This window comes from Henckelia pumila, chromosome 2 (genome assembly GCF_033568475.1).
Source record: "Henckelia pumila isolate YLH828 chromosome 2, ASM3356847v2, whole genome shotgun sequence".
NCBI classification, from domain to species: domain Eukaryota; kingdom Viridiplantae; phylum Streptophyta; class Magnoliopsida; order Lamiales; family Gesneriaceae; genus Henckelia; species Henckelia pumila.
In genome coordinates, this window is record NC_133121.1 from 15,109,067 (window position 1) to 15,181,155 (window position 72,089).

The 72,089-nt window shown below is 35.2% G+C and overlaps 5 protein-coding genes across 5 annotated transcripts; 2 read left to right on the top strand and 3 right to left on the bottom strand.

Annotated features, from left to right (window-relative positions):
• The first annotated feature begins 20,068 nt into the window (after positions 1 to 20,068).
• Positions 20,069 to 23,012, top strand: LOC140879790 (zinc finger protein CONSTANS-LIKE 13). Its single transcript, XM_073283693.1, has 4 exons — positions 20,069 to 20,737; positions 21,797 to 22,009; positions 22,104 to 22,390; positions 22,694 to 23,012. The coding sequence occupies exons 1-4, from the start codon at positions 20,201 to 20,203 to the stop codon at positions 22,782 to 22,784; spliced, it is 1,128 nt and encodes a 375-aa protein (XP_073139794.1). The 5' UTR covers positions 20,069 to 20,200; the 3' UTR covers positions 22,785 to 23,012.
• Positions 23,013 to 23,117: 105 nt separating this feature from the next.
• LOC140879789 (protein TRANSPORT INHIBITOR RESPONSE 1-like) lies at positions 23,118 to 26,642 on the bottom strand. The gene is made up of 3 exons (XM_073283692.1): positions 26,107 to 26,642; positions 24,545 to 25,037; positions 23,118 to 24,330 (listed from the first exon to the last, which is right to left on the bottom strand). Exons 1-3 carry the CDS (start codon positions 26,559 to 26,561, stop codon positions 23,533 to 23,535), a joined length of 1,746 nt encoding a protein of 581 aa, XP_073139793.1. The 5' UTR covers positions 26,562 to 26,642; the 3' UTR covers positions 23,118 to 23,532.
• Positions 26,643 to 45,608: 18,966 nt separating this feature from the next.
• On the top strand, positions 45,609 to 46,576 carry LOC140885112 (uncharacterized). The gene is made up of 2 exons (XM_073292045.1): positions 45,609 to 45,992; positions 46,071 to 46,576. The coding sequence occupies exons 1-2, from the start codon at positions 45,726 to 45,728 to the stop codon at positions 46,329 to 46,331; spliced, it is 528 nt and encodes a 175-aa protein (XP_073148146.1). The 5' UTR covers positions 45,609 to 45,725; the 3' UTR covers positions 46,332 to 46,576.
• A 127-nt stretch (positions 46,577 to 46,703) lies between these two features.
• On the bottom strand, positions 46,704 to 47,425 carry LOC140882173 (histone H2AX-like). The gene is made up of 2 exons (XM_073287986.1): positions 47,178 to 47,425; positions 46,704 to 47,092 (listed from the first exon to the last, which is right to left on the bottom strand). Exons 1-2 carry the CDS (start codon positions 47,379 to 47,381, stop codon positions 46,865 to 46,867), a joined length of 432 nt encoding a protein of 143 aa, XP_073144087.1. The 5' UTR covers positions 47,382 to 47,425; the 3' UTR covers positions 46,704 to 46,864.
• A 21,671-nt stretch (positions 47,426 to 69,096) lies between these two features.
• LOC140877262 (secreted RxLR effector protein 161-like) lies at positions 69,097 to 69,870 on the bottom strand. Its single transcript, XM_073280803.1, has one exon. It carries the CDS (start codon positions 69,868 to 69,870, stop codon positions 69,097 to 69,099), a length of 774 nt encoding a protein of 257 aa, XP_073136904.1.
• Between the last annotated feature and the right edge of the window lie 2,219 nt (positions 69,871 to 72,089).

Below are 72,089 nucleotides of genomic sequence, written 5' to 3' on the forward strand. Positions count from 1 at the left end.
TTATTCACATATAACACATCATCAGCACTGACCTGATATTCAGATTGATGTCCAGATCTGACAATAGAAATCGAATTCTGAATAGTCTGATCCTCTTTCTGTGCTTCTTTGATTCTCATTAATAGTTCTGGCTCAGCTCTTATAGCACAAACACGAATAGGTCGCATATCTGTTTCAAATATTAATCTAGAAATACAACAATCTTCCACCAATTGAGATACACCTATCGTAGACAAGGATAAAGAACATACCTTTCTACTTAAGGCGTCCGCAGCTGTATTAGATTTTCCTGGATAATATTTAATCTCGCAATCGAAGTCTTTCAATAAATCAAGCCATCTACGCTGTCTCATATTCAATTCTGATTGCGAAAATAGATATTTCAAACTTTTATGATCAGAAAAGATGTCAAACTTCTCACCATATAAATAATGTCGCCATATCTTCAATGCAAAGACAATAGCGGCAAGCTCCAAATCATGGATAGGATATCGAGTCTCGTGTGGCTTCAATTGTCTCGATGCATAAGCAATAACATGCCCTCGCTGCATAAGCACACAACTCAGACCCTTTTGAGAAGCATCACAATATACTACAAAATCACCCGTACCTGATGGAATCGTCAAGACAGGTGCACTTGTAAGCCTTTTTTTCAACTCCAAGAAACTAGTTTCACACGCTTCAGTCCAGACATACGGCTTATTTTTCTGAGTCAATTGCGTAATAGGCTTCGCAATGCTGGAAAAATCTCTGATAAAGCGTCGATAATAACCTGTCAAGCCCATAAAACTCCGTATTTCTGGCACTGATGTAGGTCTAGGCCAATTCAGTACAGCCTCGACCTTGCTTGGATCCACTGAAATCCCATCACCTGAAATAATATGCCCAAGAAACACAACTTTCTGCAACCAAAATTCACATTTCGATAACTTGGCATATAATTTCTCATTTCTCAAAGTCTGTAAAATGATTCGGAGATGTTCAGCATGCTCATGTACATTCTTGGAATAGATCAAGATATCATTGATAAAAATAATGACAAAGTCATCCAAGTATTTCTGAAATACCCTATTCATCAATCCCATAAATACTGCAGGAGCATTGGTTAAACCAAAAGGCATGACGATAAATTCATAATGTCCATACCTTGTTCTGAAAGCAGTTTTAGGAATATCTTCATCTCGTACTCTCAGCTGATGATATCTGGATCGTAAATCAATCTTAGAATAGATAGTTGAACCCTGTATCTGATCAAACAAATCATCTATTCTAGGAAGTGGATATTTATTCTTGATTGTTACCTTGTTCAATTGACGATAATCGATGCATAATCGCATTGAACCATCTTTCTTTCGTACAAATAGTACCGGAGCGCTCCAATGTGAAACGCTTGGCCTAATGTACCCCTTAGCCAACAAATCTTCTAGTTGATCCTTCAACTCCTTCAATTCAATAAGTGTCATTCTGTAAGGAGCTTTGGATATTGGTTGCGTACCTGGCATTAAATCGATACTGAAATCTATCTCTCGTGCTGGAGGTAAACCAGGAATTTCATCAGGAAATACATCAGCAAATTCATGTACAACTGGAATATCTGTTACTGCTGGACTGGATTTCAATACATCGACTGCATAAATAAGAAATCCTTCTGTACCTCTCTGCAATAAACGGGTCATAGATAACACAGATATCAAAGAGATCTTGGCTCGAGAACCCTTACCGTAGAATTTCCATTCAGATGCCGTTTCTGGTCTAAATCTGACCACTTTCTGGAAACAATCTACAGTCGCCATGTACTTGGTTAACATGTCTATACCGACAATACAATCAAAATCTGATAATCCAAGTACTATACAATCTATATCAATCACATTCCCGTCATATTGCAAAGAACAATTTCGAATCATTCGAACAGAGATAATACCTTCACCCAAAGGTGAAGAAATAGAAACAACAGTAGGCAATGGCTCAGACGATAAAGAATGCATCATAACAAATTTTTCAGAGATGAATGTATGTGATGCACCTGTATCTATCAAAACATAGGCAGGATAACCATAAAGAGAGCAGTTACCTGCTATGACATCGTCGGGTGCTGCCTGAGCCTGCTCCTCAGTAAGTGCAAATACTCGAGCCTGTTGTCTAGGAGGTTGAGTCACAGTCTGGCTTCCTCCTACTCTGGTCTGTTGCTGAGGTTGCTGAGGCTGGAATGAATGCACTGATTGCCTTTCTGCCTGAGGTGCTAGTTGAGAAGAACTTTCACTAATAGCTTGTTGGGGACATACTTTGGCATAGTGACCTGGTTGGCGAAAAATATTGCAATTACCTGATACACCTTTGCACTGATCGATAGCATGTCGTCCACCACACTTACCACAAAACACTCCTGATTCACCAGTTCTCTGACCTGTACCAAACTGTCTCTATCCACTAGAACTGGAAGAACTACTGCCTGCCCTCTTGAATTGCTTCCCTTTCGGCCTGAATCTAGAATCCTTTCTGCCACTGCTTCCTCCCTCAACTCTGAGAGATGGTTGCTGAAACTGTGGCGGATTCTGTGGAACTGATGCTGATACAAGCTGTGGAAATGGCTGGGGAATGAACGGTGTTCCTCGTTGTCGTAATATACCTGCTTCTGCTCCCTTAGCTTTGTTCAAAGCATCAGCAAAGGTATTAGGTCTTCCACTGTTCACCAAGGTAAACACATCTGGATTAAGGCCATTGATAAACTGATCTGCCACTGCTTCATCAGTAGCTGCTATATGTGGTGCAAACTTCAAAAGACTTGAAAATTGGCCACATACTCTTCAATATTCAAATTACCTTGCCTTAGATTGGCAAATTCAGCACCCTTACCCTTCCTGTAGGAGACTGGAAAGAAACATTGATAGAACTCAGTTTTAAAGACAGTCCAGGTGATAATTGTACCTCGTTGTTCCAATGCCCGTTTTGTAGTAATCCACCAACTTTTGGCAACTTCATGAAGTTGATGTATTACCAGTCAGATACGACGATCATCGGTATAGTCGAGTGATTCAAATAACTGTTCTATATCTTCAAGCCAATTTTCACAATCAACTGAGTTTTCTGTTCCTTTCAATTTTGGCGGTTTGAATGACTGAAATCGCTTCAACAAAGTCTCCATTGGAGTAGCAGTAGGATCCAAAGGATCAGCAGATGTACTACCCTGTGCATTCTGGGGTTCAATAGCTGACGGTGGTACTGGTGTTGGTTCAGCTGGAGGAACCACTAATGGTTGTCTAATGGCCGGTGCTTTACGGGGGGCATATCTGATTGTCAAACAGATTAGTGCATAAACAATATCATATGCAACAATTTATTACATCCTTCTCTGATAAGCATTCTCATGCATTCTCATGAGAATTCAGGTTCTGACTGAGGATAATCTGGAATACAATTGCATATATAGCATGCAGTAGCAATAAAAGCACATAATCATGCAATCACATAATTATTGCAATATAAAGCATGCTAGCATATAATGCACATAATCAGATACAACATGTAATCTCATGTGATATCAAACAATCAGGCAGACTCAATCTACCCCGCTCATCAACTTCTATCCAAATCCAGAAACTTAAGCTCTGATACCACCTGTTGTGGGGACCCAGGTTGCTAATCTTATCTTAGGGTAATTTATTATAATTAACAATTAATCAAGTACTTAAAAGAATTAAAGAACCAAGAGCTAATTTTTTTTTTTTTTTAAAACTACAGTGTCTCGCTCGCTCGGCGAAAGTTGCCCGATCGAGCGAGCTCAAACTAAAACTCTCGGGTCCAGGGATTCTTGGCCTCGCTCGATCGGTGAATTTCTACCGATAGAGCGGGCACAAAACTTGATTTCTCTGCCTTGCACAAAAAGGGCCTCGCTCGATCGGTGAATTTCTACCGATCGAGCGGGCTACATTTTCCAGAAAAAGCAGTACAGATTTTTGCTGTCCAAACTTGAAACATACAAACACATACTCTGATACAAGCTTCAAAATAATAAACATGCAATCTAATAACATCTGATAAGCTTTCCTACACAAGTTACACATGTAGTTAACAACTTATACAACATTCTTGTATTCTTTTCTAACATGTTTATCCACTCAAAGTACATGTCTTGCTGCTACAACCCGTATCCTCACATGCTAAGACTCTATCTCGAGTCATCACTGTCTCTTCTGACTAGCTCCTGCCCCACCTATTGCCATGCACACATACAAAACAAAGCAATAGCCGGATACCTCCGGTGAGAATAAATCCCAGTATAAACAACATAAAGAACGAGATAATAAACGTGAATGCAATGCATATGGCAAAAGAGGCTATCAAGATGATATCAATCGAATATAAGTTCTTTGGGATCCCGAGGAAATAAAATCTTTAACGAACACCAACTCACCAATCGAGGTGAAGTTAAATACTTTATTTCCTCTTACTTTGGTGCAACTATAGTAAGTCTTATGGCTCTGGAAGTAAGTCTACAATCCATGCCACTCAACTACAGCCCTCCAAACGTCATATGCACTCTAGGCTTTTCAACCCTCTGTGCTTTTCAGGCTGAAGTTCAAGATGAATGCAACATGTTCTGTATGAATTAAATGCTATAAAACATCTTGAACAACTAATCACATAAGCATGTAAAGCAATCAAAGCATCTAATCACATAAAATACATAATCAACCAAGTATGTGATTAACAAAGGAATACTCAAAACGATAGCTATTTCGAGTGTTCTATCCCATCTGGATTCGCTGTCATTTATACCTTTCAATGTCGAGTCTGAAAGTACTTTAAATCTGCAATGACATCAATGATAAATTATATCAAAAGGTTGCTTAATTTCTCAACTCAATCTCAAGTGAAATGCTAGCAAACCTTGCTTCAACTTTGTCACGGTTCGAAGACTACGTCTCGAGTCGTCAATCTTGTGCTAAGATCTGAAATGATATGTATACAATCTCACAAGATCAGATTTCAACTCCTATCATACTTTGTTTAGTCAATATAGCAAAGTCATGACAATATGCGACTCATCAGCGTAACGGCTAAACACCGGCAATCCAAACCGTAATCAACTCAATCCAACAAGCATATAGATCATAATTCCCCAACATATCAGCATGTCTATACACAACCAAGAATAATCAGAACTTGGGAATTTTCGAAAGAACTTCAATAAATCATATAAAATCTGAACAACAGTCTTTTTCAGAACCGTCTGCGAATATGTAATCGATACAGCTCATAAATGCTTATATCTTAAAAATCATAAATTTCCATCTTCAACATAAACATAAAGTCTGATAAAGATGAATGAAACTTGTACCAAATCGAAGGTCTCGGAGCGGTGATCGCATATATATATTTATCTGGAATTTCTGACAACCGGAGCGCGAGTTATCGAAGCTTTTTCGGATCCAAAAATGGAGTTTTGAGGGTTTCAGCCGTTATTCCTTTTCTTTCTGCTGAGTACACGTTAAAATGGTAAGGAAAGCAAGTGGTTTGATGTTATATATCGCATATTTGCACTTTAGTCCCTGAACTTTTGGCTATTAGCAATTCAGTCCCCGGAAAAGCGATTTAATTCAATTTCAATCCTTTTCAATTTAAGAATATTAGAATTTAATTCTAAACTCTAAATATTCCCAAATTAAATATTCTCGGATTAAAATTAAATAATCCCGGGCCTTACAGCAAGGATTTGGCCTTTGCTCAAAACCAAGATTCATTCAAACAAGGTAACCTTCCTAAACCTCCTGCAGCCCTTAATTCAAAGAAATAGTCAAAATACATTAATCATGTCATCATCCTTTATAAGAAATGGAAGATTAATAATAAAAAACTGGTTCCAAATAGAAGATGATCATGAATATGATACATTTCATGAATATCATTTAAATACTTCTGATTTAACCATATTTGAATCAATTTATCAACTAAAATTTGTATTAATAACCCATGAATGGAACCAAACTAATATGAAAACATTTATCTGTTATAAATGAATCAGATCTGTAAATCCATGAATCAGATCTGTAAATCCATGAATAAGAAAATTCATAAGAATTTTAAGAATTCCGCAACCTGGTATCAGAGCTTAAATAAAGCAGATTATTCATGTCTGGATTAACTTTAGATATTGAGATTAAAAATTTATTTGATAAAATAATCTTACTAAAATATTTACGTCAAATAGATCAATTATGAAATAAAATAAAAGATCTCCAAACCTTTTATTTCAAAAATCATAAAAAAGAACATTTATCAAGCAACTGGAAAATGATAATTCAAATTTCTGAAAACGATGAAATTGAAGACATAACAATATGTTATGAATAAGAACAAACTTTTTTATCGAAATCCGATCAACAAAAACAAAATAATAAAAGTAACAATTTTTACTAAATGGAAAATGTATGAAAATACAAAAATGAATATCTTTAATTTATATTCTCAAAATATAAATTTTGATATAGAAAATTGTGAAAAAAAATTGAAAAATCTTAAAAATTGTCAATCTTCAATTGATAGTTTCGAAGATTTTCAAAATTTATTAGAACAGATAGATTCAACAAAAAGGCTTTTAATAGCCTTAAGAAAATTAAAAAGTTCTATCATCTGTTAAAATGACAGAAGTAACAATTCCAAATCAAAACAGTCAGATCGATGAATCTGAAGAAAACCAAGAGTATAATTTGAATATTATATTCAATCAAAGTAAGTTTGCTGAAATACAGAAAACAGGATTTTCTAATTCAAAAAAAAATCTAATAGACCAACCAGGAATACTAAGTAAGATTTCAAATTTTATTAATCCCAGAAAAAATTTAATTTATTATTCGATTCGTACAAAAGAACGATCTTGTAAAATAAATAACGAATCAAGGTCTAATACTCTGAAGTTATTAACAACTCAAGATATTAATACCATCATGGCAAAAGCCAGTGAAAAAGAACGATCTGAACTGAAATATGTTCATATTGGAGGAATTGAAATAATAATATCAGCTCACTACCGAGAAGGAATAGATAGACCAATTGAAATAACAGTTTGTGACAAAAGAATACGTAATTTCGAGGATTCTATCCTTGGAAAAATTGAAGGAAATTTATGTTACAAAAAGATGAAATTTTGTATTTATCCACAATACAATATATCTCTTTTTGATAAAAACATAAATGACGTTTTAACATTAGATTATTACTTTTATAGAAATAATCTTATGTTAACAGAAAACCATCCGATCAATATAAACTATGTTGTTGGTTTAGCAATAAGTAATAATTCTCAAACATGAATAATTTCAACAAAACCAACTATTTCTGTTGAAAGAATGTTTGAAAATATTACAAGAATTGAACACCCTCGAAAAGCATTTATTGAAGAAATAAATCCCTATAAAAGATGGAGTTCAGATGACCTCCAAATCACAAAACAGTCTGTACCAAGAAGATCATTATCATTTGCTAGAAATGATGAAGATATTCTTGATAAGATTGGAACCATGAATCAAAATATTCTTAAAATTAAACAAGCTATTGTTAATGAGTCAACCTCATCGCAATGACGTCCTTAATAAAATTAAAAAAAGATCTAGGAGATTTAGAAAATAATATTAATAAGATCAATCTATCAATACAAGAATTAGAGAAGAATTTCAAAGAATATATTGATTTAGCAACGACTAGATTAATAATTGAACAAGAAAGACATAGTAATGAAATATTAAACTATCTTAAGGAAGTTCTTCCAATAGATAAAGGAAAAAGAAAAATGAAAGAAGAACCACCATTCAAAATTGAATCATGGTATAGAAATCTTCTTAGTTATGGCAAACATAAGTATGGAGATGTTTAGTGAAATCGACTCATCTAATTTTGAACAAATAGGAGTAAATACAGAAAAATTATATCATTCACATCAGGACTCAGAACAATACAGAGATATGGATATTTCAGAATCAGAATCTGAAGATGATTCTAGACCACGATTAAATCTACGAACGAATGTAGAAGGTAGTGGTGGAAGAGATGATGAAGAATTTAAATATAACAGAGACCAATACTCTGGATCTTATAAAGATGTTAGAGATATTCTTAGATAATCAAAAAAATCAGGATTTGTGAAACAAAATATCTTAGATTTAGGTTGTTCAACAGCCAAAGAAAGAAAATCAAAGATAGATCATTGGGCAAATGAACTATCAGTACAAATTCAATTAACACCGTTATTAGACAAAAGTGAGAATATTCAAGTTTTAACTCATGGGATGATAAAAATGACACTGGTAGGAGCAGTAAGAACTTGGGCTGAAAACCTAGTAATTACTAATCTACCACAAGGAATGACAGGGCATCGATATTTCGAACTATTTGTTGTTGCCTTGTACCAAGAATTTTTAGGAGTTTCTAATAATGATGCTAATTTGGTAGCTAATAATATATAACAAAATAGAGCAATCTTTATATTAGATAATATTAAATTATGCAATTTATGTTACTTAGAAAAATTTATTTGTGATTATGAAACAAACTATTATCAATTAATAGATGCTGATAAAAAGGAACATTATAAACTAATTATTTTTAATAAGATACCTAATATACCTATACACAGTAAAGATGAATTCTTAACTAGTCCTTATGCTAAAATTTTAGGAGGAGCTATTAAATTCATCAAAGACATAATAACAAAGAAATGTCATGAAGTAACACTAAATAAAAGAATCTCTAAATCCTACAAACAAAACAATAAACTTTGTTGTGACAAAATGGAATTCACAGTAAAAGAATACGGTTGCAAAACAAACATGTCACACAAATATTTAAAACGACAGAAACAGAATAAATTTAATAAATCTTATAAATCTTTTAATAAGAAATTTATTCCCTATAAGAAAAAGAAATTTAAAAAGAATTTTTTCAGAAAACCTTATAAAAGAAAATTTTATAAAAAGTTTGATAACAAAAAACCACCTTGCCCAAAGGGTAAAGGAAAGAATTGCATATGTTGGTTGTGCAACGAAGAAGGACATTATGCGAATGAATGTCCAAAACGAAACGAAAAGAAAAATAAAATTAAACTTCTTGAAGAAATATATACTATTGGATTATATCCCGTAGAAACAATTGAATTTTTATCCGACGATGAAAATATTTATTATCTTGATGAATCAAGTGAATCGGATTTTGAATCCGATTCCACATTTGATAATTCAAGAAATAATAATGATTAAAATAACGACAAGGGCATTTTCGGAAAGATAAATATAGGGAGTAAATTGAAAGTTATGTTTGATTTAGGGAGTTATCTACAAGTTGCCCTCAAAATAATGCTCCCACTTTTGAATAAGAAGTTGATGTAACCAAAATTTTACCTCGTGTTCCATTTGGTAGAACGGATCTTTCAATGTAAGGACCCGATGATAATTACCTTATTATTTGGCTAAGTTTGATATTAATTATTTTTAAAGTGATGAATTAAAATAATTATGCCAAATAATTAAATTGTGTTAAAAATATGTATTAGAAAATATCGGTGTATAAACGGTATTAAAAATACATATTTAATTTTATGGCACACATGAGTTGGAATTAAATTGATCGGGTCAAGTTTTGGACTCAATTAAATAAAGAAACACACACATACAAATAAATATTGAGCATATCATCCTTAATCAGGCTCTCAATATCAAAGGTTTGCGCGGACATTGTGTTGATAAAGTTTGTGAAGTCATGAGTGGAAAGAGCTGGGGGTTCAGGAGTTGTGAAATTCATAGCCCAATTGGATCGACATTCCCAGGGTGGTTGGGTTTAACAAAAAAATATCTGTTTGTCCAGCCCTTGTGTGAGCTAGGATTACCCCTCAAAAATGGGTATTCGGGTCGCATGGAAATGTAAAAATGGCCCGAGACAGTTTTCTTAATTTGTAGGAATTGGATGAAATTTCCTATGTCTAACGGAATTCTGAAAAAACAGAATAGGACAGCTAGGGATAAGATCGAACTAAAGGAATTCGGGGACAACTTACTTGGACAAACGCAAAAATATTGACATAGGTATGACACGCAGCTCGGAATGGGAAATCTTAAACCCATCTTCACTTGATCTAGGATGAAGCTCAAAAAGTCAGGGATGGTTTGTGAGCTCGGTCTTTACGGCTCGGGATTATAAGGTCATAAGTATCGGGCATGCCCGATCTCTCCCTAATGAGGGGACCTAGGTTAGGACTTAGATGGGAGGCCAATACCTCAAACCATTGTTTACCCTTAGCAGATAATTGGGCTTCGTCCGACCTAAGTCTGTGCAGTCGCTTCAATTTTTCCTCTTGAGTCTCAGATAAATCCAGATCTGAGCTTGGATTATCAGAGTCAGAGGGCTCGGGGTTGTTATGGGGAGAGTTGGGTGCTTCAACAAAATCTACTATTTCTTTAACCGAAGTCTCATCCGAGGAGGACATATTAACTAACCTAATGAAAGGAAGGTAAGACTTACAAGTGGAAGGGTTGTAGCTCGGGAATGATACAAACAAGACGGGAGTAGGCAGTCCGGGTCGGGCGAGCTCTCGAAATTTTGACATCGTAATAGTGCAAGTGAAAGGTGAAAATCAAAATTTTTACTGACCTATTTATAGAGGTGGTGAATGGATCTAGAACGTTGATTGTCACCTCTATCTACGGCTCAGGACGGGACAAGTGAAGGCTATCTAGCTTCGGGAGGTGAACCGTTAGAAGGCATATGGGCCGTTCGTTGAAAGAACATCGCATGGATCCTGATCTGGGCCGTTCAAAGGAAACACATCGCGCGGATTCAAATCTGGATTGTCCAAAAGAATCATGAGGAGTTCGGGGTCCGGTCTGCATTATTGGTCTAAATTCATTCTTCTTTTAGATCAGTTAGGGAGGTACTATTGATACCCTGTGAAAATATTTTAACCCGAACTCGTTCCTTATGGGTTTATGAGGGTTGGTCCAATTATGGGATTATTATTATTAGGCAAAATCCAACCCAGTTTTCTACCTGTTAGGTCTTGACATGGACTGGGCAGTTATTAATGGGCCGGCCCGAGCTGGGGGCCCAATGGGCTGGGCATGCTTTTCTAGTTTAAGTGGGACTCGGATGCATTGAAGATAAGTTTGAACATCTCTAGATATTCATGAGATAGGGATAAACTTAAGGGTGGCCCAATGAATGAAGAGTCCTACTACAGGACATGTTATAGTTCGACTAGGTAAATTACTCTATTTTTTCCTATAAATACAGGTACTGTGATGATTATACTCATTCCTCAACACTCATTCTCACTTTTACATTCATGCAATCATATTCTCTTGTTCATCATACTCTCTGCCTTCAAAACACTGACTAAGAAATCGAAGGGATCACATCGAAAACACCTTCGACGTCCCCTTGACCTAGCTGTTGCTTGTGCATAGTTCATTGGTACCCGACCCGACTTGCTTCATAAAGGAGTTGGAGGATCCATTCTACCAGACCAAACCCGAGGTAAAAAATCGACTTCATCAAAAGTCATGAAATCTTTTGAAGTATTTTATACATGAACGAGTTTTCATCAGCTTTAGTACGCATGACTGTTGGTACGAAAGTTTTGAAGAGAATGAAATGATGATAATGAGGTTATGTTATGACTTATGATGATGTTTCATGATGAGGATACAGTATGCATGAAAAGAATTTTGATGTTGCATGTATTCTTGTGGTAGCAATACGAGATTGGTACTCCGGTTTGAGCTCCAGAGGGGCCCTTCCAAAAGAATGAAATTTTAAGCGGCCAAGGCCGAGATGTCAGATGAGGCGCATATTTGCCAAGGCCAGTATGTTTCATATGCTTGTTGTACAATGACCGTGAACACGGGAACCTAATTTGCTCATAAAAACTGGTTACCATAATTTCATGTACCTCATCACCCAAAACGAAGAATTTTACTCCTTATGTTTTAGCATGATGTGTATTTTATATTTTGAAGTCCATAGCATGTCAAACCTTTTATGAGTATATTTTGAGATTTAAAAAATGCTTGTTGAGTCGTTAGACTCACTATACTTGATCGGTGCAGTTAGATTTGAGATGTTATATGCTTGGGTGGAAAGGCTGAAGAGTCCTAGAGGCGAAGGCATTGCATGACACGACAGTTTCGAAGCTCTGACGTTTTAAAGCAAGAATTTTTTCATTTGTTTATTGTTCTTTAGTTATTAAATTATTTGATGCACGACCCTTAGAGTCAGTGTTAAAAAAAAGTTTAGATTTTAGTATTTTCAATGACAGTCTCGTGACGAAGAGTTTTATTGATTTTAAGTTTTTATCCTTTATGTTGTTTATTTTTTTATGACAGTTTATGCATGGTTTCACGAATGTTTTAAAAATATTTTTCTTCACTTAGTTAATTTATTGAAACTCATGTTGCTTTGCTTTCTTAAGATTTAAATGTTGGTTCCAGTTTTCCATGTAAGTAATAGATTTTGGCGTGCTCGTATAAGTATCGATCGTTAACTAAAGGCTTGCATCCTTTATTTCAAATCTTTTACGCACGTTAGAGTCATGAGAATTTTTGTTATATTAATTAGATTTTAATTTAAATATCGAGTCGTTGCACTTGCAAACGTGATGCATGTCCTGCGCTTTTATATTTGAAAATTTTTCCCTCTCTTTTCCGCATCTTAATTCTTGAAAATGTTAAAAAAAAAAATACGGGACATCTCAATACTTGTCAGATTTCTGCCTTCGTGGTCCATGCTTACTCCATGGGGGTCGTTTTACGAGGTATTTGTTGTCATGGATCTGAAGTGTTTGGGCCTTGCTTATCCTCAGGGGCATGTAAGTAGCGAATTTCCCAGCAGCTTTGGTCGGAACTGTGGCCCATTCCTCTGATGCAGGACTGGGAGCATGGATTTTTTTGGACTTTTTGGTTGGTACTTCTTCTTGTCCGATCGAGAGGCTCATATTTCTTCCAAATTAACATATTTCTCAACCCGGGCCAGCAACTCAACGTAAGTGACGAGTGATTTTTTGATAAGCGATTTGAGTAAATCCTCAGTAGGAAGCCCTTGGATGAAAGCAGTGATGAGTAGATCGGTTGTGGCGGCTGGTACCTCGAGGGCTAAGGCGCTAATTCTTCGAATGTACGCTCGCAAGCCCTCTTGTTTTCGTTGTTTAACGGCAAATAGGCTAAAAGTAGTGGCGGGGTGCTTGTTTCTACTAGCGAAGTGTTGGAGGAAAGCTTTACTGAAATCTTTGAATTCACGAATGTCCCTTGGATGGAGTAGGTTGAACCACTGTTAGGCTGGCTTTGTCAGAGTAGTGAATAATACCCGACACTTAATTGGGCAACGTTTTCGAAACGAGATAGGTGTTCCACCGGGTTTCCCTTTCCATCGTATTCCCCAATGTGCGGGAACTTGAAGTTTTTGGGGAGTTCCGCCGCTAGTAACTCGGAGAAGAAAGGGATGTTCCAGACCAGCGCTGTTGGATCCCCGTTCTGCTTTTTCTTCAGAAGTTCCATCTCTTCTTTTAGTTTTTTTTTTTAATTTTAATTGTGCATCTTGATTGGGAGGTGGTGGGTTTGCCCCATCCCTCCCTTCCAACGGTCGTTCCACGGTGGCAGTGATTAGTTGAATGAGTTCCACCGGGTCGAGGGTCGGGTTTCCTCCATTCTCATTACTAGGGTCTTCGAATCTTGTCATTTCGACTCCATTTCTTCAAATTCTCACAGACTACGTGTGAGACCTCGATTCTAATTGTCTAATCAAGAGTTAATCCTATCGATAATCAAACAAGATCCAAAAGTTAAGACATTAAATTTTTTTTTTAAAGAGGTTGCGCTCGATCGCATGAACTCGCGCGATCGAGCGCACCATCCAAGCCTCAAGTACTGCCGGAGACATTTCAAGTGTTGCGCTCGATCCGATGAACTCGTGGGATCGAGCGCACCAATTCTTGCAATGACACTGCCTCAACAATTTGAAGGGCCATGCTCGATCCTACGAACTCGTGCAATCGAGCGCGCCCTCTGCCCAGAAAAACATCAAAAACAGGGCAGTTTTTCTACAATTCAAACCACCATTCAAATCTAGAAATTACAACATGCAAACATCAAAACAGGGTAGTTCTAGAGTTATACAATCTCAAACTATTAGAACATGCTTCAGTCTAGCTTATTCAATGCAATAAAATACATACAAGTTCGAATACAATCTAAGTTCGATTACATATTCGACTTCTACAACGACAAGGCCTCACTCTATCAACTCGACCACCTAGCCATGCGATCTCTGACTCGGTCCTGTCCCACCTGTTGCCAAGCACACATACAAAGACAAGACAACAGTCGGATAATCCGGTGAGAATAATATTTCCAGTAAAAGAGACTAACATGCAATATCATTCAAAACATCAACTAATGATATATAAACTCAAGCATGATGCACAAGTCTTAGTCATGTACTTCAATAAAAAATCTAAAATGAAATGCATGACTTTAAATCTGGGATTATCAAGTCTGGATAATCAAAAGGTAATCAGTTCTTCTCTTCCTCTATTGGGATCCCGAGGATGAACTATCACACAAATCGCACCAACCCTCTCCTCGGGATGGATAGTGTATAATTCAATCCTCTAGACTTTGGAGCAACTATAGAGGGTTACGTCGGTCATTGCAGTAAATCGCCTGCCAATGCCCCCTACTATAATTCTCAGATCGTCTAACTCAAAATGAATGAATTCAAAAGGCTCAATATGAATGTAAATGCAAGCATAACTCATTCAATAATCCAAGTAAATCAATTAACATGCAAGTATGTGATTTCTTCGGAACACTCGAATCAAGTCGGCTTCGAGTTAATCGTTTCATTCAAGTCTAAGTCGTATTATACCTCTTCCAAACGTCGATGCTCTAACCTGGAAACAACAACAATATACTCATGCAAAATTCAATCAAACTTCCTAGTCGATAATAGGAGAATCGATACTATACCGGCTACAATCTCTAAAACTATACAACTCCTGCAACCTTGCAACTCAACGGCCTTCAAACGAATTTGCAAAAAAAAGTAATAAAGGCTCGAGATCAATATCGACAATCCAACTCGACTGAAAACGGCTCAATTCAAATCAAACCAAACCAAACTATAGCCCAAAAACTCAAACCGGCGGCATAACGGCTATATTCTGATCAAACTAAAACCGCAGACGGCAAAATATCAATCCAATAAACTCAAATCAACCAACATTCAACCATAACAATCTGATTCCAACAAATCACAAAACTAAAACTTTTGAATAATTTTTCAAAAATTATAACAAATCCGAACGACGCTCTATTTCGAAACCGAAAGAGAATAAACGATCAGAACTCTGTCAAGAACAACATAACCGAAACTCGATCGATTCTAACGACATTCGAAAATAGAAGTCTAGCTGATCGAAGAAAAACTTACTATAGAACGAAGCTCTCGCAGCCGTGATCGCTAATCTGTCTTTAGAAATAAATTCTAATTGATGGATCGAGTTCGGGAAGAAATCTGGAAGCTTGAAGAGACGTTGGAGGCATCTTCAATGGAGGGAGGAGGCGTGAGGGAGGTGATGAAGTGAAGAGAAGAGTCAACACTTGCTTAAAAATCTAACAAAGTCCAAAATTGCGTTTTAGTCCCTGAAAAATCCAAAATTTGCAAAAAGGACCCTGCTCAAAATCAAGTCGGCTCTCGAACTCTGTAATCTCTGATTATCTCAAATAAAGTCAATTAAGATAAATTCGGGGCGTTACACTACACTAATTGATGTAACCAAATTTTACCTAGGGTTGGGTCTGGTAGAGCGGGTCTTCCAATCATCCAATACGTGGGTCGAGTCGGGTAGATAGTGCTCTGCATAGAAAAAAAAAGGTTAGGGGGCGCCAAATGTGTGTTCAGCGTGACCCCTCCTATGCCTAAGTCAGTGTAGAAGACGAATAACGTAATAAAATTGAGAGAACAAGAGAATATGATAGAGTGAATGCGTAAAATCATAAAAGATACCTAATATTTATAGAAGTAGGAGGTGTGGTTACCTCGTAGGAGTAGAATTCTTATGGGAGTATAACTCTACGAGGTAGAAGACTGATACCGGTAGGACTATGTTGCCGTGGCGACTAGGATTCTGAACCATCCTGATAGTCTAATCGTAAATTCAAGTTTATCGGGATCTCTCTTTATCTTTTAGAGATCTTTCAAGTGTATCAGATATTGTTGCGTCATTAGCGGGACTTTCCACACTGGGCCCGAGTCGGCCTTTTATCCTACTCAGACAGGGTTCGGCCGAGTGGGCTCAGCAGCCTGAGCTTTAACTACAAACTTATATTTTTATATTGCTTTGGGCCTTCATAAATTTAGGTTTTTCCACATAATATGGCTTAGTGAATTCGAGGCAATTTTCCCTACCCAGATCTTTTTTTTGGTACTAGGGGTGTTTTTCACATGCAATGCGTATTTTCATTAAAATGGGGTCGACATAGACGATATAATGGTGCATCTTTGAGAAACATGCAGAATTACTTCGGATGAAACATAAATTAATCATAAATCAGTTCGTGAAACCCAAAATTGACAATAAACAACTAACAAACATTGAGTTTTAATTACTTATTAATATTAATTATCGAATGATTATTTACAAAATAAAACTTAAAGCTTACACGAAAATATAATCTATAATATTTCAAGTTGTGAAATAATTTTATAAAAGAGAGCTAATTATTTGTACATTTGCCAATCGCCGTTGTATACATTCTAAAAAATTGATCATGAGATCGAAGGCCCAATGGAAACTCCTAATTAACCCGACCCGTTTATATCAGCCCGATTTATAGGGTTCGGGCAAAAAGTACCCGACCCGAAGTCCCCGTGTTTTTGTATTTGTATTATGGGCGGAAAGAAAAGTATAACTACTGAAAGTGACTGGAGCTGATAGCCACAACTTACTTCTACTCAAACCCCGCCGGAATTCAGATTCTCCCCATACTCGCCGTTGATCGGACCGGAGATTATTCAGATCATCGGCCTTCGGTGGTCTCCCATCGGAGAGTTGATTACGAATCATTTCTCGATCTCTCGATTGGCGTCTTTGATCAGGTAAATGGTTACGCTCTCTCCCCGCCTTTTTTTTTTCTTTCAAATTTTCTTTTTCGAACTTCTGATTCTTTTGATGATTCTCTCTGATTTGTGGAAATCTGTCGTTCTTTGAAGTAGAAAGTAAATATGGTTTGTGTAATTCAGATTCAAGTTTGATCAGTTACTGGCATGGGGGTTAATTCCTTGTTTTCATTTCATTTTGAATATCTTCTGAAGAACGAAGGGTTTTTGTGTTGTTCGGTGTAGAATAGAGATTATTTGTTCGTCCTTTTTCTTGTTTTCCGGTAGAATCTATGGTGTCCGCTGCGCAGTGTTCTTCGTTGGCAGAAACTTTTGAATCATATATATGAAGTGCTTTATTTGCCCTCTAATTGGTGTTGCAAATTAATGTACAGTTTCTGTTGTATTTTCTTGTTGTTTCTTGTGAATTGATTGAGGCTTTGTAAATCTTGATCGAATTTGAACCTCCGAATTTGAAATCATCTGTGATAATTGAATATTGTCGACAGATTCCATGTTGAATTGCTTGTTCGAAATGGCGCGCGATTCTAAGTATTTCAAAATGCATTGAATGATGCATCTTCTAAATAAACATATTCTTGTAAATCTTGATTGAATTTGAACCTTCGGAGTTTGAAATCATCTGTGATAATTGAATATTGTCGACAGATTCCATGTTGCTTGTTTCGAATTAAATGGCGCGATTCTAATAGTATTTCAAAATGCAGTGAATGAATCGTCTTCTAAACAAATTCTAATCTTCCTTCTATAGCTAGTGCGTTTCATTTGCATAAAACATTGCCATTAATCTGAAATTCTTGTTGGAAGTACGTTTAGTAAGTTCGATTAATTCTTCATTGGAAGATCAGTCGGATTTGGAAAATAAACTAAGGGAGTGCTACTATGGCTGAAATTACACCGCAAGCTACTACGGCTGAAATTACACCGCAAGCTACTACGGCTGAAATTACACCGCAAGCTACTATGGCTGAAACACCGCAAGCTACTACGGCTGAAATTACACCGCAAGCTACTACGGCTGAAACACAACAAGCTACTAGGGCTGAAACACCGCAACCTACTATGGCTGAAACACCGCAACCACAACCACAACCGCAGCCGCAGCTTGAAATTAGGTTCAGAATTATGTATGGAAGAGAATTATTTCAGGAATTCTTCCCATTGTCAACTACTATTGATTCTATCAAAGAAAGGATTCTGTCTGAGTGGCCTCAAGGTTAATGTGATTCTTCGATCTGCTCTAAGTTTCTGTGAATTCTTGCCACAAAAAACCACTGTGCGCGCTAAACCATATCTAGAACTTTTCAAATAAGGCTTTCAGTTTGTTTCCGAGCTTGTATTTGACTGCTTCAGTTAAGTTGTGTTCGCTTAACGTTCGAAATTTATATATGTTTCTTTTAGATCTAACAACCCAACCAACTTCCGTGGACGATATAAGATTGATGCATGCTGGGAATCCTCTAGCGAGCGGAAGGACAATTGGTGAACATAGATTCTTAATCATTCCCGGTGATGTTGTCACAGTGCTTGTAATTGTGCTTCCTCCTGAATTCAGACGAAGGGCTGTTGGTATGTGCTTCGTTCCCAGCTCCATTTAATAACAAAATCAATTGTCCCTATTGTATATATCTATGTATATGTTAATATACACACACACATATCTTCATATCTTCCATGTTCATCTCTTAACTTCATCGTTTGGTGGTCAATGAAATGTAATTCTAGTAGCTGAATTGGTGTTTATGATGGGTTTCTTTCTTTCTTTCTGGATGCAAGATACAAGTCAGGATTCGAGGATTGGTTGCACAGCTTGTTGTAACTTGCTTTAGAACGGAACTCAAATACTTGATGCATGCGGGGAGTTGAAGGCTCTGGCTGGCGAATGTGAATCCAACACAACACTACTGGTTTTGAAATCTTGACATACATTGTGTTTTTTTTAGATTGAATGATCAAAGACAAATTAACTGGGAACTTAACACTTTCTTTGAATTTTGTGGTTACGGACAAATATATGAAACATGCATATACATCCAGTGGTTGTGTCCTTAAATTTCTTTCCGAAGATAGTCGAGTATATAGATGACCCACATGAATGAACCAAGTTGGATATATGTTGAGAATCTGCTAGAAATTTATATTAGTACAATATGGTTATGAAGGAGGAGTGTGGGTCCGTATGACATAAATATCAATCAAACTTGCTTGGGAAGGTATTGGGACGTAAGAAAATGATATATGTGTACTCTTAATTATTTTCTGGTTCCAAAATGCCTTTTGCCTTCTTGTTTGATTGGGTGCTCCCGTGTGAAAAGAATCTTCTTTTGAAATTTTTTATTTGATTTGATTAAATGTTGTGCAAGTCCCAGACACACTCTAGGTCTCTGCCCGATGACTTCTGGCCATGGAAAACCAAAATAGATTTTTATTGTTGTAAATTATTAATTATTAAATTAATTAAATTAAACAATTCAAAAGTGTGAGTTTTCAAACAAGGAATTATTTGTAGAAGCGAAAGTAAGTCAAGTAACCGTTGACTAAAAAAATATATGCTTGAGCCTAACTATTCACACAAACTTAAATAGTACCCATGTGTTGATCTGCGTTTAATCTATTTATTTTATTACAAAAAAATTTTGTGATTTTGCGTCATGGATTAATTAATTTTGTTAAGCGAATATTTTTTCAATCTCATTTATGTAAAAATATTAATTTTTATCTTATATATTGATTATATCAATTTATATATCAAATATAGATTTATGAGACGAGGATTTTATTTTATTACGGTGAATATATAATAATAAGAAGTTGTGAGTGAACACTTAAAATAATCACGAGTTTTGACAGATCTTTGTCTAGAAAAGGACACGTGAAAAAGAAAAGAAAAAGAAAAAGCCATAAGGTTCTTTTCACTTCTTCTCAAAACAAAGTAGACTCCACTGCAGAAGACTTGTTTATGGTCTACTGCAACCAATAAAATCTTGTTTTTTTTCTGAGGAACTTGCGATCCAAGAATTGGCGAACCTCGAAATTTCACATTATGAGCAGTGGGGTGGACCAAGAAAATCACGCCTTTTCTGATTATGAAATCCGTCTCTGCGATTTCTGCAACGAATCGAAGGCCCTTTTGTACTGCCGGGCCGACTCAGCAAAGCTCTGTCTGAATTGCGACCGTGAGGTGCACTCCACGAACCAGCTATTCGCCAAACACAGCAGATGTCTCCTCTGCGATTCGTGCGACTCTTCGCCGGCATCGATATTTTGCTACTCAGAATCTGTTGTTCTTTGCCAGAACTGTGATTGGGAGACCCACAAAGATGTGAGGTGTATTCACGATCGTCGCCCGCTTGAAGGGTTTAACGGATGCCCTTCTGTGAGTGAGCTGCTGAATTTTCTTGGGTTTGAAGAATTGGGGAAGAAAAGTTTGGTTCTTGGTGATGAAAATGATGAGGGGTGGACGGATCTGTTGGTTTGGGAGACACCTTCGATAGTGAGTATCGATGATTTGATCGTGTCCAATGATTCCTCCGATTCTGGACATAGTTTTCAGGCCATGGGGGTACCACCTTTGCCTAAGGTCCTCTCCTTGCCCAACTATTTTACTTCCTTTGGTTAACGTTTCTCATCATGAAGTTCTGATTTTTTTCTTCAATACCGTGGGAAGTGTGGAGGTTTAAGACTTTGGACTGAGAAGATGTAGATTAAAAAACCACTTACTGTTTTTTAGAGGTATTTTTATTGAAAAGAGCAGCACCGATTAGCGTTTGGATATTGAAAAGTGCCTTTTTATTTTTTTAGATAGAATTAGAAGCAGAAGCTCAAAAGTATTAGAAAAAAATTCTAGATTCTAAAAAAACCACAGAACAATACACCTTTCAAGAAAAGCACTCTGTTAGCTTCTCCAACCAAACGGAATCTCCTAAGCCCATGCACTGCTGCGTTATAATATTCTATATTCTTTGTTTTTTTGGATTAGGAGGAGGGTTTGCCTTGTTGCACTGCATTAGTTTTTCCTAGTAGTGTAGTCTATCAAGGATGAGTGTGAGATGTTATCTCGTTCTTAATCCTAACCAGCTGTCATTGAAGCTTAGGTTAGTGATGAGGCATGAAATTAGTGTAGAATGTAGAAGATGGTGTGGCAGCTGTAAAGCAGAAGATGATAGATAAGAGTACTGCTCGTGGCTGTAAATCTTTTTTCTCCAGATAAATCGGTCTTTCTTTTGATCCTTTCTTCTACATTATTGTCCATGCAAAGAAAACATTGTTACATTGTTTTATCTGGTAAAACGTGAACCATGTCTATGGCTTTGAGTTTACAAAGTCTTTCATTATTGCAAGGTGCTACTTGATGACTTAGTTTGTGTGCATCTGATATATGATAGTGATTTTTTTTTATCTTTTCGGTGACTTAGCAGTTTCTAGAATTTTTTGGGCGCGCTATTAGTTGTAGGAGTATGGTTAAATTGTGTATATGAACTAAAAATTGCAATTTGCAAGGTTCTCACTTCTCAGGCTATGTTCACTTCTATCATTAAACTCAATATATTCCAATCATACATTTCTAATAATATCTTGTTGTGATCGTTTTCCTCCTTTAGTAAACTTGACCTCTCATTGGGTATTGTTGCTTGATTAGAATCGAAATGCCACATGTGGTAAATATAAAGAAGAAATACTTTGCCAACTTCGTGAGATGGCGAAGGCAGAACCCAGCTACAGTAGTTGCCTGGAATTTGTTGACTCTCATGTTGAATTTATACCGCGAGCACCCGAAAAGTGTGAGTTGATGGACAAGTACTACAGTCCAGGCATGGATAATAACGCAGCGCCAACAGTTCCTTCATACGAGGTAATAATACTCTCCAGTGAGATAATCAAGTGAGCAATGATGGTCTTCTATGAAACAGTGATAGGGAATATGTGATTTTGCTATTTGTTTGTAGACAAGTGCACATGAACAATGTGATTATACTGGCATAATTCGAGATCAGGGTTTTCATCCTCCCCTCGTTTTGAGTAACTTCATTGAAATAAACCATCTAGTGCCCGACAAAGATTCAGATGTTGGCGACAATTTGGGTACTGCAAGTGGCTGCCTCGAAATGCAGTCCGAAGTTCTTGCAGATTCCAACATGCTTCAAGTGATTTCTAACGGTGGTATGCGGGAGTTGAACAGCCAAGAAAGGGACTCTGCGATCTCACGGTATAAAGAGAAAAGGAAAACTCGAAGGTAGAAACTTGTGATTTCTCAAATTGTAATTTGGTGTATCTGCAACAAATATCTTGTGCAAACCCATTCTGCTAGTTCGGTCTTGTTCTTTTTTGCTAATGAGCTTCACCCTTGTCAAAACATGATAAACTGACCAATGCTTGACTTGCAGGTTAAAATAAAATGAAGAGTTATTAATAAATCATAACTCCCAATCTTTACATTATCTGAAAAGTAATTGTTTCCCATGGTTTGGCCTCCTCATCCTGATCATGACAATATATTGAAGGTCTGTCTGATTAATTTTTTAGCTTCTGTCAACAGGTATGATAAGCAGATTAGATATGAGTCGAGGAAGGTGCGTGCAGAAGGTAGGACAAGAATTAAGGGGCGTTTCGCAAAGATGGATCGCTGAAACAAAAGAAACGTACGGGGCAGCACATTTCGTGGGCGAAATAGCCAGCTATATTTTGTATAGGAAGAAGTTTGTGTCTAGTCTTGTAGTCTACAATAATCATGAAACACTGGTTTTGTTTCTTCCTCTGCCTTTGTATCTGAACGTGTACACAAACATACAGTTGTTGTATATCGATTTTAGTTGAGATGTATAATGTTATACTCGAGAATTCTTGTTTTCCTATGACCAATTTGTTGATGTTAGCCCACAAATTTGTAGTTTTGGAGCAACGTACATCTCCAGATGACCCATTGTGAAACATAAATAAATCGTATTTGAAGCTATAACGCGTATAGAAACAAATGGTGATTGGCTGTCTCTGTGAAATTCGCTACCAAGCACTTGGAAAACCATAAGGTCTGTAATGAATACGTTTCAAAGTTGCAACATTCTGCATGTAAATGTACACTGTTTATTTCCCAGAACCATCTGGTGATGGATTATGGAACCAAATAAAGATACACAAGTATTTGTTTGATCGAATATGAATCTGCACCTAAATATTGCACATCTGCTACCAAATAGGTTCGATCACGGGCCGCTACGTTCGATAGATTGTAGAGATCCACCTCATTCCTCGAGACAGCCAAGTGTCAAACCAATGGGCATAAGAGTTTGTGGTTCACTACGTTCGATAGATTGTAGAGATCCACCCCATTCCTCGAGACAGCCAAGTGTCAAACCAACGGGCATAAGAGTTTGTGGTTCACGAAAACCTTAAGCCTGCATCTGCATCCACTGTCCAAACAAAACCAGGCATATCCACCCTTTGTCCCGCAACCGTCCTGTAAACATAAAGTTTCCCAGCAGGGCAGCTTTCGGGCCTAGAATCTGGGGGTCCACTCTCGTCTATCACTTCAACATTGAGTCGGGGCATCTTCTGACCAAGTAACTTGCATGCTCCAACAGTTACCGAGCAAGAAGACATCCAAAGGGATCGCATTGTCTCCAGCTTCCCAGCATTGGCCAAGAGTGCCTGATCCCCAAACGGGCAGTCCATTATCTCCAATTTCCGAAGACTTTCACACCCAGACAACACATGATGGAGGCCCAAGTCGCTATTCCCAGCAAACGCAATAGAGAGCATCTCCAATTTCTTAGCATGTGTCCCAATACATTCAAATACTTTATCTGTGAGGAGGCCCGAGAGAGAAAGGCGACGCAGTTCCTTGCAGTTTTCTACAATAGCCCCAAAACCGTTATCCAGTGGTTCAAGGTTTAAGTAATCAGGGGCTCGAGGCTCGAGAATGCACAAACGGAAGCGGATCAAATTTGGGCGATTTTTTGCTATTGCAAGTAATGCAGCATTTGACATCTGGCGGCAGAAATATAAAACAGATTGAAGTTTGGGGCAGCCCTCTGATATAGCGACAAGCCCTTGTTCTGTCAAAGATACATTTGGTTCATTTCCAAAAGGATCTGAAGGAAATACACGAAGCTCTTGCAGGTCCTTGCAAGATGCAGCAATAGCTTCAAGACCGATGTCTTCTATGTAATCCAGAACCTGTATAATCAGTTCTTCATTAACTTGACAAAGGCGACATGCATGATAGATTGAAGGTTGCAAATACTAAGGAAAGGTAAGGAAACTATAAAATATGCTCAGAAAAACGAGTATGCCGCATCAAAATTATCCGCCGCGATTGCTCTAATATCAAACAATATCATCACATATCATCATCTAAAATTCCAATAGCAAAGTACATTAGATAACTTACCCACAGTCGCTGCAAGTTCGGGCATTGGCTAACAAGCTTGATGAGATCCATGCTTTGAATAGTGGCATAACTCAAATTCAAGGAAGTAATTCCAGAGCAAACACAATACATCGCTGGAACATATGCGGGAACCACATCCCAAAAACCTGACAAGCTTTTTAGTTGCTTGCAAAGTGAAAAGGCATCTGCCAAGTTTGAGAAGATGTCCGGGCGAATGTCAGCAAAGTATGCCCCAGTACCTAGATCAGACAACTGGGGTGCATGCTGAAGTAGAATAGGTAGCTTCTCAAGAGGCACAGCACGGTTTAGCCTAAGTGTTGTCAGATTTGGGCATCGCACAACCAACCGCTCCAAGACAGAAAAATTCACCTCTGACCCCAAGCAAGATATATTAAGAGACACTAGTGAAGAATAGTTGTCTGGAAAATGAGTTAGCCAATGACCACTCAAGTCCTCCACTTCACTCTCTCCCAAGTCTAATTCTCGGAGATTCCTGCATTTTATACAACGTCAATGGCTAAAAATTTTGAACAGTGCTAAAAAAATTTACAAGACATAGGAGTGAACACTTGCCACAATACCAAAAGCTTTCACAGGTAACCTAAACAACACGCTTCTCAAACAAGCTCTTGTCAAGGATAATTACTGTTCTAAGACAATCTCCATTATAATAATTGTACCAACTTTCAAATCATGGAAATCAAAAAATATGTCCTGTCATGTTAGCTCCTAGTAAATGCTTATTACAATTCCAAAATCTAACACTATAGTTAGTTATGCAACTCAAGTAAATTAAATAGCACAAGTCCTCATTCGTTACATTTCCAGAGCTGGCGCAATTATTACTCCCAAGAAAAAACATGTATAAATGTAGAACTTTGCTGAGCTAAACTCACACTGGAATAGAAAAAAACCAAAAATAGATGGAAATCAACTGAAAAATTGTTAGTGAATGTATGATGTGTTGTACTTGTTTCCTGTGATACAATACAAACAAGATGTGAAGAACCAAGCTAAGGTTCTAAGACTCAGAGTCTGGACCAACCACAAATATTACTAGCATAAAAATAATACAGGAAAAATTTTTCTGCCAGAAGAAACTCAATTAAATAGATGCGTTGTATCTTTTTTAATCAATTTGCACCTTAAGATTGGTAAAAGAAAATCTATCAAACAAGCACGTAAAGAAGCTCGACCATAAAGTCGCACTCGGCGCTCGCTCATGCATTCTCCAGTACAAGAAAGAATCAAACTTTATTTGAAAGATGCGTTTCTCAATGACCATGTACTGCTAAACAATCAGAAATCTCAAATTTATCAACCTCCCGCAGCCAAAACAGCGAGCGACTTAGCAGAACACCTAGAAGTTCCCCATCCACCTCAACACAACAAACCAAACGTTTCCCAGCATTACCACGTGATCCACTTTAAAACAAACAATATACATTCAACATGCAGTCAGAAAACAAACAAGAAATGAAGAAAAAAATAAGAACAATCCCGAGCAAAAAAAAATGAAAAAATAAAAAATCTCCACTACAATGCATTGACGAACATATCACCTGCAATTTGCGGCTATAGAAGCTAGACCTTCGGTGGTGAAACCTTCGCACGAAGAGAGCACCAAGACCTTGAAATTCTTAAACGACTTCGAGATCATCTCCAGGCTCTCATCACTCACTACCATCCGTTTAAGCTTGATCTCCTCCAGAAGGGGATAAGCTCCGGACATGGCGACAATCCAGGGGTACACGTAACCCCCCCAACCCTCCGGCACGAGGTTGTAGTCCGCGAAGTGCGGCTTCCCCTTCAGCTCCAGCACCCGCACATCTGGGAACCTCCGGATCACGATCTTCGGCGTCACAGCGTAGCAATTTCCAATGAAAATCCTCCTCCGGCACCACCTCTCGATCTCGAACCACGACTTGCACACCAACGAGACCGCGTTCCGATCCTTGTCGGAGCTCAGGAACGAGAAAACGTGCTCCAGAACCTCCTCCGGGAAGGCGTACGCCATGGAAATCGCAGTGTTTACGAGCCCTAGATCTGAGTTTTGTGGAGAGAGAAGAGTGGGGGCAGCAGAGATGCTACGAATGACCTGGGATGAGAGGCTTATTACAGAGCAGATAAGGTTTTTTTTATCATATTAAATAATTCATAATTCCCATCTTAACTCAGGTGTGGTCAGGATTTAACCGCGGTTCAAGTTAACGGCACACACGTTTGCCACTTCCCATCTAGCCGTTAGATTTGACGGCGGATCCCATTTAATTATTTTCGTCTGCCACCCAATTTAATCCCATTTTAGAACATTGTACGTACGTAACGTAATGTAATCCAAACTCCATTTCAATTTCTGGTTTTTCCAGTTATATATATATATACACACACTATATATTGCAGTTGAGTTCATTTGGTAAAATCTTATTTAAAATTATAATCACATTCTTATTGTATAAATTTATTGATAAAAGTTTTTTGATATGTCTAAGATAGTCAGTCTCTCTCTTTTTTTTTTTTAAGATGAGCTATAATTAATATTGAAATTTCTTAAATCCACATCCAAATAAAGTCAAAATATATGAAATTCTCCAAGAGGGTGTTCGATTTGATTGACTAGTTAAACTCTTAACAAATGGTTAGGAGTTCGATTCACTCTACCAACTATTTTTTGGGACGATATTGTCGCACAGGGTTTACTCAACGTGATTTACCTGACTAGATAGTTTACAAACTATTGCGTTAGTTCGAAGATTTATCCAACCCACTACGAAAAATAATGACGGTAGATTCTCACATCATTGTATATATAATAATCAATCTAAGCGTAGCCTTTGTTGTTTCGGATTTTAAATTCTTAATTTAGATACATTCGATATGGTTGGATAATTTTTGGACATGTAAATTAAAAAATTCTTTACGATTTATTCTTAAGTGTTTTTCTTCGTAACAATAGATGTTAAATCCTTGTTTCATCGAGTCATTTGAGTATATTTTAACTCAATTCAAACATAACATACTTAGGCAGTATTTGAATTTTTTTTTTCCTTCACAATTTTTTTAGGAAATATTTGGGATTGTTTATAAGAAGCATTTTTTTTATATATATTTTCAATTTTGTGAAGAAAAAAAAAACTTTCTAAAAATAATTTCAAACACTACATCATTTAGCTTCGAGAAGTACTCATGAAATATAGGAGCTAGAGGTCAGGTTGTGTGAAAATTTAAAGATAATTTAAAATTATCATATATTCTTTTCTAACTTCAATCAATTGTGTACCTCCTATCATTTGTAAGCGATATATACAAAATCAGATCTTTTTGGAATTGAAATTTTTTTAAAAAAAAAAAATTAATCTTCGTACATTAAAAATTACATTTGATTAAATCTATGAAATGCTTATAGTTATTATCTTTACAATTTAACAATGCATGAGCACCTTAGAAAATGTTCTTTTTTTTTTTTGTTTTTTTAGGCTTTTTTTTTTTGTATTTTTAATGGATATACAAAATACCCTTAATTAATAGCTAAATCAACTAAGCTACAAAGGACAAAACAAACATCTCAATTTCAAAAAAAAAAAAAAAAAAAAAATCCCCACTTCCCTTCCCTTCCCGCACATTTTCTCTAAAAGCACTTTCTATATTCAAAATCAAACTTCGGTTGTCATTGGTTTTTATTTTATTTTATCCACGTTCTTCTTTAAAATTTATCTTCCTTATTCGAAGAACTACAGAAAATGTTTTTCTAGATCATTTTTATTGGTTTTTTTATCTGATTAAATGTGAGTCGTTATTACATTACACAATGTATGCGTAGCTGCTAGGTATAATAATGATTAATACGATGATGATAATAATAAACAATAGAAATTTATTTGCTAAGCCCACGCTTGGCTCTCCGAGAATCTCTCGGCCCCTCGAGTGGAAATCTTATTTAGGGTTTATGAGAACATTAATTTGAGTTTAAAAATGACATAATCAACATACAATGTACTGTTGAAATTGAATTATTATTATGATTATTATTATTATTTTATAATGGACGGTGCACATGGGACTACTTGTGAGTTGTGAGTTGTGATCATAATAATATTCTAGTTTTGTATAATAATAATATAAATTAAATTTAAAAATTAAGTTTGTAAAAAACCCTTGTCTCACATAATAAAAATGTGAGATCTAAAATTAGTTTACAATGAGATATAATTGACTAGAGTAATTTAGATTAATCGCTTTCATAAATTGAATACATCTACGAAGTAGTTGCTATAGAAACTCACTATAAAGCTAAGTTTGTGCAGATATGATCTTGTGGCGTGATTATTATCTTATCAGTGTTTTATATAATATATTTTTATTGTAAAATTACAGTATGATATAAGTTATATTATGTTAAGCTTTGAATGACAAAATGAATGTTGAACTAGTTTAAATGGAGACAGTGAAGAAAAACTAAATGGAGATCAGTGGTGTTGCCTAAAATTAATTATTGCAAACAATTATCACATGAATAATTAATTTTGAAAATATATTTTTTTTGTATACATAGAAGACAATACAACTATTTCTTCTCATTTTTTTTGTGACACGGAACTCATAATCGGCAAGTTCGATGGATATTGGATAAAACTTCTTGAGTTAACGAAGTATGTTACAAATCACACTAGTTAATTAGGTAAATCTCGTTAGACAAATTTATGTGACAGGATTCGACATTCAAATGTTCACCTACTCCATCAATTCAGATACCCTTAACATTAAGCAGTTTTAGGGTTTTTTTGTACAATTGTTTATAATTTGTTATAATGATTTTTTAGTATAATGTTTTTGTTTATTTTAATGGATATTTATTATGGTCAAAACTATTTTGAGTTAAAATAATTGTACAGAACACACGTACTTTGAGTTTTTAAATAATTGAAGGATCATGATATCAAAATTAATTGGTCCACATCTCTCAACCTTAATATTTATAAAATAATGGGAAATATTTGGCTAAATATTTATATTTGTTTCGTAAAATAATAATAGATCGCTTGTGAGACGGTCTTACAATCTATAGATCATTTATGGGACAAGTTTTTGAAAAACTGTCTAACAAAATTAAAGTGTGAGACAGTCTCATTTTTTTGTGATAAAATTGTGGATCACTATATTTTATTTTTGATAAATGATGCCAAATTAATAATGGATTCGGTGAATTAATAATAAATAATCCCATTTTTATATTTCAAAGTGGAGGAGAAGAGTTTAAAATGTTTACGTAAATTGCAAATGCACCAATAAACATTGTATTGGTTGAAAAAATTAGCTTTGGTTAACGACAAAATAAGGGTCGGTAATGGCACCATTAGCATCATAATATTCTATTCAGTTATGCCGTCTGCATTAATCCAACTGTAAACCATTGATTCTGCACATTTATTGGTTTTTTTTATTATAAAACAATTAAGATTGGGGGGGTGGGGGGGGGGGGGGGGGTGTGTTTGAGGGGAAGAGGAACAACATTAAAATAGTGGGAACACGTGATTCCAAATATTAGTTTCGATTACTTTAAAATTTAACTAATGTTCATAAATTAAATTGTTATCGTACGTACTCTCAACCTAATATTTTGAAACTACAATGTTCTTTTATTTATTTATATATATATATGATATTAGTATATCACTTTCGATTCACGAAATGTTATTTTATATATCTAATTATTAGAATCAATAAGTAAATGTGCTTGAATAATTATTTTAAATTATTGATATGATGCAATGACTAAATTTAAATTTTAAATAATTATTATATTGAAAGTATATATGTTATTTTAGAAAAAATTCAAATGAGGATAACCCAATTTTGTCGTTAAATTGAGTTCTTTATCATCACATTCAATATTTTGGTTAAATAGAACTGTTACCAAACTATACTATATTATTAAAGTTGAATGGTTTAGAGTAACTACTTTTGTGTCTTTGTGTATTTTTTTATAAACCAAAAATATCCCCTCCCAAATTACAAAAATAAATCAATTTTAATTTAATAAAAAATTATAAAAACTTATTTCGACAAATCTATCTTATTTTTTGGTTAGCATGCATTGATGAGAATAGTACTAGTATGATGACCTCCTGGAAAGCTTTAATGTTTCAAGCTGCTGACGTTGCGCTGTTTGATCTAGTTAGCTGAGTGGGCTGTAAAATGAGGGATATCAGATCTTAACGGGTATATTGTCTTTGCAGGTGACAAGGCCGACGGTATATAAGACTAATCTCGAAAAGATATGAGACAATATCAGCAGTAATACAAGTCCCTCCTTAGACTCATAGACTTAACAACTAATTCATTTGCAATGTCACAATTATAAGAATATAAATTTGTGATTTGGCTAAGAGTTATAACTTTGACCTAGTGATAAGCGTTTGATCATAACACTAGTCTACAACTATTATATTATAATAAATTGAAGAATTGAGCGCTTTGTTGGAAATCTTAAGTTTCGGTGTTTTTGCGTATATTTGTCAATCGCATCGCTAAACTGCATTTTCCTAGTAAACTGCACAAAATCACTGAACTGCTAGCATCGTTGAACTAAAGTGGCTAAGTAAAATACTCGCATGTTCAACTGCTAATATTTACAACAGTTTACTTACCTAAGACTGAGTACTCAAGTTGCTAAACTGCTATCACATCCAAACTACTCTCAGTCTACCTGTTTGCCACTAAGCTGTCATCATCAGTCATTTGAAGCTCGTACAATCAGTTTATCAACAGTCATAGAATAGCCAGTTGACAGTCAGTTTAACTCAGCGGATAAAGTTTTTCGTACAATGACATTCTGCAGCAACCGCCTCGCGACAGAGAATGATGTGACACATACAAACAGTGCAACGGAAAGAATTTAAGATATCAGATAATATTTAAAATTATTACTATTGGCAACCAAGCCTATAAATAGGCGCATCGATCAGTTGAGGAAAGTTCTCTCACAAGTATTACATACAAATTCGCGTTCTAAGAAGTTTACCAAAAAGCTTTCAAAGTTCTTCAAGCAAAACTGATCGAAACTCGAAGCAAACATTCACGGACTTTATTTGATCATTGAATGATTTTTTTTTGCACTTGCAATCGAGTTGCAATTTCGTTGTATTGATTCAGTCGAGAATTGTATTTGTTGTTGTTGTTACTAGGAGTTATGAGATAAGAGGTTGTGTATAAGTCCTAGTTTTGGAGTGGAATTTTGCAAAGTATTGTAAAATTCAAAGTCTTCTAATGATATCCTTCCGAGGAGAAAGAAGGGGTGACGTATGAGTTTTGAAATCTACGAACATCTAGAAACATTCGATCGTGTCTTTCATTTCAGTTTACTTCATTCATTCAGTTTCGCATTCACTTTTATACCCAGTGTTCAGAGTCTTTTCGTTGGTATTTTTCGCACATTGTATTTGTTTGTCAACTTACATATATACAAAAAAAATAAGAAGTTAGTCGCTAACCCAATTGAGTTCTAATCTTTAGAGTTGAGAAATTTTTTAGGTGTATTCACCTTCCCCCTCCCCTCCCATCTATACTCAACCGATCCTATCACGTTTATCGTTTTACCAAAAGTTGTAGTTGAGGGCTTTTGGTAATGGTGCAACTCAAATTTTTTAAAACGCACAGTAGCCCAAATGTCTGGTCCAATCGCTCTACCTAGTAGGTACAATTATTGTACCACAACAATATTTTTTCCAATAATTGCACTTCTCGCAATCAATGAGAATCGAACTCATTACCTTGACTCTAATACCAATTGTAGGACTGAGCGTTTGGCGATTTACCATAAGTTATAGCTGATGATAATGGTGAAACTCAAATATTTTAAATCACACAAAAACTTAACCAACATGGTTCGATCGCTCTACCCAGATGAACAATTATTACATCCCAACATAAATTATATTTTATATTTATCTATATTTTTTAATTTTCAAATAATTATGTCATCATCAAATAAAACAAAAAATGTTTCAATTTTTTAATAAATTTTTATATTAATATAATTTATTCATTTTTACGCCAAATTTATACAAGAGCTAGTTAAAAGATGAGAAGAGAGATATTAAAATTTTATATGTTTTTTAATAAAGTTTAAAAATTAATAATTTTTTTTCAAAACTCCAATTTTCATCATTCATCTAAATAAATAAATGTTTATTAAGATTTTAATTATTTTTAAAAATATTTAAATTTATAACTAAGATATGTAAAACAATCTCAATTTACAGATAGACAATATACTGAAAAATTCAAAAATACCCTTTTACCTAAAAGGTTGGAAAATGTTTTTAAAAATTTTATATTTTATTTAATATTTTATATATCAGTGAAAATAAAATATATAAGAGTAACAGGCCATAACCGAAATTAAATTAGGTGTTGTTGATACCAAAATTTATTGTAGTGTTGGAAGGTATTTTTGGTAAAGCCAATAAATGTATGTATATATCCTAGGTTCAAACTATTAGTCACCTTCGATGCATTTAAAATTAATTAAAACCCAATTTTTTAAACATTAGATTAGATATTTGATGCTATATTATATATTAGTAAATCAATGCATATTTTACCAAATAAAAATAAAAAAATGGTTGTAAAATTTATAATTTCGTAAAAAAAATAATTCAAAACAAAGATTTACCAAATCAAAACAAGATTTATGTTGGCAGATAAAAGAGCACATAAAATAAATGAGACAGGAAAAGGAGTTCCATAAATGGAGTGATGGCCACCCTTCTAATAAATAAAGCCAAGTCCCACCGGAGTAAATATTTTGGACCTACTAATCATGTCAAAATTATATAATGCGTCTTTGTAATTTGATTCGTAATTTGATTCTTGATCCATATGTATGTATAAAAAATTTGATACTCTCAAAAAAAAAAAATTTATAAAAAATTTGATAAATATTTTAAGAGTAGGTTTTTTGTGAGACGGTCTCACAAATCTATATCCGTAAGGTAGGTCAACCTGATTTCTATCTTCAATGAAAATTAATACTTTGGAGTTTGGACATGAAAAAAATTACTTTTTCTTATCAAATCGGATTAAAAATCTGTCATACAAAATTAACAAGTGATATAATCTCATAAAAGTTTTTGTGATAGTTAATGTTTCTATAGTCTAATTTTTTTTTTTCAAAGAGTATATCTCACGTGAGAAGGATCGATTCGTCCTATATTTACAATAAAAAATAAAAAAAAAATCATAATTCGAATCGAATATGATATTAGTCTCACAAAATTGACCGGTGTGACCAGAGTTTTTGTGATAATTGACCGGTGTGACCAATTCTTATGAGTTTTTGTGATTATCAAATGAGAGAAACACATCACATATCGTCTAAAATTAATACACAATGTTTTATAATATTAATTGAATGTATTTAATGAAAATACGGATAATTGATTTAAACACGTGCGTCTATATGTATATATATACGAAGAGAGAAAATAAGAAAAAAGTTGACATCTTAGATATTCGTAATAATACATTATCATTTTTGGTCATAGGTTAGGAATTCGATTCACTCTGCCAATACCTTTTTTTGAACTAGCCTGTCACATAGGGTTTGTCTAGTGTGGTTTATTTCATAGTTTGCAGGCTATTGCGTTAGTCCGAGGGTTTACCCAGAGCGCACCGAAAGATAGCGGCTACGGGTTCCCACATAAAAAAAATACATTATCGCCGGTACACGTTAACATAAATCATTCAAGTTAATGGGTTCTGATGTAACCAAAATAAAAATGTATTAAATAGAAAGAGTTCAAAATCATTTTTTTTGTCTGAAAAATAAAAAGAAGAACATAGATCTTGCCGGGATATTATGAATTGCTTCAATTATTAAACTTCCCAAAGATAGATAATTTACAATAATTCTCGTGTAAAGGGGTCCAAATCCCTTACTCTAAAGCCAAGTAAATTGATAAATTTTAAATGGATCAGCATCAATATTCCAATCAAACTTTCTTTTCATAGTTAGGAATAGGATGATGCTTTTTTATTATGAGGCCATAAATATATGTAAGTGACAAACTTTTCAAAAGTTTGTGGCATCCTCATTACATTGGGGTCACCGACAAAACACATCCAACTTGCGTCTTTAAACCTAATCTGCTGACATCTTTATCTTCACTTTCATGTCTGTTTATTCAAAGATTGGCCTAAAATTTTAATTCATCCGATTTTTATTTTTAAAAAAAGGTTATATTAAATTTCAAGAAAAAATATTATTGAAATTATTGATATTAACTAAATTTCTTAGCATTCGGGTTGTGTTTTGAATATGTTACACGCGTACTGGATTCGTTGGTGTGTCTATTATCTTAGATTATTTAAGATGTCTTTTGGATGTGACTATGTTCATCAATTCAGCTTTGGGACGTGTTCAATTCATTGAAATTTAAGTGTGAGGGGATAGATTCCAAAGCTTTGGTTTTCCTGGCCTAAATTCATTTTCTAAATTGATGATTTATGTTGGGTGTAATAATTGTCCCTGCTGGATAGAACAATCGAACCAAGACACTTGAGCTGTTGTATGGTTTAAAAGATTTGAGTTGCATCATACCATCAGTTATGGCTTTTGATAAAGCGACAAACACTCGGTCCTATAATTGATATCAAAGCCAATGTCATGTGTTCGATTCTCATTGATTGCAAAGAGTACAATTATTGAGAAAGTGATAAAGTATGTGAAGCAAAAGAAAAAAAAAACATCGCAGAGGATGTCACCTATATAATATATTGATATAAATTTGGAATTTCATTTCCATCTCAAAAAAAAAAAAAACATGATGAATCTATTATCTATTGATCGAATCTAAGTTTTTTCTCAGTTAGAAAATTTATGTCGCTACACAACAAATAAGATGGAGGAAAATTGTGATACACATAATTTAAAACGTGATAATTACTAACAAGTAACATAGTGAAATGAATGGCCACATATATATTGTAATCCGCATACTTATCCTCGGACTGAGACTTTTCAATCAGAATAATTAAAGTGCAATTATGATATGGCCATAATCAATCATGCAATTTTGGTCAGAATGAGAAAGAGGAAAAGGTTTTTTATTTTATTCGAGATTTTGACCCACACTCAGATTTCCAAGCAAACTATCCCATCTTAATTTGATTATTATTGGCGAGTATAATAATACATCACAACAATGAATCCCAACTTTTTTAAAAAAGTAAAAATAAAAACAAAAACTAATGATAATTGGTGCTGCCTCTATCATCTTTGGTCATGGTTTTAGACTAGGTTTTCATAAATTGGTCGCATAGATCTATATTTATAAAAACTGATAGATACAAAACTTGTGTTTTGAATGAAAAGTAATTTTATTGACATAAAAAATAACAGTTTTTTATGATTTAGATAAAATAGGATATTCGTTTATTCATGAGATAATTTTAATTATAATAATTTTTATAGTTTTTTTTATGACGATTAAGTTTTTGACTTAAAATCATTATTTTTTATTATATATCGAGTAAACCGAAGAGCTGGCACAATAATCTTGTCATCAGCTCACATATAGATAACATTGATTTTAGCTAATTCTCTATGGGGTTAATTAAAAAAATTAATTCAAAATTACTTTCGTCTTTACTGCAAAACTGTGTCAGTGACTGAGTTACAGTGGATCCTGCAACTCTGTAGCGTCACGCGTGACATCTTTTCCGTGCAAAGCTCTCATGCGTGCTTTTATACCATTTTTTTAAACTGAAAATTCTTTAAATTCGAAAGTTTTCGAACATGAATTAAACATTTATTTACAAGAGAATTGTATCACGATATCAAGAGAGTTTCCATAGAAATTGTTAAAGAAGTATCATTGAAAAAAACAGTGTATGATTTTTTTAATTATACTTCTTCTTTTCTTTTTTTTTTCTTTTTTTTACTATTAGTGGTATTTATTTTACTATGTGATTTTATGTCACTAATTTTTCTCTTAGTTAACTATTGCCACTATTTTTTTTAAGGATGACAACAAATCGAGGGCCAGAATATCTCAGTATACTATATTTACAAGCGACACATATTTTATTATTAGGATCAAGCGCTTACCGCTAGACTAAAAGTTATAGTTATTAGCCAAGACGCAACTTTATTTTCTAAAACGTGTGGCAGAGCAGATGGGTCAGTTGTTAAGCTCATGCATAGGCAGCTCTACATGGGGGCAAGGGGGGCTTGAATTTTTTTTTTAAAACTTAATAATATACCATTATAGTTAAAAAATTATATTTTATTAACATAAATTAGGAACCAAACACGGAAATAAAAAAGAGGGTCAAAACATTTAAGTTAATCTTCATCATTTAATGTGTGAAAAGTGACCCGAAAATTTGTGGTTTATAGTCTTTAAAAAATTGTAGTTCAATCACCAAGTTTAAAACCAAAACATAAATGAGTTTTAAGTTTTTTAAACCTAAAAACAAATTATTGAAGAAAGAATTGTCAGCTTAAGAACTTTTTAGTTTGTCTTTTAATTTACGAGTCGCGACAACTGCAGTGAAGAGATAATTTTTTGTCGAGAAGATTATTGCAAATATTCATTAATTATATTGATATATATATATATATATATATATATATATTAGTTTGCCGAATGAAGTTATTATTAATTATTTTGAGAAAATGTCAAGTTTTAGGGTTAAATTTTAAGTGAAATTTGAAATCTAAAAATATTATTTAAATAAAAACACTATATTTAACCTTTTGTTATGTGATGATTATATATATATATATATATATATATATATATATGTATATATATATATGTATATGTATATATATGATATTTTAGTCTGACCGGCTGCCCTCGATCCCTGGATAAAATTACTAGATCCGCCTCTGATCTCATGAGTCTAGGAAGGACGTTCCTTACTGCTGATGTTATCTCATATTCCTTTCGAGATCAGTCTTATCATTTTTATATTGTCAGTTATGTCCCCAGCAGAGACATTATTACCTATTAAGATCTATCCCTCTTTTACAGCCACCTAGTTAACTAGATTAAGCAGTGTAACATCACTATTTTGACTCATTAGAACTTCCCAGGAGGTCACTCATCCTAATATTACTCTCACCATTGCATGCTAAACCCAACACCGATCAACAGTTTTTTCAGAAACTATTGATGACATTGTTCGAGTTAAACGATCAGACAATCTTATTTGAACGTTATATATCGAGAATTGTTTACATGGCCGTGTCATAGCATGTTTAAATCAATGGGGTTTTAAGATAGTTCACACAACGTTGAAGAATGGCAGCATATACGTATCGATTTTTTATATCATTAATATCGCATTTCAATGGTGGTCGCTTATCTATGATCGCATTACATGAACATTGCATGTCTGCACATGTTAACGATAATAGTTAGAAGGTAGATGTCGTAAAATATATCCATTGTGTAATGATTATGATTATTGGAGGAATAATACTTCCGGATTATCAAGAAGGATCGGCTATACCTATGTTTTGCAACTACTTTGGAATATTGATCGAGTCAAATTTTACAGTTTGGAGATCAGTGCAGTTTTAGTGTTCTTATATCGTGAGTTTTACAATAAAACACGTGTAGGAAAATATATAATAACTGGGCCTCTATAATCTATATATCATGTAAATATAATATATTATGATAATCTAAGACCACATCACTTTTTTTAGCTTTATTTATTATTGTTGACAGATATCTAGACATGGAGCAAGATTAAATATGTTAACCCTGATCAACATGGTTTATCTCTTATCGTGACTCAAAATTCAGCCGGTGAAATTATTATATTTGCTCCATATAGTACACGTTAGTATTTTAAAATTATTGTCATAATAGAAACTATAACAACATTTTTCCGAATTTTTAATAATATATTTTTCATTGTAAGTGAAAAAATGTGTTTACTTACGTTACACTCATTCACCAACACATCTTATAATAATTATTAGAGACTGTTTTGATTGTATGAACAATGATTGGATGTACTTCTGAATTTCTAAACTTTGCAGCATTTAAATGAATTTTAAATTTTTTTTACCAACATTGATTTTTTATGTTTTGCAGTTTAACTGGATATATAGTTTACAACAAAACGATTCAGATATAAGAACAATCATTGATCCATGCGATAATAATATATGACGATGTGTTTGTCATCTTATTTGCTTATATAGAGATGCATCATCCCAACTCCTGATTGGGTGCTGAGGCAATTCAAAATATGCCGATCTACTTCAGGGCCTGTACTTGAGAACGATGACCTTCACATTATCATTAGAATAAGTCATCGCAACAAAGAATGGAATGAAGATCATAAAAAATCTATTACTTTTTGGAATAGAAAGTTGATGTATGTTTTCAAAGGTGAACGACATGGCAGATGGCAAACTAGTGATGATTATTTTCAATGATTTGAGCACAATATTGCCGACAGCGAATGAGGTTGGTTTCCGACCATATCCATACAATTTATTTGCTACCGAAAAAAATAATATATTCTTCTACAAAATTTCAGTACGCCGTCTCCTGATTTTCATCAGTCACCATTGAAGTATGTTCCTAAGCAGGAAAGACAATGGGTCGGGTCTAGACCTGTCCTGGCATGTCCAATGGGTCCAATCTGGATTGGAACCGTCGGTTGCAGGGCGGGGCGGGGCTAAAAGGAGTTGGGGTGGGTCCAAACTCCAAAAGGAGGCGGGTCGAGTTCCGGACTTGGCCAAACCCGCCCCTGACATGCCCCGTTGTCATCCCTATTCCTAGGTCATATTGTTGGAATGACAATGCAGAGTCATCTGGTGAGTTTGAAAATACAAGATCATCTAATGGATTATACATTGCAGGACATATGGTGGATTTGAAAATACAAGATCATCTTGTCCATATGTTGACGAGGGTTATCAGATTTCATTTTGGAAAAATATCCAAAGTTTTACATATCTTCTTAATGCTAACTATCAGCGACCTGTTCTTCATAATATGCCGCCCAAGAAGAATGTGGTTTCGTATGTTGTTTTTTCGGGTTATTCAGATGAGAAAAATGGCAACAATGAAGAAAATGATGATATTCATATAAGGCAAAAAAAAAAAAAATCTAGAAGGTTTTGTACTGCATAGAGGTCTGCGAAAACGTAAACCATCCAGTTGTGGAACCGATTGTCATTTCAAAATTGTAGTTGTCATTAGCAATCACGATAGATATATATATATATAGATATATATATATATATTAATATAATGTACTTTTATTAATATATTTAATTATATAATTTTTATTGTACAATAATATTTCGAATATAGTAACTTTAAACTATATTTAATAATCGAGATAGTTATAGTTCAAATTGCTTAACGATATATCATATATAAGTACAATATTTTGGGTTTTTTAATAATAATTTTAAAAATAAAAAACTTTTAAAATTAGTTTGAATGGTGAAGTTTTGAAAAAGTATTGCACACAATATTTTTGAATTTTTGTTCTTTTTATTTTTATTTTTGAAAAACACATTTATTATTTATTAAATATGTAGGTTTTTTGTTTTTGAAAAAAATAAAAGAATTTTGTCTATGTGTCTGTCCACTTAATTTTTAAATTTATTTTTACTTGTAATATGAAATATAATAAGTATTAGTCTTCCTAGTAATTTGTAGAGGTGTCAAAATGGGCTAGGTCTGTTGGGTTGGCCTGCCCCGCCATAAAAAATAGGTGGGTTGGGTTGACAATTTCTCAACCCGCCTTAAAAGTGGGCCGGCCTGCACCGCCCCGCCTAATGATGTGTTGCGGGTTGGCCCGCCAAAATCCGTCAAATTATACGTAAGCCCGCCGGGTTGGCCCGTCCCGCCACTTAAAATAGGTGGGTTAGGTTGGAGTTTTTCCAACCCGCCTTAAAGGTGGGTCGGCCCGCCCCGCCCCCTGTAATGATGGGTTGCGACGGGTTGTGGGCCGATCTGCCCCGCTAACCCGTTTTTTGACACCTCTAGTAATTTGATCGATGTGTCTTATAATAAGTATTAGTCTTCCTAGTAAGATTAGAGAAAATATGACTTATATTTACTGTCGCGTAAATATAAAACTCCGAACCAAATATGATGTTTGTACATTATACAATTATTGACCCTTTTTTGTGTTCATCTGAAAATAGTTGACACTTTTTTTTTTTTGAAAAAAAAAACTAGTTAACAAGTTAATATCTTGTCACTATGATCCCATCATAATCATGGTCATCATTCTATGAATTATTACATATTGCATATTAGCATCATGGACCAAAACAACATAAAAAATGGGGGGTGGTCCTGACTCCAAATCCACAACTTTAGATCCCAAAATGATTACTCGTCTTACGTCCAACATTTAAATGGACCTTTCTTTTAGTTTTTAAATAATAATAATGGTCCGAAAAAGTAAATCACATGATAGGTTTGTCAAAAACAAACACGACCTTAGTTAACACCAAAAATTTTATATTAAGTGTTGGGCGCAATAATTGTTTCTGTTGGTAGAACAATCGAACCATGGTGCTTGGGCTGCTGTGCGGTTTAAAAGATTTGAGATGCACAATTACCACCAGCTATAACTTTTGGTAAAACGGTAAGCACTCGGTCCTACAATTGGTTTCAGAGTCAATGTCATGAGTTCGATTCAAATTTATTGCAAGAAGTACAATTATTGAGAGGGGGATTGTTGAGTGCAATAATTTTCCCTATTGGTAGAGCAATTGAACCATGGCGGTTGAGCTGTTGTGCGGTTTAAAAGATTTGAGTTGCATCATTACCACCAGATATAGCTTTTGGTAAAACGGCAAGAGTTCGATTTTACATTAATGTCAAAGATTTTTTTTCCGTAAAATCAAGTCGGACTCGAAATCTTTCAAATACACACACACATATATGTATATATATATATATATGTATGTATATATATATATATATATATATGTATATATATATGTGTGTGTGTGTGTTTTGCGTCAGGTTGGTATGACTCGATACCCGAAAAAAAATTTCTCATAAATTATGATGTTTGATCAAATAATGTTAATGTTACCATAGATTATTAATATTTATAATATTATTTGTATTGGTACATACATTACAAAGAGTCAGTTGAAATTTGTAAACTAAAGTTTGTATAAAGCTTTCTTTCAGTTTTATTTCATATGTTATTTCAAGGTTTGGCCGGTGAAAAAAAATTGTAAAAGGATGGGAAAATAGGGCTTGATATACTATTCTATGTTTGAAAATCTTTTGTTATGTATTAGTGTTTACTTTACGATAAGAATATGATTATATTAATAATTTTATCAATCTTATGTTTAGTTGTTTTTTGAGGGTCCGTGATAATTCATAAAGTCCATCCTTATTTACTTAATTTAAATTTTAAATCTTGATGATTTATAAAAAATAAATGGTGTGATAAATAATAATTTTTAAATAATTATATTTCTAATTGAAAAAAATACATTAATATCTTTTACTTCTCAAAAAAATAATATATGAAAACTCCAATTAAAAAAATTATAAAACATGAACATAAATTTCAAATACTTGAAGATATATTTAATACATTACATTTCATTTTAATATATGAAAAATCCATTTAACAATTATAAAAGATGAATAAAAATTCTATTAATTTAAGATATGATTAATACATTTCATCATATTTTATCCTTATTCATGAAAAACTTTTTTTAACTCAATTTATTAATTTTTGTTTTAAAAAATAAATAATTTTTATACTCAATAATTTTGTTCAATTAAAATAATATACTCGTGGATTAATAATAATGTACATTCTTTAATAAAAATCGCAATATCAATTTTACAAATACAAACTAAAAATAGAATTATTATTATAAGCAAATGACAAAATTATAACTCGTCACTTAATCATAACATCAATCACAAAATTGATCCATCAAAGTAAACATGTGATTTTTTATCCATCATTATTCAGCATCCTATAAAATTAGTTTAATAGTCTTAGTATTATTTATCTATATATAATTAATCTTACTAAGTAAACACAGTCTTAAATCTAAACATTTTAAATGTGTGATATTTATTTTAATTTGTGAAGTATTTGAATTTACAATATTTACAATAAAAAGTTATTTTGGACATAAAAAATAATATTTTTCATAAATGATACAAATAAGAGATAAAATTCACGGGCGACCAAAATGGGGGATCTATATCACAAAATTGACTCGTGAGACCTACAAAAGTTTTTACATTGAGAAATAGTGACAATGTTATTTACGCTTCAAAATGTGTTAAACACACTCAATTTGACATATTTATTTCATTATTTGACAAATGTACCATTACATATATATCTTTATTTATATAAAAAATTTGATTAATTCTCCAAAATCTAAAATTATATTTTTCCATGTTAACTATTAGTCTTCTTGTTATGCAAACGTAGGGGTGCGCCAAACGAATCGAGACGGTTCGTGAATTTTACAAGTTCGCTCGATAAATATTTGATTTGTATTCGAACTTATCGAACTCGAGTCGAATTCGAACATGTTCGAACTTTTTTTTGAGCCGAGCTCGAGCCAAAATTATTATGTTCGATAGTTTGCGCGTGAATAGTTCGTGAGCCTTAATATTTAATTAATATAATATAATTATATAATAAATATATATGCATTTCGAACCTTTTCGAACATTTTGAGCTTTTCGAACCATAATATCCGAGCAATAGTTCACGAATAGGTTCGAATGTTTCAAACCGAATTCGAACTCGAACTTCATTTCTAGCCAAGTTCGAGCCAAAATAATTGAAATTATCGAGCTTCGAATCGAGCTCGAACTCGAATATACTCTTATCGAATCGAATTTGAGCCTTAAAATTTTACCATTATTGGGATCGATTCGATTCGTTTGCACTTGCAAAACAAAGATTGATATTTTTATTTTAATAGTGCATGCAATCAAATATTATACAATTTCATTTTAAGTGCAGATTTTTAATATGTTTATATTTTCTCAAGCTATATCGAAACCAAAGGGGGTAAGTGGGGCGACCGTACCTCTCAATTCCTCTTCTATAAGTTACCCTTGTTTAATTAATCACTCATTAAACAAAATTACAGGTATAACTAACTGGATTTGGTTATCTCATACTTGATTTTTAATTTATTTCAATTGATTATAAATTTTCAAACTCGAACAAGAAATTTGATAAAGTTCTAGATGCACTATTTTTTATTCATGTATTGATTATGTTGTTTTTTTTAAAAAACAAAATATTTCTTGAGGATAGTTTTCAAAAAGGAATGTTTCTTGAGGTATAATAATGTTTCATTATCCTCTAGTGACGTAAAGTAATGTTTCTTGAGAAATAATAATATGATATAAAACATTTTCCAATTTGAAAATTAGTTTCATTTAAAAAATTATATATAAAAGTTTATTTTATAGTTTATATTAAATACAATATTTTGTCATTAAATGAAATAAAATAGGAAATTGTAAAATTTAAAGGATAGATTGTCATCACAAAATAAGGAAAGAATATGTGAGGATGATAATGTTAATTTATAAAATAAATATATGAAGTGGAGTGTGGTTATAATTAACAGTTTTTAGAGTGTAAATAACACTCTCCAACGTATTTATATACTTTATAACTAAATATTGTTACATCAGTCTCAATTGTGCAGGTCAACTTTCTTTCTTATTTTTTTCAAATATATAGATTTCTATTATATTTAGCAATATTTTTGTTATTTTTATATTAATATATTTCTGTTAACTATTTGATTAGTGCCGATGATACTGTTTGATTAGTGCCGATGAGATTATTCTATGTTACACCTGGAGTACTTCTCCCTCATGATGTGGTCAAATATCAATCATTGGAACATCAAGATATATGTCAATTTCTATAAAAATATATGAGTCCGACGTGATATAATGGTATTGAAATAGGGGGAGAAACACTCCCGGTGTAGCATAGACTACCTCGTGCCGATGAGGCCTTAGCCCAATGGCTAAAGCTGAGGCTCTGAAATCAATTGGTCGATATTCTTTGACTGAGGGTAGTTTCGATTTCACGCTCAACTACCTCTTGTAGTGCGAACTAAGTCCCGATTTCACGCTCAAATTTTGTCAGTAGTTAGAACTGTCAGACGGGCCAACCCGCCCAACCATGACCCGCGGCTCGTTTAGGTTTGTCCGTTTAGGCCCGCCTCCAAACGGGTCATACGAACCCTAACCCGCCCCGCCGCGAGTTGCGGGCTAGGGGGCCAACCCGCCAAAATTTTTACAATATATATATATATATATATATATATAATTTAAAAAATAAAATTAGTTTTTGAGATTGAAAAAAAAATATCAATATGTTAAATAATAACAAATAATAAATGTCACAATAAAAAAAAAACAAATCATATAAAATTTTCATGTTAACTATTATATTTTGGATTAAAAAATTGCATTTCAAAATAATATAAATAATATAAATACATATTTAACAATAAAATAATAATAATATAAGATATTAAAAATATTAAAATAGTAGTTTTAAATTTTAAAATCACATTATTTAAAAATAAATATTTTTATATCCATAATTAAAAAAAGAGTAACACTCCTATGAGACGGTCTCATCCGTGAGACGGGTCAACTCTACCCATATTTATAATAATAAGTAATACTTTTGGCATAAATTGTAATATTTTTTAATGAATAACTCATACAAAAAACTCGTCTCATAAAAATGACCCTTAAGTCCGTCTCATATGAGTTTTTGCCTTAAAAAAAAACTAAAAGGTTTATTTTTTAAAAAACTGGCGGGTCGGCCGGTCTTGTTTGGGTTTGTACGTTTAGGCCGGTCTCGAAATGGACCAATAAAACTCCAACTCAACCCGTGTCAATTTTTTTAGGCGGTACTGCTCTATCCGTGGTGCGAACTTTTATATTATAGCCCTATTGAATCCATTTTGTACTTGTTTATAAAAAAATAATAATAATAATTGTATTTGTGCATAAAACGAAATTAATGAGCCGATACTGTGCTGTATGTATCTTATCCACATCTCCACGAATTGAGCTTTCTCCTCAAAATTCCGCCATTGGAGGAAGATCGTGAAGCTGGTGCCGTGCTGCGAATAATGGGATCTTCAATCTTCAACAATCCAATGCTGGCTCACAGGATGATCAGCCGAACCAGTTTGGGTAAATTCGACGAAGTGAGCAAGGGGCAAAACCTCCTCTACTCTGGATTTAGCCGACTCCCGGTTCCAATTCTCAAACCATCGCGGATTTATTATGACCCAGCACCACCGAGCGAAGGGAGATTAGAAGATCGAGATCCTCCGAATTTTCTCGAGGAACTCAGGGTTCCGAAGCACTGGTTGGATCCAGCAAAAGCCTCCGAGGTAAAAATGATTGAATTAGGGTGTCGGGTACTTTGAATTACGGAGATATATATATTGGTGGGGGTGTGGTTTTGGCAGGAATCGGAGTGGCTAAGAGTGACGCTGAACAAATGGTTGGACGACGAATATTGTCCGGAGGAGACCAACGTAGAAATAAGCAATGTGGCTGCGTCTTCTTTCAACAGGTCGCTGCTGGAAAAACGAGACGATCTGGGGGAGATTCTCTTGAAAATGGCTCTCGAATTGGAATCCATTTCTTACCAAGATAGCTTTCATGGAGCTTTCTCCTCTGCAAATGCCGCCGTCAATCTCATCATTCAACGGATTTTACAGACCTGAGAATGTTGTGAAGCTACTAGTACTTCGCAAGTATCACAAGTGTAGTTGTTAGATGCCCTTTATATGCTACTGAATTTGATTTCGAAAAAAAAAACTCTATGCAAGTTTTCATAAACTACTGGGTACAAAAAACTCAATCGGGTAGGCTTCATTTCACGACAGCAATCGGCAAATGGTTTCAGCATGTAACATTTCAAAATTTATGTGTGCTTGTTTTTATAACTTATTGTTAAAATTTTGAAACGTTACATACTGCTCTTTTATATATTAAGATGTACACATTACGAACATTTTCAATTTATGTTCAATCTTGGATATCACCAAATGTCCATTGTCGAAATCAAAACTAAAGTAGGGGTGAGTTGATATAAATGTAAGTCCAGAAAGTTTAATAATAATCCTATGGTATTCCAAGAACACCACCATCGGTTTAAAGGCAAATTTACAGCGAAAAACGCGAACACTAAGGACTAAAGACTAACATACTTTTTTCAAAAAAAGTAAAAAAAAACACTAACATGCTGATAGAAATCCTAAAATTCCTGAGAAACGGATCCAATTTCTCCCTTCTTTGCGCCAGCAGCATTCTTCTTAGGAAGCAGATTTTGGTGTACGTTTGGCAGAACACCACCGCTGGCAATCGTAACGGATCCCAGAAGGTTGCTCAATTCTTCATCATTCCTAACAGCCAACTGGATGTGCCTCGGAACTATCCTGTTCTTCTTGTTATCCCTTGCGGCATTCCCAGCAAGCTCCAACACCTGATGATTAAAAAAACAAACATTCGCTAAGAAGACAATCGAAAATCACATATAGGGGAAGGTGGTGCAGTAACCATGTCCCTACCTCAGCAGCGAGGTATTCGAGAACCGCGGAGAGGTAGACAGGCGAACCAGATCCTACGCGATGAGAATAGCGTCCTTTCTTCAGGAAACGTGCGATTCGACCGACGGGGAACTGGAGTCCAGCCTTTGTGGATCGGGAAACGGCCTTAGATTTCGGCTTGCCGCGGCCGCCGGTGGACTTGGTCGCTGTGCTGCTTGGGTTCATGTTTCCGGCGATGAAATTGGCGGAGATTTTTGGAGGGATTTTGAATTTTGAATTGCGATGCAAACAGCAGGTTAGCTTGCGTGATGTTTATATAGTGTTCGGATGTTTCTTTTGATTGGTGGATATTTTTCACGCGGATTGCCATCGTGGGTTTTTTTTATTTTTCCAAATATTTATTCCCTCTTTAATTGGCCCAGACCAGGAACTTACTAAATGGGCCTACGTAGTAAATGTTTTTAGTCAACTTAGGTTGTGTTTGAAATGGTAGATAATTAGGCCCGTTTGGATTTGATAGACATTTTAAAAAAAAAGCACTTTTTTAAGCTATAATTTTTTGCTTTTGAAAAAGCTCTAATTTTGACTTAAAAAAGTGCTTATTTAAGCATTTTTCTGGTCAACCAAACACTTTATTAAATGAAAAGCACTTAAAAAAGTGCTTTTTTGGTCTGGCTTTTGAAACCAAACGGGGCCTTAGTCTACCTATAAATTATTTTACCTATCTCATGTTTTTTTGTCATATTATTTATCCATCTTTCAATTATTTATTTTACATCAATCAAATCATAAATTATTTATCTTATATCAATCAAATCGTTGAATTTAAATTACTATATTACCCTTTATAAATAATATTATTCATATATTTATTAATTATTACAAGGATAAAATAGTAATTTACTATTTTCATATAATATATAATCAATCAAATCAAACAAACCATAATCAATCAATCAAATCAAATTTTATATTAACTATCATTTCTTATTTATTTTTTATTACAATATATTACTTATCTCTATATTATTTATCTTATCTTCAATTTCAAACAGACCCTTAGGTCATCTCCAACACAAAACTTCATTTTAAAGCAGATCTACTCTAAAATAGTGCAATTTATGCACCAAATATAACATTCAATTCCAACCCACTTACTTCAAATCTTACTCTATAAAGAATATTCTCGAAATATTCTTTTTACTTTAATTTTTTATATTATTTTTTATTATTTAAAAACATATATATTTAAAAAATTTCATTAATTAATTATATTACATTCAATCATATAATTCGTATTATTTATTTACATTGTCTAACATTCTCCCAAATTATTAAATATTTTAATTATTATAACACAAAATATTTATTCCATAAATAATACCTTAATTACAAATCATTATTAATATTAAAATTTTATTTTTAAATTATTATTATTTATATTAATTTAATAAAATTATTTATATTATATAAATAATAAATAACAATAAAAAAATTTAAAAAAAGTAAAAGACCCGTGCGAATTACAAATCATTATTAATATTTAAAATTTTATTTTTAAATTATTATTATTTTATATTAATTTAATAAAATTATTTATTATATAAATAATAAATAACAATAAAAAAAAGTAAAAGACCCATGCGCCAAATTTGGCGCAGGGTGTCTCCCTGCGTCAGCTAAAAACTATTGGACGCTACTTTAAAGTAACGTCCACGGTTGGAGAAGAAACCCTGCTTCAAAATGGCGTGAAACGCTATTTTGAAGCAGAGTTGGAGATGCCCTTAGTAAGAGCACCCACAATGGGTGTTCATAGCATTGTCGGTGGGTGTTATTAACACCCACTCGCAAGAAAATTCATCTTCCCAAAATTCACCAACTCATCAATATCCACATTAATTTCCAAATATGCAGTTTCCTCCACAAAACCTTCAAAATTTCAAAGGATTTGGAAATTTTATGAGACATCCGAATTATACCCCCAGAGGTCCACAACAACCGCCTTCAGCCGAATATTGGCAAAACACGAGTCATCCACAATTCACGCCGCCGGTTCTTCAAGGCTTTGGTACCCCATACACAACTGTTACGCATTTTTCATCTTCGATGCCGACTGAACCTGCAACTCCAACTTTTGTCCCAGATACTCAACTTTTCGATCGTGAATCCCCAATCGAGGTGGTGAATTTTGAAAAAATGGATCCGGATGCTGAGCGTACGAGAAAGCGTTCGACTTGGACAAAGGTTGAAGATGAGGTCTTGGCGAGAAGTTTTATCACAATTAGCGATGATCCAATAATCAGCAATGACCAGAAGGCAGATGCATTTTGGGGACGTGTCGCAAGCTACTACAATGACAATCGTCCTGCAGGTTCAAACATCAGAAAAGCTAATGTTATACGGTCACATTGGCACAACACAATCCAGAAGAAGGTAAATCGATTCAACGCAAATTACAATAGTATTTACAGTTTATATCGCAGTGGTCACAGTGACGAAGACATATTGAGGTTTGCGTATGAAAAATATTACGAAGAAAACAATGGTGTTGCGTTCAACCTCGAGCATGTGTGGAGAATTGTTAAAAATCGTCCAATGTTTACTCCACAATCCGATGATCACTTTGTGGCCACAAAGAAGACGAGGACCTCTGAGTCAGGAGCAAGCAACACATCTTCCAACCAAAATGTGAGCATAGACATAGATGACGAAGATACTCGTCCAATGGGTAGGAAGGCAGCAAAAAGAAAGGGAAAAGACAAAGTCAAAGGCATCATTTTTATGGGCTAAAAATAGTGTCCACGTGAAACGTGAAAAATCATCCACAATGACAAATGCATAAAACTTCCCTCCTAGGCTAGCGTTCCTCGAGGGACCACATAGATCTAGGTGAAGAAGTTCAAGGGGCATAGAAGTTGATACAAAATTTTTGCTTTTAAAAGATTCTCTTGTGTGTTTGCCAAGTTGACACGCATCACAAACCGAATCTAATTTTAAATTGAGTTTTGGCATACCAACAACTAAATCAAGTTTAAAAAAATTTTCTATGGTACTAGGAGCAACATGACCTAGTCGTCTATGCCAAAGAATGTTGTCATCAACATTCAAGGATACAAAGCTTTTGATATTTGATAAAGATAAATTATTTAAAAAAATCTTGTATACATTTTCACTTCTATATCCTTTGAAATTTATAAATTTGTCAGTTGTGAGTGATATAGTGCAGTGTTGGGGAGTGAATTTGACTTCATAACCTTTATCGCACAATTGACTTATGTTTAGTAGATTATGTTTAAGCCCTTTTACTAGGAGTACATCATCAATCAAACAAGATTTAGATATACCTATTGAGCCGATTCCTTCAATTACTCCTTTGTTGTTGTCTCCAAAGGTGACAGTTCCCTTCTCCTTTGGTTTGACGGATTGGAGTATGTAGTGACCCTTACCTGGATCACCTACTAAACAGAACTTAGGCATGCAATTAACTTAATAAACAGATATCAGAATAAACTGCGAAAACATTACTAAAATTACAATCCCAAGGCAAGAAATCTGCAAATATCCAAAATAAATTATACAACCAAATCGAATAGCTGTATCAACCCAAAACAACAGAAATAAACTCAGACGAAGCTCCAGCTGGCCAACCACTGTCTAGCCCCTCTTGGAACCACCCACCTCGTCCAATCGCAAACCTGCCCCATGGAATAGGGTGTCCAGAAACACAGAGTACGAGACGTGAGCATAAAACGCTCAGCACGAGAGTATGAGTATACATGCATGCAAAGTGAACTCCCTATAAACTCGAGGTCAAAGATCAGATAACAGAGACAGACCGGGCCCTGGTATGTAGCACGTTGTGCCGTCGCTTCAGGATGTGGCTCCCATACCATAATACAAGTGGATATGCCGGACCCAAATCAATAGAAGTCCAACCACTAATAGGATAGGGAAAAACCCTACTAACAGACATCTCGAAGGAGATAGCTCAGTATGCAAATGAATGCAGCATAAATCAATGACATATAAATCATGCAGTCACATAATACATGCATACTCAGTCAGGATATCTCGAACAGTACTTTCGTACCTCAAATCAGTGCAAGCTCTACCAACTCTAGGTCCATGCCTATAGTCTGCTCTACACTGCCAAATGATACTACTATCATTAAAGTGCTCTAAAAGCCTTAACTAAGCTATTGAATACTCCTAAATATTTTTAGGAAGCAAAAGCTATACCTTCGTCCGTCGTTAGCCCTTTGATGTCGATGCCTCCAGAACTTGGGCACAACTCCGCTAAGACTATCGAACGCCTCGACGACTCCCGGGTCAAGCCTAGGAAGGCTAGAACAACTCGAATACGACTAGAATAGAGAGAAAATCCGGAATTGGCAATTGAAAATGAATTCTCGGACTTCTATTTATAGACAACGATCGGAGCCTCCGATCCTCGATCGGAACGTCCGAACCTCGATCGGAACGTCCGATCCTGCCATCGGAGCTTCCGAAGATCCTGATATGTCATGCGTCAAAATATCACTTGTTGACTTTGGATAGGGGTGATCGGAGCTTCCGATCCTGCATCGGAGCTTCCGATCCTACCACACGTCATGCCTGACGTAATACCATCGGAGCTTCCGATCCTGCATCGGAGCTTTTGATCCTGTTCGGAGCTTCCGAACTCACCTTCGGAGCTTTCGAACTCTTCCCAAGTAATAATGATTAATTCCTTAATTACTGATTTTGGTTACGGGCTACTACATTCTCCCCCACTTAAGATATTTCGTCCTCGAAATCAGATCTTAAGTACTGAATGTAATACAGAAATCAGAAACATTCTTTATTCAAATCAAACGTTTACAGAGTTTGCAACTAAATACAATTTAAAGAATGAAATCAAAACAACTCAAGATGGTCTTCACGCATCCTATCCTCAAGCTCCCAAGTAGCTTCCTCAGTGCCTCGGCGCTGCCACTGAACTAAAACCAAAGAAATGACTTTGTTCCGCAAAACATTATCCTTAAAATCCAGGATACGAATAGGTTTCTCAACATAAGTCAAATCTTTGCTCACCTGAACCTCAGACCACTGCAGAATATGAGACTCATCCGCCACATACCGTCGCAACAGAGATACGTGGAACATGTCGTGAATACTGAAAAGATGCGGTGTCAAAGCTAGTCGATAAGCCAAATCGCCAATGCTCTCCAAGATCTCAAACGGACCGATAAACCTGGGAGACAACTTGCCCTTAAGGCCAAATCTGAGAATCTTGCGGAAAGGTGACACTCTCAAAAACACTTTCTCCCCGACATCGAACTGCAAAGGCCTATGCTTAGTGTTAGCATAGCTGGCCTGACGATCTTGTGCAGTCTTAATCCGTTTCTTGATCTGATCAACAATGTCTATCGCCTGCTGGATAAACTCAGGTCCCTCAGCCTGTCTATCCCCCACTTCTTCCCAGAAGAGTGGAGTACGACAACGTCGTCCGTACAATGTCTCAAAAGGTGTCATCCCAATACTAGTATGATAGCTGTTGTTGTACGCGAACTCGATCAATGACAAGTGATCCTGCCAGGCTGAACCAAAATCCATGACGCACGCTCTAAGCATATCCTCCAAAGTACGGATAGTGCGCTCTGACTGACCATCAGTCTCTGGATGATAGGCAGTACTCAAACTGAGAGTAGTACCCATCGCACGCTGAACACTCCCCCAGAATAGAAGTAAACCTGGGGTCTCGATCGTTGAAAATGCTCACAGGAACTCCATGAAGTCGAACGATCTCCTGAATGTACAACCGAGCCATACGATCCACATTGTACTCCCGGCTATAGGCAATGAAATGCGCTGACTTGGTGAGTCGGTCCACCACAACCCAGATAGCATCACAGTTCCTCGGCGATACCGGAAAATGGGTCACAAAGTCCATTGTAATAAACTTCCATTTCCATTCAGGAATAGGCAGACTGTGAAGCAATCTTCCAGGTCGTCGGTGCTCTGCCCTTACTTGTTGACACACCAAACATCTCGAAACAAACTGATAAACACTGCGTTTTATATCTTTCCACCAGAAACGAGTACGTAGATCCTAATACATCTTGTTGCTCCCAGGATGAATACTCAACTTAGTGCGATGCGCCTGAGACAAAATCTCCTCTCGCAACTCTTCATCCTGCGGAATCACAAGCCTACCAGACAAACACAGAAAGTCATCTGACTGATAATGAAATCCAGACGAGCTACCCTCGTTAGCTAGACGAGCTAAACGCTGGGTCTTCAAATCAGACATCTGAGCATCTCGAATCCGCGAATACAAAGCTGGCTCAGATAGTATCGCAAACATCTGGATACTCTGCATACCTTTCTTATGCTTGAAGGTATATCCCGAAGTACAACAGTCACTCATTGCACTAGACATCGAACAATTCTGAAGTGCGGATAGTCGCACCTTGCGACTCAAGCCATCAGCGGTGAGATTAGCAGCTCTCGAATGATACTTAATCTCGCAATCATAGTTCTTAAGCAAGTCCATCCAACGTCTCTATCTCATGTTCAACTCCGCCTGAGTGAACAAATACTTGAGACTCTTATGATCGGTGAAGATCTCAAATTTCTCGCCATACAGATAATGACGCCAGATCTTCAAAGCGAACACAATGGCTGCTAACTCCAAATCATGGACTGGATAGTTGTCCTCATGAAGCTTCAGCTGTCTAGAAGCGTATGCGATCACATGTCCATTCTGAGTCAGGACACAACCTAACCCCTGAAAAGAAGCATTAGTGTACACCACATACCCTCCAGATCCTGACGGTAATGCCAACACCGGCGCAGAAGTCAGCCGTCGTCGAAGCTCGCAGAAATTCTCCTCACACTCGGAGGACCACTCGAAATCCACACCCTTGCGGGTAAGCTGCGTCAAAGGTCGAGCTAGTTGAGAGAAGTTCAGAATGAAGCGGCGATAATACCCTGCTAGACCCAGAAAACTACGGATCTCAGCAACTGTCGTCAGATGCGACCAATTAAGTACCACTTCAATCTTGCTTGGATCAACAGAAATCCCCTCCCTGGATATGATATGGCCAAGAAAGACCACTCGATCCATCCAAAACTCACACTTGCTCAGCTTGGCGTACAACTACTCATCCCGAAGAGTCTGCAATACCAACCGCAAGTAAGAAACATGCTCTTCCATATTACGAGAATACACCAAGATGTCGTCAATGAAGATCACGAGAAACTTGTCCAAATACTCCCTGAAAACACGGTTCATCAGATCCATGAATATAGCCGGCGCATTAGTCAAACCAAATGGCATCACTAGGAACTCGTAATGCCCATAGCGAGTACGGAATGCAGTCTTGGCTACGTCCTGATCACGGACTCTCAACTGATGATACCCAGATCTCAAGTCGATCTTGGAGTAAACTGAAGTGCCCTGCAGCTGATTAAAAAAGTCATCAATATGAGGCAACAGATACTTGTTCTTCACAGTGACTCGATTCAGCTGCCGATAGTCAATGCACAGCCGCATAGACCCATCCTTCTTCTTTACAAAAAGAACAGGAGCTTCCCAAGGAAATACACTAGGACGAATGTACCCCTTGTCCAAAAGATCCTGTAGCTGATTCTTCAACTCACGCATCTCTGACAGAGCCAGACTATACGGTGCTCGTGAAATAGGCGAAGTACCCGGCATCAACTCTATGCCAAACTCGACTTCCCTAACAGGAGAAAAACCCTGAATCTCATCAGGAAATACATCTGGAAATTCATCCACAACAGGAATACTCTCTATCCCAATACTTTCAGCGGACAAATCTACTGCATAGATAAGGTAGCCTTCCCCGCCAGACTCTAGAGCTTGACAGGCTCTCAAAGCTGATACCAAAGGCATCGGGGGTCGCGCTCCCTCTCCATTGAAAAACCAGCTCTCACTCCCTTCCGGATGAAAGCGTACTAATCTCTGATAGCAGTCCACTGAAGCTCGATAGGTAGTCAACATGTCTATTCCCAGAATGCAATCAAAGTCGTTCATCGCCAGGACCATGAGATTCACTAACAGAATGTTTCCTTCGAACTCTAAAGGGCAACCCATCACTAGACGCTTAGACAAAGCAGATTGGCCCGTCGGAGTAGAAACAGACATCACTACGTCTAGTGCAATGCATGGTAACTTATGCCTCTTAACAAAACGTGCAGAATTGAAGGAATGAGATGCACCAGTGTCAATAAGTACAAGAGCAGGTATACCATAAAGCAGAAATGTACCTGCGATGACTTTCTTATTCTCCTCCACTGCCTGATCATGTCTCAGGGCAAACACCTGGCCAGAAGCTCGTGGCCTCAAATGAGAACTCCCAGCAGGCTGTCCCTGAGACCTCTGCTAAACGGTGGCCTGAGAACCAGATCCTGAACCAAAACCAGAACCTCATCCCCCAGATAGTGGACAATCCCTCCGGATATGACCAGTCTCTCCACAACGGAAACAAGCTTCAGAAGCTCTACGGCACTTGTCGGATGGATGGTTCTTCCCACAGTGATCACACTTGTCCTTCTTATCGAAACGGACAACACCTCCAGAACCAGAGGAAGAAGTAGATCCAGACTTCTTAAAAGATTGGGCACGGGAACACAAAGAACTAGCAGGCCTCGACTGAGGGAAAAACCTGTTTCGCCGAATGCTGTCCTCCGCCTGGTGACAACGGCTCACCAAACCCTCGTAGGACATGTCGTCGCCAACCGCCACACGGTCATGGATCTCAGGGTTAAGGCCCTGAAGGAACAGATTATACTTTATCCCAGAGCTGTCAGCAATCTCGGGGCAATAGGATAGCAGATCAAAGAACTTCTGCTGATACTCATCAATAGACATGTCTCCCTGTCGCAGACTCAGAAGATCGCCTGCCTTCGACTGACGGAGTGCAGGAGGAAAATACAGCTTCTGAAAAGCTGTGCGGAACTCGGCCCAGGTGGCCACTCCTCTCGCCGCAACAAAAGGTGCAGAAGTAAACCTCCACCACCTGCGCGCACGCCCATCCAGAAGGTAGCCAAGGGTCTCCATCTTCTGCTCCTCGGTGCAGTGGTAAGTCTAAAAAGTCATCTCCATACGGTCTAATCAGTTCTCCGCATCCTCCGGAGACTCACCTCCAACAAGGGGCTTAGGACCCATCTGCAGAAATCGTCGTACAGTGAAACGATCCTCATCACGACGACGATGATGACGGTCCCGACGACGCTCACGATCGTCATCTCCCCAGCGTCCACCTCCACTACCATGGCTACTCTGGTCATCGTAGTTCGCCATCTACAAAAGCATCTCACGGTTACCTTATACAGAGTTTAAATCCCAAGAATACTATGCATGCTCTGATACCATAAATGTATTGACCCTTACCTGGATCACCTAGTAAACAGAACTTAGGCATGCAATTAACTTAATAAACAGATATCAGAATAAACTGCGGAAACATTACTAAAATTACAATCCCAAGGCAAGGAATCTGCAAATATCCAAAATAAATTATACAACCAAATCGAAAGCTGTATCAACCCAAAACAACAAAAATAAACCCAGACGAAGCTCCAGCTGGCCAACCACTGTCTAGCCCCTCTTGGAACCACCCGCCTCGTCCAATCGCAAACCTGCCCCATGGAATAGGGTGTCCAGAAACACAGAGTACGAGACGTGAGCATAAAACGCTCAGCACGAGAGTATGAGTATACATGCATGCAAAGTGAACTCCCTATAAACTCGAGGTCAAAGATCAGATAACAGAGACAGACCGGGCCCTGGTATGTAGCACGTTGTGCCGTCGCTTCAGGAGGTGGCTCCTATACCATAATACAAGTGGATATGCCGGACCCAAATCGATGGAAGTCCAACCACTAACAGGATAGGGAAAAATCCTACTAACAGACATCTCGAAGGAGATAGCTCAGTATGCAAATGAATGCAGCATAAATCAATGACATATAAACCATGCAGTCACATAATACATGCATACTCAGTCATGATATCTCGAACAGTACTTTCGTACCTCAAATCAGTGCAAGCTCTACCAACTCTAGGTCCACGCCTATAGTCTGCTCTACACTGCCAAATGATACTACTATCATTAAAGTGCTCTAAAAGCCTTAACTAAGCTATTGCATACTCCTAAATATCTATAGGAAGCAAAAGCTATACCTTCGTCCGTCGTTAGCCCTTTGATGTCGATGTCTCCAGAACTTGGGCACAACTTCGCTACGACTATCGAACGCCTCGACGACTCCCGGGTCAAGCCTAGGAAGGCTAGAACAACTCGAATACAACTAGAGTAGAGAGGAAATCCGGAATTGGCAATTGAAAATGAATTCTCGGCATTCTATTTATAGACAACGATCGGAGCCTCCGATCCTCGATCGGAACGTCCGATCCTGCCATCGGAGCTTCCGAAGATCCTGATCTGCCACGTGTCAAAATATCACTTGTTTCCTTCGGATAGGGGTGATCGGAGCTTCCGATCCTGCATCGGAGCTTCCGATCCTACCACATGTCATGCCTGACGTAATACCATCGGAGCTTCCGATCCTGTTCGGAGCTTCCGAACTCATCTTCGGAGCTTCCGAACTCTTCCCAAGCAATAATGATTAATTCCTTAATTTTTGATTTTGGTTACGGGCTACTACAGAGTAGATCTTTGTTCCCAGTCATATGTCTAGAACATCCACTGTCTAGATACCATATGCTAGGAAGAACAGTTTTCCTATTTCCCTGCAAGAATTGATTTTGGTACCCTTTAGTTCTTTTGGGTCCACAGTGTTAGAAAAAAGAGATACAAAATAGACTTCTAAGAGTTCAGTCTCTCATAGCAACATCATCGCCACTTTCTAAGAGTGCTCCCAGTAGTAGGTAGGGCTATGACCTCTTTAAAAACCTATTTCCTTGGACAGAGCAGCATTCATCAGGAAGACTAGTCGCAAGTCAAGACAGTTTAAACCGGTCTATGATGAACTCCCTTAGATCATGATCTCATAATGCTGATTGATGAGTTGTTAAGTACTCTTTGGCCTCCATTTCATATAGTTATTTTGATCATATTGAAATCTTAAAGATCTACATTTATGTCTAACATGACCAATTTTACAACAATAAGAGCATGCAGGGGGTGATCTCATTTTAGCTTTAGCAATGAGACTAGTAAAGTCTATTGATTTCTTTTCATACCCTAAACCGCCTCTATCAAAGCTACATTTTTGCATTCTTAGTAAGTTATTCAATTTATTGCTACTAACATTGAATTTGTTAAATGATTTTTTTAAGTGAGCTATTTTATCCTTTAATCTTAGGTTTTCATGCTCCTTAGATTTTAATTCATTTTTAAGGTTTTTATTTTACTTTCTAAGAGATTTAGTCATATCATACATGAGTTGATATGCATACAATAGTTCATCATAGGAAGGTGCCTCGTCATCGTCGTCGGAGACGATGTCATCATCCTTAGCCATGAGGCATATGTTGGCTTTCTCATCGTCGTCATCGCTATCGCTCCAAGTGGCTATGAGTGATTTCTTCTTGCCTTTGTCATTTTTCTTCTTGAGAGGACATTCATTTGCATAATGCCCTTGTTGTTGACAGTTGTAGCATGTCACTTCTTTGTCTGTCTTCTTGAATTTATTTCCTCGCATGAATCTTTTGAATTTCCTTGCGAAGAGCACCATGTCTTCATCATCATCATCTTCAACTTGGCTAGATAAGGCAATCCCCTTTGCCTTGATCTTTTCATCTTCTTTCTTTATTTCCTTCCTTGTAGACAATTCCAACTCATGGGTTTTTAGAGCCCCATGGAGTTGATCAATATCATAGGAAGCGGTGTCGCCTTTGTTGGATTCTATGATGGCCATCCTCTTTGCATCCCACTCCTTGGGTAAGGCGCGTAGAGCTCTCCTCCACACTTGCTTGGTTGGATATTGTTCTCCAAATTGGGCTAGCTCATTGATGATTTGAGAAAGCCTTCGAAACATGGTATCAACATCCTCACTAGCCTCCATCTCAAATGTCTCGCATTTGAGTTGAAGTAGATCGATCTTTGTCTCCTTGACTTGATTGGTCCCTTCGTGGCATATCTCCAATTTGTCCCAAATCTCTTTTGCGGATGAGCACATTGAGATCCGGTTGTACTCGTTCATATCTAAGGAACAATGAAGAATATTCATAGCTTTAGCATTTTGAGATATCAATTTCATATCCTTCTTTGAAAAGTCGTTCATTCCCTTAAGAATTTTGACTCCCTCAACCTCTTTCGTAAGTATGTAGGGACCTTTCACGGTTACTTTCCAAAGGTCATAGTCTACAGATTGGATGTATAGGGACATTCGATTTTTTCAATACCCGTAGTTTATGCCATTGAAAAGAGGAGGACGATTTGTTGATTGCCCTTGAGCATAGTCGCTCGCTAGATTTGCCATAGAGCCTTTTTGAAAATATTTGAAAGAGGTGGCTCTGATACCACTTGTTAGAACCTAATGGGGGGGGGGGGGGGATTTAGGTTCTATTGACAACTTTAGCAATTTAAAGCGATTATGCAAATACGCAAGCGGAAGACTTAAAGCAATCAAAAATAAATGCGGTAAATAAATGCGTAAAAGAAATAAAGCGATAAATGAGATAAGATATGTTTATGGAAGTTCGACGATAAATCGTCTACGTCTCCCCTTCTTGGTTAAGATCGATTAACCAAGGATCCACTAGCACTTCAACGTCTTGACCTTGATGGCTCCAAGGATAGCCGTAAAACTTGACACGATCACCGCGCCGATACAACTCGATACTCTTGGCCTTAAGGGCTCCAAGGATAGCCTCAACACAAACATTTGGCTTCACACTCAAGTGCTTACAACGATAGCACAACATACTTGGCTTCACACTCAAGTGTTTACAACAATAGCACAACCAATTCACAAACTATTTTTACAAACACTCTCAAATATATCACACAAACACTTTGATAGTGAGAAATTGCTTGCAAAGGAGAGAAGAGATGAGTTGGGATATCTTTAAATGACCTTGGATGACCTCTATTTATAGTTGGCAAAGATTTGAATCTGATTTGAGTGCATGGAGCATGTGTTGAGAAGTCAAGGAGTGACAAAAAGTGTTCGGCGCCGCTGCCTACTTTTTTCCAGCACTGAGCGGATTTTGTGGAAAACTCATATCTCACAATCTAACCGTTGGATTGATATGAAATTTAAACCGAAGCTTTAAAAATCTGGATCTTCATTCTGAACGGTAGAGATTTGATTTGAACGAATCAATCATGCCCAGTATGTTTCGGAAGTTGCTTCATCATGTTTTCGAACTTGTTCTATGCAACAAATTTGAAAAATTCATATCTCCTAATCCATCCGTTGGATTTATCTGAAATTTGGACAGAGGTTGTGAAACATCCTAAATCTGAATTGGATTGGTGGAGATTTGATTTGGATGTCTCAATAATTCCCAGTTACTTTTTGAATTTGATTCTTCATCATTTGCTTCATGTTCTGCAGAAATAGGTACTGTGCAACCTTTGTGGAAAAATCATAACTCCATATCTAGCCGCTGGATTGATATGAAATTTTGATATAAGTTTGAAAACATCCTGATCTTGATGTTGATTGGTGGAGATTTGATTTGGATGTCTCAAGCACGTCCAGTAATTTTCATAAGTTGATTCTTCATCCTTCGCTTCAAGTTCTGCAGAAATAGGTATCGCACAACTTTTGTGGAAAAATCATAACTCCATATCTAGCTGTTGGATTGCTCTAAAATTTGGACAGTACATGTAAAACTCCCTCATAAATATTATGACTGGTGAAGATTGGATTTCAATGCCTAGAAAATGCCCAGTAATTTTTGGAAGTTGCTGCTCCATACTTTGGCTTCTTCTTGTCTTTTTCTTCATATCTCTTAACAATGTTCCATTCATTCAATGAGCAATACAAGACTTTATAAATACATGTATAGCTTCAAAATAGCTTCCAAGAATTTAATCATCAATAAATATAATCTATAAAATCTTACTTTATATGGTTAGTAACAATTAATCGAGTTTTGTAATCATCAAAACATAATATTATGAGACTTGTTAATGCATTAAAAACATTAATCTCATCACACGAGATTTGTATGCGTTTAAGGCGTAACAAGGTCACGTGACAAATTGGTACAACGATGAAGGAGATGAACCCGCACAATCTATCCAAGGCTCCAAACGAGGCTTTCAAGATTATCTTCGAACAAATTCAGAGCTACGTGACACTCAAGTTCATCACCAACTTCGCGCGGACTTATTGGAGCATATCTGGGAGAATTACAACAACAATCCATGAATTAATATTTCATGTTCTATTTTTAATTTCATTGTTTTGTTGTTTTTTTAATTTATTGTTGCATTTCAATTTCATAATTTCGTTGTGTTGAATAAATATATTAAATTAATTTATTTTTATTTTTTTAATTAATTAAATTAATTTTAAAAAAATTATATTATAATTTTAAAAAATAATTATAAATTTAAATATTTTATAAAATGTAAAGAAAATGTATTTATTTAATATAAAATAAATTTATATTATTGAGTGGAATGTGGGACCCATAAATAATGAGTGTTAATGTTAATAGGATTGTGGGTTGAAAGAATGATGTGTTATTAACCGTGAGGCCCATGACTTTTGATGATGTGGAGAGTATTATTGATGTTATTAACGGGTTGGGTTGTGGATGGCCTAACCGAGTGTTGACAAAATCATGTATATTTCTTTCTTCCGTAACATAATTTTAAAAAAAAGATATTTTGCACTTAAAAATAATATTTTGAACATAAAAATTAATACTGTCATGATTCAGGTCACATAAAATATTCACTCATAAAGTTGAGAGTTTTGCGATTACATTTTGTATTGTCTTACATGCACCCAAAAAAAAAAAATTTTGCGACGAAATTACATCTCGAATTTGTCGCAAAATATCAATTATTGCGAAGGTTTTACTACGCCTTAAAAAAGCCTTCCATAATTGCTTTTTGCATTAGTTTGCGACGGTTTTTATAAACCGTTGCAAATTTGCAGCCGCTAAAAAAATGAGGGCAGAAAAGTGAGTTATATTCGTATATTACGACGTTTTTTATTTTGCGAAGGTTTTTCTAGTATTGTGCAACTGTCACAATTTTTGTATGTTTTGATTTCCCGGTTTTATTCGGTACAGTTTTTTAAAAAAAATCGTAGCAATTCATCGTAGCAATTGAACCGTTTTTTTTTTTTAAGTGATGATCTTCCCTTTAAACTTATGTCATGGCAGTAATGCTCAATAGAAAATGAGCATGTACTAAATAATGACGAGTGAATAAAAGTCACTTGGGCCATGTATTTAATAAAAACAAATATAATAAAAATGGGTCATGTATAGGGATGCAAACGAACCGAGCCAGTTTGTAAGCTTTACAAGTTCTCTCAATAAATATTTAATTCGTATTCGAACTTATCGAACTCGAGCCGAATTCGAACATGTTCGAACTTTTTTTCGAGCCGAGCTCGAGCCGAAATTATTTTGTTCGATAGTTCGCGAATAGATCGCGAGCCTTAATATTTAATTAATATAATATAATTATATAATAAATATATAGTCATTTCGAAACTTTTCGAACATTTCGAGCTTTTTGAACCATAATATCCGAGCAATAGTTCACGAACTGGTTCGAATGTTTCGAGCCAAACTCGAACTCGAGCTTCATTTTGAGCCAAGTTCAAGCCAAAATATTTGAAATTATCGAGCTTCGAATCGAGCTCGAACTCGAATATATATACTCTTATCGAACCGAATTCAAGCATTAAAATTTTATCATTATTCGGCTTGATTCGATTCGTTTGCACCTCTAGTCATGCATGTAAAAATGTTACGGTTTTGCATATAACAGTGAAAAGCTTATTACTTATATGAGAAAAGCTTTTGTATATAATAAATGGGTATTTTGGATTGGCATTTTGTTCAAAAATATTCCTACAAAAAGGGGCTAAGATATGTAATTGGAATATTGATTTGGTTCTTAAATACACACACATATATATATATATAGAGTTTTGCTATGCTGCCCACATCTCGTGCCCACCTTCATGCCCAACTATAAGATGGCAATCATCCAATGGATGAGATGAATCATATACAAATGGTTCATCCAATGGATGATTGCCCACGTTTTGCTATGCTGCCTACATCTCGTGCCCACCTTCATGCTCACCTATGAGGTGGCAATCATCAAATTGATGAGATGAATCATATACAAATGGTTCATCCAATGGATGATTGCCACCTCATAGGTGGGCACGGAAGGTGGGCATCATAACAAAACTATATACATATATATGAGAAAAAAATTACATATGTAAATAGAATTTTAAAAATTAAACACTGAATCAATTGTATTGACCCCTTACTCCATCCATTATATCACACCATTGTTTTGAAAAATGATATTAAGCTCCAAGTGTAAAGAAAAAGCTTCCATTAGGGCAAAATTGTGAAAAACAAACGGTTATTCTAAAGGATGACCACATTAAACACGATTAAATAGGAGCATATTTTAGATAAAATTTTAAGTTAAATTTATTATATTTTAAAACCTTTATCAAATTTATAAGTTTATACGTTTTTTTTATTTTTATATGTTCTTTAATATATATTGATTGACTTGATATGATTAAAAAATGAGTAATGATACATGTATACGTAGGGTTATACGTTGGGTTACATATTACATTTGAAATTACATGATTATCTTACATGCATTTTTAAAATATTTTTTTCAAATAAAATACAGGGTTAATCATGTAATTTCAAATGTAATGTGTAACTCAACGTATAACCTTTCGTATACATATAGCATTACCCTTAAAAAATATAAGGTTGAGGCTTCTTGTCTTTTAAATCATCGTTAATGAATACAAACCAACAAGGTAGGTGGCTAAATTAAAAGCAAAGCAATAAGATAAGATAGATTATGGAAAGTACTCTAAACATTAAATGACCAAAATCAAATTAATCTAAGCTAGCTAAACAACAAAATGTATAGCCATTATTTTTGTCCGAATTAATTCCCCCAAGAGACAACAATGGTAAAGTCAAGCCTAATTTTGATGTGGATTGCTGACTTTTAATGCACTGTAACAAGACATGATATCATCCAAATGCTTCTTGTTTACAATACAAGAAAAAAAAAAACAGACACACACCAAGCACTCCACGATAAAATTTTTAAAATAATAATAATAATAATTTTGAAGATCACTCCACGATAAATATAGGTCTTCATACATTGTACTACTACCTTTGCGTTTTTTAAAATTTATTTGTCAATCACTTTATTCTTTATTATTATTGTTATTATTATTACCTAATAAAGTAATAATTAAATTTAATGTGGTCAATGGTAATTGGAGCTTCCAACATGGGTTTTGGACCTTTGGTAAAAAAAAACAAAAACAAAAACAAAAAGTCTTAGCAATAATGCTTGTTTGGCTTTTCGAGTACGCGTGTGTAGACCGGATTTTGGAAGCTTATGATATAATTATAAATCGAATGTAATTTCCAAGAAAATTCAAAATTGAAATGTTCAAAACGTTCTTTAAAAATTGGTGAAGATTCCTCAACGATCAAAATCAGATCACGCCACGCAACTCCGGACGTTGAAATATGCATGATATAGGAATGATAAATTTATAAAATTGATAAAATAATGATATATGACTCTAGTACTTTGGAGAATTTGAGTCAAACTTTAAATAAAATGAAAAATAATAATTAATCGATATCTTATGATAAATACCACTCGTTGCCTAATTCATCGCTAATCCACGGAAAAAGATTTCCAAATATAAAATGAACTTTACCGACTACCACTAAAAATTAAATTATAGAATTCCTCTTATCGGGGTGATTCTATGCTACACCGGGTGAAACACTCCCTAATTTTTTTGAGATGTTCGCGCGAACATCTCCTAAATGACAAAAAATATCATGCTAAATGACAAAAAAAGTACAGGTGGGGTCCACATAATTTTTTTTTCAGCAAGATGTTCGCGCGAACATCTTAATAAAAACACAAAAGACATCTCCTTAAATGACAAAAAATATCATGCTAAATGACAATAAAAATACAGGTGGAGTCCACATAATTTTTTTTTCAGCAAGATGTTCGCGCGAACATTTTAATAAAAACACAAAAGGAGTGTATCTCACCCGGTATAGCATAGAATCACCCCTCTTATCGTTATTCAAATATGGTGACTGGTGTACGCTTTCCACTGTCGCCAAATATGATTTAAATCGAATTGGACCCATCAACCTCGTCTATTTTTTTGAAATTTTTTTAGTATTTCAATATTCATTTCTTTAGAATTTTTTTTTGAGAAAAACCAGTCATATACACCAATACATATTAAATTCATTCGTTTTAAATATTCTTTGTAAAAAATTTATAAATTATATTATAATTTAAAATTTTAAAAATGTTTGTTTCATAATATATCTTATTTTACTTTATGGTAATATGATTATTTTGAAATTAAAATTTATAGACAAAAATAACAATATAATTTATTAGGAGTTTTTGCCTAAAACTATCATATCGTATTATGATTATTTTGAAATTAAAATTTATAGACAAAAATAACAATATAATTTATTACGATATGATAGTTTTAGGCAAAAACTCCTATGAGACGGGCTCAATGGTCATTTTTTTTAGACGAATCTCTTATATAAGTTATTCATTAAAAAATATTACATTTTATGCAGAAAATATTACTTATTATTATTATAAATATGAGTAGGGTTGATCCGTCTCACGGATGAGACCATCTCACATGAGTGTTATACTTAGTTTTATATAAGATACTTAAAATAGTTTTTTATAATTTTTTATTAATTAAAAATATACTGTTTTCCTCTAAAAAAATACTGTTTTTGTAACTTGAGAAGATAGTATGTTTTTAAATAAACTAAACAAGATATCAAAGTTAGTAATTTTAAGCTGCTCAAATATTCTCATTATTGAAATCGAAAATATATCATACATGATATCATGTCAGTAGTATTTAGCATCATGTATAACTCTTCAACTATCGTACCAAATGTTTTAAAAATAATAAAACAAATCATATAACCAGTTTAGACTTATTTAATTCAGGGAATGTTTGCATTTCTTGAAAATAAGCGATATAAATTTTCATTGACAAATTATAGGGATCTTGTTTGAAATTTTATTAACGCTTTTTAAAATTTTAGAATTTTTTTTTCGAACGTCTTGAGGATTGAGTGGAAAATAAATACCATTAGGGTAACCCCAACCCTGAACTAAAAAACCCAACTTTTTGTGGGCCCTATTATGACACATCATTTATATCACAAAATAAAATTTTTATAACTTCTTTCCACAATCCTAAACCCAACAACTAACTTTTTTGAGGGTCCCACTAATCAATTCTATACATATTATTTAATTCTAATTTATTAACTAATTTAAATTTATTTTTATAATAAACTAAAATTAATTTTAATAAAAGAATGCTAAATACGTAAAATGATGATTAATTATATTTTGATATTTTTTATTTAACATTTCAAAATCTTTAACATTTTAATTAAAAAAATTATATTAAAAAATTAATAATTAATTGCATGGGGCATGGTATTTATCACGCAATTGAGAGATATTGATTTCTTGTGGGACCCTCAAAAAATTGAATTTCTTGTTCCCACTTGTTGACCAAAACACACAAAAGTCAAAAAAAAAAACAAAAAAAAAACTATGATGCCAATTATTGATGATGACATTTTTGTAATTTACTTCATCATCTAATTTGGTTCTCTGTCCTCCATACTTGGAACTTGGAAGATCACTACGCATATAGAGATGCATGGCATCTTCAACTCTCCTCTATATAGAAGAGGGTTTCAGCTCCAACTCATTTCCAAACTTGGTCACTTTTATAGTTATGGAGTAATCGGAAGATGACATGAATTAGAAAATGTCATCCTCCAAAGTTTCATAACGATATACATTTATTAACAAAATAATAATCATTATTATTATTTTCGTGTGAGTTAAATATTTAGTCAAATTATTTAATAATGGTTAGAAAAAAGTTAGGGTTTTCTCAATTAAATATTACGAAAATAAAAAATATTTATCAAAACATAGCACAATGACAAACTTTTAAATCTATAATATGCCCGTAAAAAATCTATATTATGATAATCCTAGGAGCAATTCATGGATTAACGTGAATCCAAGGAATTGTTCCTCGGATTTTAATTTTTCATTAAAAAAAATGCTTGCTATTACTTCTTGATAGGTTAGATGGGGAGCGGTGACGAATTTCATGGGCCGTGCGAAAGATAGATGGATATACGGATACTCGCATACATATATACGCATATATATTTTTTATTTTGCTATATAATTCTTATGTGATCTGTGAACAATAATTATTTATGTTTTTGTTTGAATGTATTATACAATGTTAACATAAAATTGTGATAACCTTTGTGTTTCCCACTCTGATTTCTTTTGCCAAAATATTAAAAATATTATGACTTGATTAATTGCATTGATTGGTAGCAGTATATGATATAAATATTTTTCTAATATATATTTATATGTATATATATATATATTTGTGCAGGGAGTCCAATCATGAAGGTCCACTCCAAATATTTTTGAGGCTCAAGCTTATTTAAATATTATACATATTTAATTCAAGCAGGCCCTGAATTCTACAAAAGCCCATAAGAGGCTCAAGCCCATGAAACTCTCCAAATATATATAAATAGCTAAAGTCACCTTATTATTAAGGTACACACTTTCTGAAGCACTATATCGCTCTACTCTCGATTATTATTCCTTGAGTAATAACTGACTTGAGCGTCGGAGTGCCTTCGCCGAGAACCCTCCCGGCTCCTCTGAATTTGTTTTGTGACGTAGGAACAACCCACTGAAGATCTCCACCGGGAACATACAAGGATTCATTGATACTCCGGACTTGGTGGAAGCAACGTGTCATATACAAGTGATTTTTGGCTACATCACTTCTTTTTTTTAAAAAAAAAATTATATGAAACTTAGTTCTTATATATATTTGTTTTAAAAAAATAATGTAATTTTATTTTGCATTGTGAAAAGCCTTCCCAGCAAATTACTTCAAGTGCAACGTCGAAGCAGCCATATATATATTCGTGTTGTAATTCTAAGCACAAGAAATCAATATCTCTCAATTGCGTTGACAACTCACAGCATATATCACGCAATCAACCAGCAAGCAATTCCATAAATAAGAACAAATATCAAATGGATAATGAACACGCAAGGATTTACTTGGTTCGGATTGATATCAATCCTACATCCAAAGATCTAGAAAACACCCAAAAGAATTCAATAAGAATCAACCAATCAATACGTGTTCTATACAACCATTCGCGATGCGTATAACCACAAACTAAATCAGAAGTATAATGGTCTCTATACCCAAGAACAATAAGAACATATTCTTAGAAGTTCCAGCTCCAAGACAGGTAGCACTTCAATCTTCGATCTTGCTTACAGCCGCAAGTCTCTCAATGTTCTTGAAGGATTTTCAGAGCACGTTGATTACAAATCTAAGACCTCTGTCTCTATCTTTTCTCTGGAGATTTCCCTAGCTTTTTATATCAGTCTGTTAATCTTGTAATCAAGCCTACTTAAACTGACTCAACTAACAATTAACTGACTAAGCTAATCTAAACCGTTGGATCATCTTGACGGTCTTTGACCCGATGATTGCAACTAATGCCTTAGTCAACATTATTCTCTACAAATCTCCACCTTTGACTGATTTAGTTGCTATCAAGTGAATCCCATGAGTTCCTACTTTAATCAAACTTAGATTACTCCACCAGCTTCAACAAGCTTAATGCTTGATTGAGCTTGTTAACTGGTACAACCTTTGTCAAAATGTCAGCTGGATTAACCTGTGCGTCAATTTCCAGGACTTTAGCCAATCCTTTTGATACAATGTCCCTCACAAAATGTAACCTTACTTCTATATGTTTTGTTCGTTCGTGAAATACCAAATTCTTCGATAGATGAATTGCACTTTGTGAATCACAAAATATAGAAATACTACTCTGATCAAATCCCATTTCTGTCACAAATCCAGAAATCCAAAGTCCTTCTTTGACAGCTTCTGTTAGGCTTATATATTCTGCCTCAGTAGTAGATAAGGCAACCACATTCTGTAAATTAGACTTCCAGCTTACTATGTTTCCTCCAAAAGCAAACACATATCCTGATATTGACATTCGTTTATCCAAATCTGCTACATAGTCAGAGTCACAGTAACCAGTGACTTCATAAGTACTTAAAGCAGCATGCTTTGAATACTGTAGTTTCAGCTGTTTTGTTCCCTTTAAGTACCTTAATAACCACTGAATTGCCTTCCAATGCTCCCTACTAGGCTTACTCATGAACCTACTCACAAGACCCAAACCATATGTTATATCTGGCCGGGTTGAAACCATCATATACATTATACTTCCTACCGCATTATAATATGACACATCCCTCATATGCAAGCTTTCTAATCCCTCTTGATCTTCCTTCACAGCTTGCAGCTTAAAGTGAGCCCCAATAGGAGTGCTTACTGATCTTGCATCTGCCATATTGAATAATTCTAGTACTTTGTTTATGTAATGTTCCTAAGATAAACTCAAAGTCCTTGCCTGTCTTTCTCTTTGAATTTCAACTCCCAAAATCTGCTTTGCTGGGCCCAGATCTTTCATTTCTAACACTTGATTAAGTTGGTGTTTTAGCTTCTGGATTTCTTTTAACTCTTTACATGCTATAAGCATGTCATCAACACATATCAACAAATAGATAAAGGACTGATCATGCAATCTTTTGAAGTAAACACAACTATCAAACTTGGACCTTTCATAGCTTTGCTGAAGCATAAAATCATCAAAACGCTTATACCATTGTCTTGGTGATTGCTTTAGCCCATAAAGAGGCTTTTTCAGCAAGCAAACTTGTCCAGCTTTGAGATTAATTTCAAACCCTCTTGGTTGTGTCATCAGAATCTCTTCTTCTAAGTTACCATGTAGAAATGCAGTTTTGACATCTAGTTGTTCCAGTTCAAGATCTTGCATAGCATTGATGGAAAGTATAATTTTGATTGAAGTGTGCTTCACTACAGGAGAGAATATCTCATGATAGTCTATGCCTTCCACTTGAGAAAAATCTTTTGCAACTAATCTAGCCTTGTACCTAGGCTTCTCAACCCCTGGGATTCCAAGTTTTCTCTTATAAATCCATTTGCATCCAATAACCCTTTTGTTTTCTGGTTTAAGGACCAATGTCCATGTGTTGTTCTTGATCAAGGATTTATACTCCTCTTGCATAGAAATCTGCCACAATGCACTGTCTTTACTTTTCATTGCCTCTTCATAAGTTGTTGGCTCTCACAAATCCACTAATTCAGCCATATTAAGAGCAAATGCAGTGAACTCAGATAATGCAAATCTGGAGGGCAGCCTGATTTCTATTCTGGTTTTGTCCCTTGCTAATTTATAATCTTCCAGATTGGTTTCACAGTCAGTATCAGCACCTTGTTCACCTTTACTTTTATTCGAAATAATAGACTTTTGAAGTTTGATGATGTCGATTTTTTACCTCGGGTTCGGTCTGATAGATTGGATCCTCCAATTCCTTTATAGAGTAGGTCGGGTCGGGTATCAATGAAATCTGCGCAAGCAACAGCTAGGTCAAGGGGCGCCGAAGGCGTTTTCGGCGTGACCCCTCTGATGCCTAAGTCAGTATCTTGAAGGCAGATGGTATGATTAATGCGAAAACTGAGAGATATGAGTGCGTGAATGTAAAAGTAAGAGTGAGCGTTGATGAATAATGAATAGTGAATAATGAATAATGAATAATCATAACAGTACCTGTATTTATAGGAGTAAATAGAGTAAGTTACCTAGTCGAATTATAAAATGTCCTAGACTAGGACTCTTCATCCATTAGTCCATTTGTAAGCTTATCTCTATCTCGTGAATATTTGAAAAGATCCAGACTTATCTCATATATATCAGAGTCTTACTTGAATTAGAAAAGAATACTTGCGGCCCTTTAAAAACAACCTAGGTCGGCCCATAATGACCAGCTCAGGTCGGCAAAGTCCAACATAATTTTGGACTGGACTAGACTGGACCTTGCCACCTTGGGCTATACCGGATAAACCTATTATAAACGGGCTCGGGTTGAAATATTTTCTCGGGGTAACAATAGTACCTCCCTAACTGGTCTAAAGATGTAGCAAGCTAATATCTTATATACTTTGATCAAAGGACCGACTTGATGTAGCAAGCAAAAATCGATCTCAACCGTCCAGAATGTGCGTCAAGATGTTCGGAACTCATGATAAAAATTTCAAATAATTTCAACGGTTAGATTTTTCAGAATGACTTTTTCAAGAACACTGCTCAGAAACTATGCAAGCAGATTGTGTTGCAGCTCGGCGGTCTGAGCCACCTTTCCCCAAGTTCCAAAATTCTGATCACGATCTTCACCGTTCAGATACTAGAAAACATATTAATAAATATGTCTGCAAAATTTGAACCTGATCCGACGGATAAATTAATTCTTATGATTTTTTCTAGTTTCTGATGCGCAAGCCATGCGAAAAATACATAGAAGCTGTGCGAGCGAGCAACATCTGTTCGGCAGTCCAGATCTGATTCTAAGAGATACCAATTACGATCTCCACCGTTTAGATCCTAGAAAACATATTAATAAATATTTTTGCAAAATTTGAACCCGATCAGACGGTTAAATTAATTCTTATGATTTTTTCTAGTTTTTGATGCGCAAGCCATGCGAAAAA

What these genes read in the sequence shown, in the direction of transcription:
- LOC140879790 (XM_073283693.1), top strand. Translation starts at nt 20,201, where the DNA reads ATGAGCAGTGGGGTGGACCAAGAAAATCACGCCTTTTCTGATTATGAA. An exon ending in GGGTACCACCTTTGCCTAAG is followed by an intron (nt 20,738 to 21,796) that starts GTCCTCTCCTTG and finishes TTGCTTGATTAG; the next exon opens with AATCGAAATGCCACATGTGG. An exon ending in CAACAGTTCCTTCATACGAG is followed by an intron (nt 22,010 to 22,103) that starts GTAATAATACTC and finishes ATTTGTTTGTAG; the next exon opens with ACAAGTGCACATGAACAATG.
- LOC140879789 (XM_073283692.1), bottom strand. Translation starts at nt 26,561, where the DNA reads ATGGCGTACGCCTTCCCGGAGGAGGTTCTGGAGCACGTTTTCTCGTTC. An exon ending in TCTATAGCCGCAAATTGCAG is followed by an intron (nt 25,038 to 26,106) that starts GTGATATGTTCG and finishes TATAAAATGCAG; the next exon opens with GAATCTCCGAGAATTAGACT. An exon ending in CGAACTTGCAGCGACTGTGG is followed by an intron (nt 24,331 to 24,544) that starts GTAAGTTATCTA and finishes CTGATTATACAG; the next exon opens with GTTCTGGATTACATAGAAGA.
- LOC140885112 (XM_073292045.1), top strand. Translation starts at nt 45,726, where the DNA reads ATGGGATCTTCAATCTTCAACAATCCAATGCTGGCTCACAGGATGATC. An exon ending in ATCCAGCAAAAGCCTCCGAG is followed by an intron (nt 45,993 to 46,070) that starts GTAAAAATGATT and finishes TGGTTTTGGCAG; the next exon opens with GAATCGGAGTGGCTAAGAGT.
- LOC140882173 (XM_073287986.1), bottom strand. Translation starts at nt 47,381, where the DNA reads ATGAACCCAAGCAGCACAGCGACCAAGTCCACCGGCGGCCGCGGCAAG. An exon ending in TCGAATACCTCGCTGCTGAG is followed by an intron (nt 47,093 to 47,177) that starts GTAGGGACATGG and finishes TTTAATCATCAG; the next exon opens with GTGTTGGAGCTTGCTGGGAA.
- LOC140877262 (XM_073280803.1), bottom strand. Translation starts at nt 69,870, where the DNA reads ATGGCAGATGCAAGATCAGTAAGCACTCCTATTGGGGCTCACTTTAAG.